The 72089-nt window shown below is 34.7% G+C and overlaps 2 protein-coding genes across 3 annotated transcripts in view; both read left to right on the top strand.

Moving 5' to 3' along the window:
* Positions 1 to 2996, top strand: part of LOC139482467 (microfibrillar-associated protein 1-like) — a 23667-nt gene extending 20671 nt beyond the window's left edge. For both annotated transcript variants that reach the window (XM_071266371.1, XM_071266372.1), the window contains one exon: positions 1395 to 2996. In XM_071266371.1, coding sequence (XP_071122472.1) covers positions 1395 to 1571 — 177 coding nt within the window. In that variant the 3' untranslated portion in view covers positions 1572 to 2996. The remainder of the gene's footprint in view (positions 1 to 1394) is intronic.
* Positions 2997 to 34218: 31222 nt separating this feature from the next.
* On the top strand, positions 34219 to 68485 carry LOC139482466 (uncharacterized). The gene is made up of 2 exons (XM_071266370.1): positions 34219 to 34367; positions 66863 to 68485. The coding sequence occupies exons 1-2, from the start codon at positions 34256 to 34258 to the stop codon at positions 67951 to 67953; spliced, it is 1203 nt and encodes a 400-aa protein (XP_071122471.1). The 5' UTR covers positions 34219 to 34255; the 3' UTR covers positions 67954 to 68485.
* Positions 68486 to 72089: the final 3604 nt, after the last annotated feature.

Raw genomic sequence — 72089 nt, 5'->3', positions numbered from 1 at the left:
AAATAAAATTCCATTTTTTCTGTGTTTTACATATGAATGGACTTAGTTTTTCTGCAGGGAAACATTACATTCACTCTGTGGTTAAAGTTATTGAAATTTTAATAACTTTGTTAAACTATACTGGATTTCTACCAAACTTGGACAAAAGCTTGTTTATGATCATAAGATAGTATCCAGAAGTAAATTTTGTAAAAATAAAATTCCATTTTTTCTGTGTTTTACATATGAATGGACTTAGTTTTTCTGCAGGGAAACATTACATTCACTCTGTGGTTAAAGTTTTTAAAATTTTAATAACTTTCTTAAACTATACTGGGTTTGTACCAAACTTGGACAGAAGCTTGTTTATGATCATAAGATAGTATCCAGAAGTAAATTTTGTAGAAATAAAATCCCATATTTTCTGTATTTTACTTTTAAATGGACTTAGATTTTCTGCCAGGAAACAACACATTCACTCTGTGGTTAAAGTTTTCGAAAGTTTAATTACTTTCTTATACTTTTGTTTAATTTGTACCCAAATTGGATAGAAGCTAGTTTATGATCAAAAGCTAGTATCTAGAAGGAAATTTTGTAAAAAAAAATTTGAACCTATATATCTGTATTTTACTTATAAATGGACTTAGTTTTTCTTCCAGTTAACATTACATACAGTCTGCAGTTAAAGTTTTTAAAACATTTATTAGATTCATAAATTATCCTGGATTTTTACCAAACATGGACAGAAGCTTCTTTTAATCAAAAGATAGTATCAAGAGAAATAATTTTATTAATTTTTTCCCTCATTTTTGTTGAGCCTGCGATTTACAGCAAAATTAAGCGAGACACTGGGTTCTGCCGAACCCTTACACATTTTTGTATGTTTTAAATCAAATATGAGAATTTGAGTCAAATAACTGAACTAGAATTTGACAATTGCTGTCTATTTATTTGTGAAATAAGTTGTTAATAAAATTAAGGAACTGAGTTTTAGTCTATCATTCTATCACATAGAATCTTGAGCTCAGTTTATTGTAAACAAACTTTTATTCAGGAGTAATAATTTCCTGACCAAAAATATAATTTGACCAAAATACTTCCAAATTTATTATTTTACTTTTGTAATAAAGAAGAAAAAGATTGTCATGAAAGTACAATTTCACATCTAATTTGGCAAAAAATCTAGCGTTCAATTTGTTGTTAAAGTTATCCTTAACACACGATAAAACTTTTTCAAATAGGGTTAAATTAGAAATTTTTCCACACTTTTTCTAGACATGAAAAATACCTCAAACATAAAGTTCATTATTTTTGTTGTTGTATACCAACAGGTTAAGAACTTTGGACGTTCAGGGAGGACAAAATACACCCATCTTGTTGATCAAGAGTTAATTATTTTTGTTGTATATCAACAGGTTAAGAACTTTGGACGTTCAGGGAGGACAAAATACACCCATCTTGTGGATCAAGATACTACACAGTTTGATGCTCCATGGATGACAGACACGTCACAAAATCTCAAATTCCATACAGCAAAAGGAGGAGGCATGAAACAAAGCTTTGAGAGACCTTCAGGACAAAAGAAGAAATGATAATACATTGTTCATCATTGTGGTACTTCATCTCATCTCATTTCATGATGGTCAGATCTGGACTGTGACTATTTTCCATTGTAAACATCGTGACTATTTTCTACTATGAAGATTGCAACTCTTTTCCTTTGTAAAGATTGCAGCTATATTTTTTTTTATTGTAACACGAGACAGAGTATTGATTTTAACTGATTTTAAATATTATTTTAGTATGAAATCAAACAACACTAAGATTAAAATTGCAAGGGATAGCATGCACAAATATTTCAAGAATTTCATGCATCCATTAAAATATAATGCAAAAGTTACTAAAATCTTTTTCCAAAATTAGTTAAATGGAAAAGTTTGTTTTGAATTGAGATGCTCTTGCCTTATTATTCAAGTAGAGTACTGTCATGCCACTGAAAGTTCACATTGTTAAATCATACATAGTATAATCATTTACATGACATCATGGCTTGTTTGCCAATTTCAGATCATCAATGATTTAATAGCTGCTCTTCAATGTGTGGCCTTATTCAGTTAATAGTATTTAATACAGACAGTGTCACATTAGAATTATTACATACAACATATATGCAATACTTCATTGTTAAAATGAAATATTTTCTTATATTATTGCTTAATGAAAGTAACTAGGCCAAATAAAAATATATGTGTGGTTCCAGTTACATACTTTTAAAAAATAGGGTCGGTAGGTCGTCAATTTTTTTTTTTTTTTTTTTTTTTAATGTCAAAATCCGGAAAAGAATCGTGTGTTTACCGAAATTGTTTCCCTTATTATACACGCCCCAACCGGAAGTCCAACATTTGTAAAATAAACAGCCATGATACGTTTTTAGTTAAATTTTGTTGCATTCTGTTATGAATTCTTGCATTTTAGCCATAACAGATACTTGTGATGGAAATTCAGATGACAGAAATCTATGAATTTAATTATTTTAATTCACAATCCTCAAAATTTGATCATTTGAAAATTTATTTTTAAGAAATGAAAAAAAAGTTCTAGGGTCGGGGGGTTTTAACTAGGGTCGGTCGGGTTACTGGAACCACACATATATTTTTATTTGGCCCTACAATACAAAAAAATCATTGAAGATAGAGGTTTGAAAATTTAACTACAAGTTATGATAAACTGATGTAATATAACAAAAAAAATCTTCTTACATTTTTACTTTTATTGTGAAGACAAATATTTTCTGTTATAAAAGTTTATTTCCTCAAATGGTTGAAAAGTCAAAATTTATAAGAAGCAAAATTATGTATAAATCTAATGTTTAGACTGTTTATATGTATGTGAATTGTAGTGAAGTAAATATGAATATTTTAAGGTATCTTGATTGTGATTGGTTGATAGTTCTGTATATGTGATTAGGTATGTGAGAATGTGTAATTGGATAATAAATAATTTTAAAGCAAGTAAAACTTTTGTCTATCTTTATCACCCATATCATTTATCCCATTGAACTAGAGATAAAGGATACAACAGAAACAGTTAAGTCGGCCTCATATCTTGTCTTACATATAGAAATTGACAATGAGGGACCATTGAAAACAAAACTTTACAACAAAAGAGATGATTTCAGCTTTCTAATTGTGAACTTTCCATTTTTAAGTAGTAACATTCCAGCAGCACCTGCATACGGTGTATATATCGCCAAATTGATACGATATTCCCATGCTTGCATTTCCTTTCATGATTTTCTTGATAGATGGTTGTTGCTCACAAGGAAGCTATTAAACCAAGAGTTCCAAATGGTGAAGTAGAAATCATCACTTCGTAAATTTTACGAATGCCATCACTAGTTGGTTGACCGTAATGGAATAACAGACCGTTTAACAAATGATATCAAATATGTTCCGTACGATGTTACTACAATCCCCTTCCCTTTCATGAATGTGACTCACTGAATTAGACTATTTACCGGATTTGTAATCTCATTAGCAACACGACAGGTGCCACATGTGGAGCAGGATCTGCTTACCGTTCCAGAGCACCTGAGATCACCCCTAGTTTTTGTTGGGGTTCGTGTTGTTTATTCTTTAGTTTTCTATGTTGTGTCATGTGTACTATTGTTTGTCTGTTTGTTCTTTTCATTTTTAGCCATGGCGTGGTCAGTTTATTTTCGATTTATGAGTTTGACTGTCCCTATGGTATCTTTCATCCCTCTTTTGTTGATTCATGTGTGTTGAACTTTGACTCAGATGTCAAACTGTTTGAACAGACTTTTTCAGTTTGATGTGACTGTCAGTCAAGTGAGAGGTTTAGCTAGCTATAAAACCAGGGTTAAACCACCATTTTCAACATAACAAAATGCTTGTTTTGGAATATGACAGTTGTCCATTCATTTGATATGTTTGAGCTTTTGATTTTGCCTTTTGATTACGGACTTTCGGATTGGAATTTTCTCAAGAGTTTAGTATTTTTGTTATTTTACTTTTAACCAGAACTTATCAAATTTTCTTCTGGTAAAAATCTTTCATCACAAGGAGGTAAAATTTGGTTTACAGATTTGAATCTAATCATGACTGATTTGAATATGTCGATAAAACAAAGACAAAGCTTAACAAACAAATGTGGGACCTTAGATTAAACATTGAATTTATCACATGGAAAATAACATATGATTGTTTATCAAATTTTTAATCAGGCTGATCACTTAATTCTTTCTATGATATAATGATAAGAAGATGAGGTATGATTGCCAATGAGTTAACTATTCACCAGTGGATGTAAACAATATAGCATTTTGTTCCAGTACAATGGATTTTTAACCAGTAGGGTACTTATAATGCATTGCTTGTTATACATCACCTACTGCTCATGTTGTTTCTAGAAGTGACCTATAAATTAGAATATGGAATTAAATTAGTCTGAACACTCATACTACATCTATTTCCAAAGACCACCCTTTTTTTGGACGATCAATGCATTTGAATGGGAGCATATAGTTGGACCCCCCCCCCCCCCCCCTTTTTTTAAAAGCTGCATCTGCCCCTGCTCTTTTAAAAATCATTGATTCAGAGAAAACCTTCTCTGATACTGGCATCATTTATAAGATGCTATATTTTTTTTTATTGACAACATATTTGTAAACATACTCTGAAGACGTTTTTCTACAAAGAATAGGTGTTCCTATTGGAACCAACTGTACTCCTCCTCTTAATCACTGTTCCCTGTATTCATAAGGCAGATTTCCTACAAGGAGCTTTTCGGGATATGGGGAAATAAGCAAACATTTTTTTGTAGCTGCACGGTAGAATATAATTTATAAGATGGTGATCTCTCGATATAGTTCTATGGTGACTTTGTTGAACCAGTCTATTCCATCAAAATTGATATGAAGGATGCAACAGATATAGTAAGGTCTGTCTGATATCTTGACATATATCTGGCAATTCACAACGGTGATCGGCGGAAAACTAAAATTCAAAACAATAAGGATGCATTTATCTTCCCATTTCTATTTAAAATTCCCGCTCCGCCTGTATATGGAGTATTTATCTGCCCTGTATATGGAGTATTTATCTGCCTGTATATGGAGTATTTATCTGCCCTGTATATGGAGTATTTACCTGCCTGTATATGGAGTATTTATCTGCCTGTATATGGAGTATTTATCTGCCTATATATGGAGTATTTATCTGCCTGTATATGGAGTATTTATCTGCCCTGTATATGGAGTATTTATCTGCCTGTATATGGAGTATTTATCTGCCCTGTATATGGAGTATTTATCTGCCTGTATATGGAGTATTTATCTGCCTGTATATGGAGTATTTATCTGCCTGTATATGGAGTATTTATCTGCCTATATATGGAGTATTTATCTGCCCTGTATATGGAGTATTTATCTGCCTGTATATGGAGTATTTATCTGCCTGTATATGGAGTATTTATCTGCCTGTATATGGAGTATTTATCTGCCTGTATATGGAGTATTTATCTGCCTATATATGGAGTATTTATCTGCCTGTATATGGAGTATTTATCTACCTGTATATGGAGTATTTATCTGCCTGTATATGGAGTATTTATCTGCCTGTATATGGAGTATTTATCTGCCTGTATATGGAGTATTTATCTGCCTGTATATGGAGTATTTATCTACCTGTATATGGAGTATTTATCTGCCTGTATATGGAGTATTTATCTGCCTGTATATGGAGTATTTATCCTGTATATGGAGTATTTATCTGCCTGTATATGGAGTATTTATCTGCCTGTATATGGAGTATTTATCTGCCAGTTGCAACGATATTCCAGACTCTACGTTTCCAATCAGGATTTCCTTGATAGAGGGTTACTTCTTTTTTTTGTAGCAAGGGTTCTATGTGATGAATTTGGAGTTATTTTGAAAAAGTTGTACAATCACGAGTTGGTTGACCGTTATGCTATATCGATCGATGTCACAGACTGTTCTAAACACAAAGATGTCCTTTTTTTCTGTGATTGAGGCATCATTTAATGAGACTGATACCCATATTAATATTATACTGATAACAAATTGATGTGTCCCAAAAACATAGTTTTATACTACTTAAAATAATATTAATTTAAAAGTATATCATTTTAAGTTATTAGTCGTGTTTACTCATTAAAAGTGCAGTTACAGATCGACGATTGATCAGAGGCGGATTTAAAGGGGGGGGGGATGGCTGCCCCCCTTTTTGGAAAAAAATTGGTTGCTTATATATGGAATCACTGAAGCGTGACAGGAGCGGGCCCCCTCTTAGACAGTCAGTGGGCCCCACTTAAGATTTCTGGATCCGCCACTGTAAATCAAAAACATAATCTGTAATAAACATGACATATATACAAAAATAAACAATACAATATTGAAATATCATTACCATTATATTATGCTTTCTTTAGAAATTAAAACGATCTTCTATGTTATATATAAGAACGACATAATGACTATCGTCTTATATTGAACGTATACCAAGTGATAAAAATGCAAAAAAAGACCTTATACCACCCACATTTTTAGCTTATATCTAAAATAAATATTAATTATAATTTAACAAAAGAATTAATGAGAAAGAACCTGCTAACCTCTAATTTTCAATAAATCATTGTCTTCTCACCAATAATAGCTATGTCTCACTTTAGTATAAATATAAAAAAGATAAATTTCAATAAATATATTAATTACAAATAATCACTCCTAAATTTCAAGAAGGTATTGATGATGGATTAAAACAAACATTGACAATGATTAGAGCTATGACCTATACAGTTTCCAATTATTGAAAAAAAATATAGCTAATTCTATAAAATACTAAATGTAATTTTAATTTGGCCGGGAACTTTTCGATTAGAACTATAATCTACTAAATATTATATTCTTATTTTTTAAATTCTAAACTTAATCTACCTGATATATTCTGAAACACGTATATTACAAGACCCATTGGTGCATTGCCTTCAACTGTTGTCTCTTTGACATATTCCCAATGTCCATTCTCAATTTTATATTAGATTTAAATATGAAATATAACAAAAAAGTAAAAACAAGAATGTGTCCCAGTATACGGATGCCCCACTCGCACTATCATTTTCTATGTTCAGTAGACCCTGAAATTTGGGTAAAAACTCTAATTTGGCATTAGAATTAGAAAGATCATATTATAGGGAACATGTGTTCTAAGTTTCAAGTTGATTGGACTTCAACTTCATCAGAAACTACCTTGACCAAAAACTCTAACCTGAAGCGTGATGGACGAAAAAACGATATAAAGGAGAAACGGACGGACGAACGGACGGACGGACCATAAAACATAATGGCCCTCTGCTATTGTAGGTAGGGCATAAAAATCATCCTGTAAAATGCTGTTGCGAATCCGTCAAACAAATCAATGTAATCAATGTTATGCATGTATTACTTCAAACGAATTAGAAGCGTATCTAAGAGCACAAATGTTAAATGTTAAATGACTTGTAGATAAACTCATCATAGATAACGGGATTACATTTTCAACGTCAGACACGCGTTCTGTCTGCAAAAGACTCATCAGTAACGCTCGAATAAAAACAGGTCGAATTAAAAAAGGTCAGATAAAGATATAGAGAACCGAGGACTCAGAAGTTTGAACAACCGATGTTGATGATGATACAAATGTAATTAATTTGTGTTATATGTCCAGTGGAAAATATATCAAACACAATAGAATGAGAACATTTTAATGAGATAAGAAAATTAACCGGCATTGTACTAAACTAAGTTCTTAATGTCTGTCATTTTAGTCTCTTGTGGACAGTTGTCTCATTGACAATCATACCAAATCTTCTTTTTTAAATTAAATCTGCTAGTTTACAATGTAACAACCCACTAAGAGTAAATGTCCACTACGAGTAAACATCCACTAAGAATAAACATCCACTAAGAGTAAACATCTACTAAGAGTAAACATCCACTCATTCACTAAGAGTAAACACCCACTACGAGTAAACATCCACTAAGAGTAAACATCCACTACGAGTAAACATTCACTAAGAGTAAACATCCACTAAGAGTAAACATTCACTAAGAGTAAACATCCAATAATAGTAAACATTCACTAAGAGTAAACATTCACTTAGAGTAAACATCCACTAAGAGTAAACATCCGATACGAGTAAACATCTACTAAGAGTAAACATCCACTCATTTACTTAGAGTAAACATCCACTACGAGTAAACATCCACTACGAGTAAACATCCACTAAGAGTAAACATCAACTACGAGTAAACATCCACTTAGAGTAAACATCCAATACGAGTAAACATCCACCAAGAGTAAAAATACACTACGAGTTAACATTCACTAATAGTGAACATTCACTAATAGTAAACATTCACTAAGAGTAAACATTCACTTAGAGTAAACACCCATTAAGAGTAAACATATACTAAGAGTAAACATCCACTCATTCACTAAGAGTAAACATCCACTACGAGTAAACATCCACTAAGAGTAAACATCCACTACGAGTAAACATCCACTAAGAGTAAACATCCACTAAGAGTAAACATCCACTTAGAGTAAACATCCATTTAGAGTAAACATCCACTATGAGTAAACATCCACTAAGAGTAAACATACACTACGAGTAAACATTCACTAAGAGTAAACATCCACTAAAAGTAAACATTAACTAAGAGTAAACATTCACTTAGAGTAAACATCCACTAAGAGTAAACATCCAGTACGAGTACATCTGCTAAGAGTAAACATCCACTCATTAACTAAGAGTAAACATCCACTTATACACTAATAGTAAACATTAAAAATTTTAAATGAAACTTCATACACAGACATAGAGAACACGTTGTGAAATATACACACCGTTATGGGCTAAAGGAACAATGTAATTCGGTCTCTGGTGGGAATTGTTGCATACCACATCTTGTTCTCATCGTTCAATATGTTAAAATTAACATTCGGCAACGAAAAATCATCTCCATCATGGTAATTGTTTTGTATTTATAGAGTGTCCCGCGTGAAACTATTACTGAAATATGAGAAAAAAGACAGTGTGTGCTGTCTGTATAAAATTTATTTCCGGTAACAGCAATTACAATTAAACAAACAAGGTATTAATTAGTACATCAAATGTTATTTGTAACTATCTTTCTTGGGTTCGATTATACACTGTGATCCATAACAATATAGGAACAAGTAGCTGCTATTAAAAGGGCACATTTGGTGATCATTGGAATACCGACAACATGTTAATAAACGTGTATCACAGAAACATAAATATACGTTGCCAAGGAGAACATTCAAAGCTTTAATCACCTCACTTCCTGTAAGTGTATCTAGAATATTTCCTTGTTTTCGTTAAACAGCTTTATATGAGCTGCATTGAATGAATTCAAAATAGAAACTAAGATTTGTATCAGCACAAAATTGTTTTAAAAAAGCAGAAGGATCTTTGGTATTAACATCCGTGTCTTTTGATCTCTGGTTGATAGTTACTTCACTGGCGATTACTTGTATACAACCTTTCCGTATTTTTATAAAGTTAAAAACAACTTATGTATTTCAAGATTTGAGACCGTAATCAATCACAAAAGTACTCAAAGAGGGGAAGGGGTAGGGGAAGTTTTGTTTACTTCCGACATTTAGATCATTATATTGATACATTGTGCAATGTATACATTGTAATCAACATTTATCTATGATCATTTATCTAACAAAATTACTTTAAACGATCGTTATTAGAGGCGACAAAAAAAAAAACCCAGCTATACCTGGTCATACTAATGACATTTTAAGAATATTTATAAATATAAACAAATGAAAGCAAGCGAATCGTATGCTTTATTCATAAATGACAATAAACTCGCCCTTTTATGGTTTATGAGTATCTTTATGCAGTTTATAACTTTTATTTAGATTTTGTTTCAGTGAATCATAAAAATGAAGAAAACAATATCGACTCAATTCAATGTGCAAAGAATGAAAACAGGTCCACGTACGTGTAATTGTTCTATAATTATTTCAGAATTTAAAATTTGAATTTAATATGTTACTGAAATCAATAATTTCTACAGAAATTTATGTGAACTATTCTGTCTTTGTGTTTATTTATTATCTGTAACATGACTGCAGAACATTTCGTTTTAATTCTCTTTTAACTTCATTTTGTTACAAATAAAATGATTATTCAATTCCGTTGGTTTTTTTTTCTCTCTTTGGTTGAGAAATGTCCTATTTTCTGTGAAATTAAATAAACAGATATAGGTAAATGCAATCCACAGCATAAGAAATGTTAAACTCATACATACAACGGAATGTTTACGATTCATCATAACCATGCATTTGACAAAATGGAGTATGTGTTTACACCACGAAATTTACTCCGAATACATATAAACCTGCGAAACTGAAAAAGCTTTACGGCCTGGCAGTACCTATATGTCATGTACACATATGATATCATATGCTATTTATTTATTTCGGAAAATTGAGAAAAAAGAAAACAATTTAAGTTTGAGATTGATACCCGAGGAATTTTATCCCAGTAAGAAGATAGCCTATTTTAGAAGATAACTATTTTAGAAGATAGCCTATTTTAACACTATCATTTGTAAAGAATAACACGACCTTCAAAATACAGAACATTTTTTTTTACTTTTTGTAACATGTAATGAATCGAACTATTGTCCGTTGCGGATCCGGGCGCGGGAGGGGTCTGAGTGTTGGAATCCCCCTTTTTATCAATGCCATGCCAAGAAATTGCCTCCGTTGAAATTCTGCAAACACCCCATAGAGCAAATTACATGGATGATTAATTTTGACCATTTGGTATATGGCCGTGTTTTAAGCGACACGTACATGAAGGTCATACATTAATTTCTTGAATGAAATCAAATCTTTAGCTACTAATGACTGCCGTAGGGGGTCGACCGGAATTTTTAGTGAGGATTTCTTGGCATGTTTTCAATGTGGATATGTGTCTGGAGACCCTACCCTTTTATTAATCCTGGGTTAAAACATCCTCTTTAAAATTTCTGGATCCGCCTCGGCGTGTACAATTTGATACTACAAGGCTTTAAAACTTGACCAGTTACACAGGCATGTATAAACTAGCAGTATTTTTGGTGTATTTCAGTCGTTTTCGTTGCTGTCTATCTTATATAATTATATGTTTCCCTTTTTTATTCAAAATAATTTGGGACGTTGGTGTTCTCGTATGAATAGTTACACATTATGTCAGACCAGGTTTTTTTTGTAGCTTTCTAAGTTGCACGTGGTTTGTTCAGTAATGGAAGCCGTGTTGTGACCAGTAGTTGTTTATATATATTTGTTCTTTGTTCTCTGGTAAACAGTCGTATTTTGAACAATCATGCTCTACCTCCTTATTTTTATATTGACGACACACACTGACAGTCGGATATATACATAACCGCTTGTGCTTCCCTTCTATAACATGTGCTAATTTTCAAAAACCATGTGTTGATCCGGTTTTCTACTTCTTTCTGGCTTTTGAACTGGTTCTTTTTATGATGATATGAGCGAAGGTATAAAACTGCATGTTTTACCCAAAATTCTTGTAAACACGCACTGTTTACATTATTACATTATTCAAAGCCTTTACTAACATATTTGTATTAGCTGTATAGAACTCATTAGCTATATAACAAGAAGTGGTTGATTGATTTTTGTTTGCGCAAGGCCCAGTGGCAAATATTTCATGCAAACTCATCGATGTAATATTCATTTTAGTAATTTTCGATTAGCCGTTATTCTTTAAACGTAAGGACATCTGGCCATATATGGAATATTTCACAAAAGATTCTATAGGTTTTTTTTTTTTTTTTTTTTTTTTAGAGATGAACCATGCTTGATTTTGAATGATTTTTAAGTTGGAAAAACGCATTCGACTACTCCAAGTAGACTCCCAAACACATTTTTTCTACTTGTTTTGTTCAAAGCATCACGAAAAAAGATTCAATTTAATAACAATATCTGAAGAAATGAGATAGTGTTCATTATGGACAAATTAAAGCATATGTGTTTTGTCTTTGTTCATTATCGACAAATTAAAACATTTGTGCTTTGTCTTTGTTCATTATCGACAAAATACAGCATCTCTGTCATGTCTATGTTCATTATCGACAAATTACAACATCCGTGTTAGGTTTTTGTTCATTATCGACAAATTAAAGCATCTGTGTTATGTCTTTGTTCATTATCGACAATTTAAAGCATCTGTGTTTTGTCTTTGTTCATCATCGACAAAAAACAGCATCTCTGTCATGTCTTTGTTCATTATCGACAAATTACAACATCCGTGTTAGGTTTTTGTTCATTATCGACAAATTAAAACATATGTGTTTTGTCTTTGTTCATTATCGACAAATTAAAACATCTGTGTTTTGTCTTGGTTAATTGTCGACAAATTAAAACATTTGTGTTTTGTCTTTGTTCATTATCGACAAATTAAAACATCTGTGTTATGTCTTTGATCATTATCGACAAAATACAGCATCCCTGTCATGTCTTTGTTCATTATTGACAAATTACAACATCTGTGTTAGGTTTTTGTTCATTATCGACAAATTAAAACATCTATGATATGTCTTTGTTCATGATCGACAAAATACAGCATCTTAGTTATGTCTTTGTTCATTATCGAAAAATTACAGCATCTGTGCTATGTCTTTGTTCATTATAGACAAATTGCAGCCTCTGTGTTATGTCTTTGTTCATAATAATAAATTACAGAATCTATGTTATGGTTTTGTTCATTATCAACAAATTACAGCATCTATGTTATGGTTTTGTTCAGTATCGACAGATTACAGTATCTATGTTATGGTTTTGTTCATTATATATACGGACAAAATACAGCATCTGTGTTATGTCTTTGTTCAGTATCGACGAATTGCAGCATCTGTGTTACGGCTTTGTTCATTATCGACAAATTGCAGCATCTGTGTTATGTCTTTGTTTATTATCGACAAATTGCGTCATCTGTGTTATGTCTTGGTCAGTATCGACAAATTACAGCATCTTTGTTATGTCTTTGTTCATAATCGACAAATTACAGCATCTATGTTATGGTTTTGTTCAGTATCGACAGATTACAGTATCTATGTTATGGTTTTGTGCATTCTATATATCGACAAAATACAGTATCTGTGTTATGTCTTTGTTATTATCGACAAATTACAGCATCTGTGTTATGTCTTTGCTCATTATCGACGAATTACATCATCTGTGTTATGTCTTTTTTCAGTATCGGCGAATTGCAGCATCTGCGTTTCGTCTTTGTTCATTATCGACAAATTGCAGCATCTGTGTTATGTCTTTGTTCATTATCGACGAATTACAGCATCTGTGTTATGTCTTTGTTCAGTATCGATGAATTACAGCATCTGTGTTATGTCTTTGTTCATTATCGACAAATTACAGCATCTGTGTTATGTCATTGTTCAGTATCGACAAATTACAGCATCTGTGTTGTGTCTTTGTTCAGTATCGACAAATTACAGCATCTGTGTTATGTCTTTGTTTATTATCGACAAATTACAGCAACTGTGTTATGTCTTTGTTCATTATCGACAAATTACAGCAACTGTGTTATGTCTTTGTTCATTATCGACAAATTGCAGCATCTGTGTTATGTCTTTACAGGGTTTGCAACTATTTCTGGAGTGGAAAAATCTAGATTTTAAATTGATAGGGCCTTACTCACAAAACTAGATGTAAGCTCAGAAGATATGAATTGAAGTAAATTTTTGTATTGTACTCTTAATCGAAATCGATTTTAAATAAATGATATTTTAGCAATATATTTGTTTAACTAATATGTTCCAAATACAATCTTTAAAAAATAAGTCATCTGTAATTACTGTAGTGTTTTTGCCAAATAATAATGTAGTTTAAAGAATAATGTTAATGTGTTCAGTTTAACAGACGTCGTTTTTTTTATCAATTCATCATTGTTAAAGACTATGCTGTTATAATCGAATAAATTGATCGGGTCATGTGTCAGTTGAGTGACACCTTGTAATTACAGTTAACTTACCTTTATTACTAGAGAGCGGATGTTCATTGTTAGTGTAAAAAGCTGATCATAGAAAAAATATTTTATAACTGTCCTTTTGCATTAAATTCATTGCCTATCTTTATACGTCTCTTACTTTATGTCTCCGGAACTGTTTCATATCGCACCCACATTTGTTTTGTAAATTAATCTTATTCACTAACAACGTTACAGTAATTTTTCTATTTCATTACCACTTAATTGGTCTAGCGTAATCTGACCGACGTTTTGTATAAAATACATCTTCAAAGTGTTCATGTATGTCCGCCATTAAATATTTATTGTTATCAACGTTAATGCTTGAATTCAAATTTGGATGCCAATCAACCTGGCCATGTATTTAAAGAATAACAAGGTTGGGCTAAGAGAAATAAAGTTCATAATGACAAGAGAAGAAATACAATACGGGTTCATGATATTGAACAAATACAATTTGCTATTATAATGATTTGCTTATGCTGTTTAACGTGAGGAAGAAAATCTAATAAAAGAAAATTACACTATAAATCTACTATAACTACAAAAGACGGAAATTCTTTAGTAATAAATTAAAGCAACACATTAATTATTTCCAAGTAAGACGACGTGCTTAGATTTAAAAATTAGATTTGTTTTTTAACATTCATTCTGACATGATACAACGAACCATTAAAAAGCTTGTGTTGTACATGATGCACCAGTGGCGGATCCAGAAATTTTCATAAGTGGGGGCCCACTGACTGACCTAAGAGGGGGCCCGCTCGAGGCCCGCTTCAGTGATTCCCTATATAAGCAACCAATTTTTTTCCCAAAAAGGGGGGCCCGGGCCCCCTGCCCCCCCCCCTAAATCCGCCTCTGTGCACAAATCGTTTGAAAAGATAAAAACCACATTGACCTGTATTCTCGTGGTTTGAGGGAAATGAGTTTTCCTCTTATAAATGAATTGTTTTGGGGCTAGGTTTTTAATTGTTTTCTCTCCATGTCTCTACCTCCAGACAGACAGTAGACCGATGTAAACGCTACAGAATGGTCCAGGTAAGTTGTTCTACAGTAGACCTATGTGAACGCTAGCCTACAGAATGATCTTGGTAAGTTGTTCGACAGTAGACCGATGTGAACGGTACAGACTGATCATGGTAAGTTGTTCGACAATAGACCGATATGAACGTTACAGAATGATCATAGTAAGTTGTTCGACAGTACACTAATGTGAACTCTTCAGAATTATCATGGTAAGTTGTTCGACAGTAGACCTATGTGAACGCTACAGAATGATCTTGGTAAGTTGTTCGACAGTAGACCGATGTGAACGCTACAGAATGATCATTGTAAGTTCTTCGACGGTAGAAAATGCTACAGAATGATCTTGGTAAGTTGTTCGACAATAGACCTATGTGAACGCTACAGAATGATCTTGGTAAGTTGTTCGACAGTAGACCGATGTGAACGCTACAGACTGATCATGGTAAGTTGTTCGACAATACACTAGTGTGAACGCTACAGAATGATCATGGTAATTTGTTCGACGGTAGAAATTCTACAGAATGATCATGGTAAGTTGTTCGACAATAGACCGATATGAACGTTACAGAATGATCATAGTAAGTTGTTCGACAGTACACTAATGTGAACTCTTCAGAATTATCATGGTAAGTTGTTCGACAGTAGACCTATGTGAACGCTACAGAATGATCTTGGTAAGTTGTTCGACAGTAGACCGATGTGAACGCTACAGAATGATCATTGTAAGTTCTTCGACGGTAGAAAATGCTACAGAATGATCTTGGTAAGTTGTTCGACAATAGACCTATGTGAACGCTACAGAATGATCTTGGTAAGTTGTTCGACAGTAGACCGATGTGAACGCTACAGACTGATCATGGTAAGTTGTTCGACAATACACTAGTGTGAACGCTACAGAATGATCATGGTAATTTGTTCGACGGTAGAAATTCTACAGAATGATGATGGTAAGTTGTTCGACAATAGACCGATATGAACGCTACAGAATGATCAAAGTAAGTTGTTCGACAGTACACTAATGTGAACTCTACAGAATGATTATGGTAAGTTGTTCGACAGTAGACCTATGTGAACGCTACAGAATGATCTTGGTAAGTTGTTCGACAGTAGTTTAAACATATTTATTTATAGTGGATTGGGAAACAAGTTTTGCAACTTATATTAATCCCTTTCCACTTTGCGGGTGCGAGTGCTGCCTTGTAGCGGCATTAGCCTACTCTTTTTCGAAATCTACAAGGGTGTCTTTAACGTGCAAGAGATATGGCTCTCTCTTAACACGGGTCAGCCATTTATCGTCCCCTTCCGACGGACTATCATCGTTTCCTCAAGACCATACTCGCAGATGGCGTCAAGGGAGAGCCGAAAATTGAGTTCCTGAAATTTTCATCCCAAACGGGAATCGAACCAGGAACCTTTGTGTTAGTAGTCCGATGCACTAACCACTACACCACGGTTCGACAGTAGACCGATGTGAACGCTACAAAATGATCATGGTAAGTTGTTCGACAGTACACTAATGTGAACGCTACAGAATGATCGTGGTAAGTTGTTCGACAGTAGACCTATGTGAACGCTACAGAATGATCTTGGTAAGTTGTTCGACAGTAGACCGATGTGAACGCTACATAATGATCATTGTAAGTTGTTCGACAGTACACTAATGGGAACGCTACAGAATGATCATGGTAAGTTGTTCGACAGTAGACCGATGTGAACGCTACATAATGATCATGGTAAGTTGTTCGACAGTAGACCGATGTGAACGCTACAGAATAATCATTGTAAGTTCTTCGACGATAGAAAATGCTACAGAATGATCTTGGTAAGTTGTTCGACAATAGACCGATATGAACGCTACAGAATGATCATGGTAAGTTGTTCGACAGTAGACCGATGTAAACGCTACAGAATGATCATTGTAAGTTCTTCTACGGTAGAAAATGCTACAGAATGATCTTGGTAAGTTGTTCGACAATAGACCGATATGAACGCTACAGAATGATCATGGTAAGTTGTTCGACAGTAGACCGATGTAAATGCTACAGAATGATCATTGTAAGTTCTTCGACGGTAGAAAATGCTACAGAATGATCATGGTAAGTTGTTCGACAATAGACCGATATGAACGCTACAGAATGATCCTTTGAAGTTGTTCGACAATAGACCGATATGAACGCTACAGAATGATCCTTTTAAGTTGTTTGACAGTATACCAATGTGAACGCTACAGAATGATCCTTTTAAGTTGTTTGACAGTATACCAATGTGAACGCTACAGAATGATCTTGGTAAGTTGTTGGACAGTAGACCGATGTGAACGCTACAGAATGATCATGGTAAGTTGTTCGACAGTAGACCGATGTGAACGCTACAGAATGATCATGGTAAGTTGTTCGACAGTACACTAATGTGAACGCTACAGAATGATCATGGTAAGTTGTTCGACAGTAGACCGATGTAAACGCTACAGAATGGTCATTGTAAGTTCTTTGACGGTAGAAAATGCTACAGAATGATCATGGTAAGTTGTTCGACAATAGACCGATATGAACGCTACAGAATGATCATGGTAAGTTGTTCGACAGTAGACCGATGTGAACGCTACAGAATGATCATTGTAAGTTCTTCGACGGTAGAAAATGCTACAGAATGATCTTGGTAAGTTGTTCGACAATAGACCGATATGAACGCTACAGAATGATCCTTTTAATTAAGTTGTTTGACAGTATACCAATGTGAACGCTACAGAATGATCTTGGTAAGTTGTTGGACAGTAGACCGATGTGAACGCTACAGAATGATCATGGTAAGTTGTTCGACAGTAGACCGATGTGAACGCTACAGAATGATCATGGTAAGTTGTTCGACAGTACACTAATGTGAACGCTACAGAATGATCATGGTAAGTTGTTCGACAGTAGACCGATGTAAACGCTACAGAATGGTCATTGTAAGTTCTTTGACGGTAGAAAATGCTACAGAATGATCATGGTAAGTTGTTCGACAATAGACCGATATGAACGCTACAGAATGATCATGGTAAGTTGTTCGACAGTAGACCGATGTGAACGCTACAGAATGATCATTGTAAGTTCTTCGACGGTAGAAAATGCTACAGAATGATCTTGGTAAGTTGTTCGACAATAGACCGATATGAACGCTACAGAATGATCCTTTTAAGTTGTTTGACAGTATACCAATGTGGACGCTACAGAATGATTCTTTTAAGTTGTTTGACAGTATACCAATGTGAAAGCTACATAATGATCATGGTAAGTTGTTCGACAGTAAAACGATGTGAACGCTACAGAATGATCATGGTAAGTTGTTCGACAGTAGACCGATGTGAACGCAACTAACAATAGACAAAATTGAAGTTTGAAGCAAATGTTGGGTTATGATGAAAGACTAAGTATAAGATGTGTCAAGTCAAGGTATTCCTTTAGTTGTATCATAACTATTTGTTTTGTTGTTTTTTATAGATTCATCGACAGTCTCTGTTTCGGTTCTAAACGCAAGATATACCGTTATTCGAGTGCGTCTTCTGACAGGCACGGTATCTATTGTCGATGAATGTGTGTTGAACTCTTGATGTCTCCTCTTTGATTGTTTTAGTGTGTTGTTGTTTGATTAGCGTATACACCAAATCTCCTTTTATTCATAATGAAAGATTTAGAGTCACTGGCATTCAATAAGCATTGTCCTTGCTCACTCCTGACATTAGTGATACACATAAGTGATGGATCTAAACATGGAGTGCTATCGTTTGGTCATCTATTTAATCATTTAAACACGATAATTCTCTTTTGGTCAATTATTATAAATACGTATTCAATCATACCACCCATTATATGCGGAATAGTAAATTAAAAATCTATATATACAGATTTAGTACAGTAGTTCCTAAAATGTTGGATAATGACAACAATAAGTTGTTATCGATTATACTAATTATACTAAAATTAAAGTGTTCCACATTTTGGCATGCCTGTGCCTTTTATAGCTTACTATAGGTAGACATGACAGGGGTTTTGCTCGTTGGTGAAGGCCACATTGTGACCTGTAAGTGTTCCGGTCTTTTGCACGGTGACCTGTAGTATTCACGTCTTTTGTTCATTATTTAAGGCTGCAGTTTAATGATTTATGAGTTAAAATTTCGTAAACATTGTTAGCTTTCGCCGCTCTTATATCAAACTCTAAAGTTATAGGGACCAAGCATTGACTGCTATCATACCTTCTCTTTTAAATGATGATCTACATTTGTATGGAATTGCTTTCATCTAATTGTGTTCGCACCTTGATTTAAAACTATAAATTTCTTAAACTGAATTACTAATATCCTTTTTCTATATCATAGCTAGCATAGGCAAGCATGTGGCAAAAAGTATCATCTGCATAAATTAATTATAAAAAGAGCAGTATATAATGAAAAAAAAAAATCGGAGACACCATAATTTGTTCAGTTTATTTAACAATAATAAATCGTTAGGAAGACACATATAGATTTTGTTTAAAACCACCAACACCTTTTTTGTTTAATCCTGACGTTTCTCATCTTAAAGTTCACATTGGTCTGATAAATGGAATATAAACGTGTATGCTGCGAAAAACATCGGTTACATTCGTTTTATAAAAAAAAGATTCGGAAAACACATTGATCATTGTCACAACGCTATAGTGTGTATTATATGTCTTCTCTTGGTCATCACATGGTGCCAAGGTCTGATCCTGTTTACAAGACAACGGGCGATATCAGTCAATACGGTGTGTATTCGTAGTCTAATATATCAATGCCTTAATAATTAATGGACACGTCTTCAATTGATATTAGTTGAAAATGTAGGTGGCTTGGTCAGCTGTTAGCGGAAATGTTGGTTCATGTTAATTATTTTATACAGTCATGAATAATAGATCATAATACAGTAGGGTAGCCATATCTCTTGCACGTTAAAGACACCCTTATATAGATTTCGAAAAAGAGCAGGCTAATGCCGCTACGTATTCGATAAGCTGTTATGGAATATTATATAAGATATGCAGAGGCGGATTTAGGGGGTGGGGGGGGGGGGGGCAGGGGGCCGCCCCCCCTTTATGGGAAAAAATTTGGTTGCTTATATAGGGAATCACTGAAGCGTGACTGGAGCGGGCCCCCTCTTAGGTCAGTCAGTGGGCCCCCACTTATGAAAATTTCTGGATCCGCCACTGATATGAGTATTCTGAAAGGTCAATAATTATGATTATGGCGTGTCGTTACTGATGATTTCAGCTATTCTATACTGAAGTCAGTTTGTGAGGACAATATAGAATCTACAAGAAACAAATACTTATTATAGTTAATATCATTGATGAAAAGATAATATTCGTCATACTATATCCATATGAAAGGTCAAATACGAAATATCGTAATAAATATACTACAACAAGCGAACTATTACCGATGATTTAATTCAACACCACAAAGCGCGTAAAAGTAGTGACTAGCAATGGTCGGCAACGACCTATGTGGGTGTCGGTGACAAATTCCAAAGCAAAAGTCAAAGTTTGTAGGCACGGACAACATTGTATTAATTTGTATTTACTTTATCTAATGATGTTATTTCCTTCGCCTGTCTCCATGAGTGGTTTGCTCTACGTAAATAAAAGGTGAATTGAAACTTGAATCCGATCATATGCAAAAGAGTCTCTGAAGGATAGATATGACATTGTAGTTAATTATCATTACAATGTAAGTAATTAATTTCAAAGCTGGTCAATCAATCAACTCTTAATAGAGTGTCAATATACTAATTAGATGTTAATTGATTTCCACGTTCGTCAAAGTGTTGACGGATATATACAGTTTTTGTTTGGAATAAAATATCTGTTTGGTACTCAGACAGGTTAATTAGTTCCAAATAGGAATTTTAATTTCAATTGAGCGACGTATTTATTACATAGGATATGTTACATCTCAAATACCCCCATTTCTATCGGAAATCAAAGAAAACAATGAAAAAACTTAAGATTTTTAAAAGAATTTTAACATATTAAGGGAACGGCCATCTAACTCAAATTATATTAATAGAAAGGGGGAGGGGGTCCTAAAAATATTCTGATTCTCAATTTGATGAAAGAAGAAAAAAAGTGTTGTGAGGGAGATAACATAAAAGTACATGTATACTCTGAATCTTAATTTTCCTCATACCGTATACGGTGTTAATTTTACATAACACAATAGTAATAGTAATTTAATTTATAATTTCTTTAAGTTCAATTTAATAGTGTACAATGTATAATATTGTTAAGTTTATTCTTTAACCACACCTGAGTGAAAAAAAAACCAAAGTTTTAGCATAGATTTATAGGTGAGTTCCTATTAGCAGTAACAGGTTTCTTTCGGAATGAGTTCCTATTAGCAGTAACAGGTTTCATTCGGGAATGAGTTCCTATTAGCAGTTACAGGTTTTATTCGGGAAATGAGTTCATATTAGCAGCACAATGTTTCATTCGGGAAGGAGTTCTTATTAGCAGCACAAGGTTTCATTCTGGAAGGAGTTCCTATTAGCAGCAACAGGTTTCATTCTTTTTTAAACAAGAGAAATATCATAGCATGCTACCTTTTTTTTTAGAGCATTCACATTCTTCAGCTTGTGAATCAAATTGCCAAAGTCGATCTTTCTAATCAAATATTGTCGAACCATTTGTTCATATGAACAGGCTGTCATAACAGTTAAGCTATTCAGATTTATAGCTCTTTCAATAAAGCAGGTAAAGTTAGTGCCTTTTTGTTTAATGTATTGTTAGCCTTCTGTCTTAAAAGACAAATTATATATTTCGCATGACATTTAAAAATAGCTGTATTTAACTATCAATCTACTAAAATGATGAATTATTGCATTTCTTTGTTAACTTCAAACATATATTTCCTGGCATTTATTTTTTCATAGAAATTAAGTTTACCTTCATTACATTAAATATTCATTAAAATGACAGAAAAAGTCGCTGATGTCTTTAAGGCATTCATCCCAATAAACAATATACACCGTCAATCAGGGTTTAAGTCAGCTATGCATTTATAACAGGAAGTTTTTACAATGCATGTAAAGCAAGACAATTAATCAGATTCGTCTGCGTTCGTTAAAAGTTCGGACGAACCAGAAATATAAACTTATATTTACACACCCAATCACTGGATCAAATCTACTGTTTGTTGACTTCCTGGTCCCGACGGTATAATATGTGGAGTAGCAATCACTGGCTTCCTGCTCCCGACGGTATAATATGTGGAGCAGCAGTCACTAGCTTCCTGCTCCCGACGGTATAATATATGGAGCAGCAGTCACTAGCTTCCTGCTCCCGACGGTATAACAGATCAGTAATCAGTGCATCTACACCTCCATGATATAAACTTTACTTAAAAAAATTAACCATATATTTTTTGATAGGCTAATTTTTGAAATAGTTGAAAAATTACCTATTGTTCCAATACTCAGGAACAATTGACGACATCTGTTGGGTCCATTTTAGTAATGTTCTCTCACGTATTTGAGCGATATACATGTTAAATAATCACTTGGGAATTTAGCGTCTTAAGTTTGACATTACTGGTTTCCACTTTCATTTCCATGTTTACGGAGTATCTGGGATGACCTTGTTCTGTCCCCAGTATTTCATGTTTTTGCTGTGTTTTTGTCTTTTGAACTGTCTACATGTGAATGTTGATCAAATCTGATGATTTTGTATAATCGATATTTTGGGCAGTGTATTTATTGAAGTTTTGATAAATGTTAACCTCCTAGATGAGATTTTGAGCAATATTTGACTAACGTGTTGAGGACGGTTAACCTCCTAAATGATATTTTTAGCATTGTATGTTTTGAAGGTTTGACGTTTTGAGGAAGGTTGGCTTCCTAGATGATACTTTGGATTACTGTATGACTGACGTTATGAGGAAGGTTACCCCCCCCCCCCAGATGATATTTTGAGCATTGTTTGTATTAACGTTTTGAGGAAGGTTAGCCTCCTCGATAATTTTTGAGCATTGTATGTATTGACATTTTGAGGGAGGTTGGCCCCTTAGGTGATATTTTGAGCATTGTTTGTATTAACGTTTTGAGGAAGGTTAGCCTCCTCGATAATTTTGGAGCATTGTATGTATTGACATTTTGAGGGAGGTTAGTTTTCAGATGATATTTTGAGCATTGTATGACTGACGTTTTGAGGGAGGTTGGCATCATCGATAATATTTTGAGCATTGTATGTATTAACGCTTTAAGGTAGGTTAAACTTCGAGATAATATTTTGAGCAATGAATGTCTGTTTTGTTTTAGGAATGTTTACCTCCTAGATGATAGTTTGAACAATGTATGTCTGGCTTTTTGAAGAATGTTAACCTCCTAGATGATATTTTGAGCAACGATGACTGACATTTTGAGGACGGTTAACTTCCTAGATGATATTTAGAACATTATATGACTGACGATTTGAGGGAGGTTGGCATCCTAGATGATATTTTGAGCATTGTATGACTGACATTTTGAGGGGGGGGGGGGGTAGTCTCCTAGATGATATTTTGAGCATTGTATGACTGGCATTTTGAGGAGAGTTAATCTTCTAGATGATATTTTGAGCATTTCATGAATTAACGTTTTGAGGACGGTTGACTTCCTAGATAATATTTTGAGCATTGTTTGTATTGAAGTTTGAGGAATATTAACCTCCTAGATGCTATTTTGATCGAATTGTTATCCGTGTCAAACTTTATTTTAACAATTTCTAATATAGTACGGACGCTTTGAAATTGAAAACTTGATTTCATGTGACCTTTAAGAAGGCATGCATACAAAGTGAGAGGGTTAGCGCTATAAAACCAGGTTTAATCCACCATTTTCTACATTTGAAAATGCCTGTACCAAGTCGGGAATATGACAGTTCTTGTATGACTTATTTTAATGTCCATTCGTTTTTGATGTCCATTCGTTTTTAATGTCCATTCGTTTTTGATATCCATTCGTTTTTAATATCCATTCGTTTTGGATGTCCATTCGTTTTTAATGTCCATTCGTTTTTGATGTCCATTCGTTTTTAATGTCCATTCGTTTTTAATGTCCATTCGTTTTTGATGTCCATTCGTTTTTAATGTCCATTCGTTTTTGATGCGTATTGTTATTTGATTTTGCCATGTGTTTATGGACTTTCCGAATTGATTTTCCTCTAAGTTCAGTATTTTGGTGATTTTACTTTTCAATATATCGTGACGTTATTCGTGTCTTTGAGTGGTTGTCGCATTGACCTATACTATACGTCACGAACATTTTTTTTTAAAGATATAGATAATACATGACATTTCTCCATTTTGGTTTTATTACCACTTTTACCAGTTAATACGCTCCTACTTTAAATTATACTTTTTAAATTAAAATATAGGTGTCGTGCAAACTTAAACTTTTAACGTCGTTGTTTGTTATCTATTTGTCCAATATGTCAAAGAGAGCATGTTTACGACGTTTACTACAGAGATGGCTTTCTACTTTGTCTCCTGATGGACATACTGCACACGACTGTATTGACAACGGAAGTCTAGTTATAAAATGGACGACCTCTTACATAATGACCAGCAAGGCAAAATGCAATTTCTTTGTACATTCTTAGCTTAATGATACCATCAGACAACCATGTCATTTATTGGGATTTTTTTTTTTTCAATTTTGTTTTCTGCATAACTTCGTTTGCTAAATATTGACATGCATTTGTATCGATATGATCATAATTATAAATAAACTGTACAAAACTTTCGAAATACTAATGCTTCCCCCCACCCTCCGCGTAACCGAAATACTAATGCTTCCCCCACCCTCCGCGTAACCGAAATTCTTATGCTTCCCCCACCCTCCGCGTAACCGAAATACTAATGCTTCCCCACCCTCCGCGTAACCGAAATACTAATGCTTCCCCTACCCTCCGCGTAACCGAAATACTAATGCTTTCCCCACCCTCCGCGTATACGGAATACTAATGCTCCCCCCACGTAACCGGGTACCGTGTGTTACATCAGATCAAACTTAAAAACATCAGCTGAAAAGGGCTTAAATCGCCAGATGGATACAGAGCAGAAATACATTTATCAATAACACAGACCGGACGTGGACGGGAAGTTATACATTTTAACAACAAAAAGACCCCTAACGAACAGATCTGAGAGTATTACTCCAAGATACTGATAGCTAGTTCAAAGCCAATTACAACTAATAAAGTATCATGTAAGACTGTTAGTTTGTTTTCAATTGATGAGTTTGAATATCGTTTAAGTATCTTTCTCCCATGTTTGTAAAAAAAAAAAGTATTTCTTTCACAGTGTTTCCTTAAGTACTTGCTTAATCATTAAGAGACTCCACCTTTTTGTTTGGATATTAATCATTGAAAGACTCAATCTATCTCCCCTTTTTCTTTGGATATTAATCATTGAAAGACTCAATCTATCCCCTCTTTTTCTTTGGATATCATTCATTGAGGGACCCCCCCCCCCCCATTTTTTCTTTTTATACCAATTTTATTTAAAACTAAGACTATATCCTTAATTAATGTTAATGTTAACCCCGAATCTGCGAGTCACTATATTGTGGAATAACAACGAACTATTCGGCCTCGTTGGTATTTAAAATCGTTGTTCCAGTCGATCATGTCACTAAAATATCATTGCTATCGTTCACTTGTCAAATAAAACACAACCAGTAACATTATCATATCTTCAAACATATATACATTTGTGTCATATCATTTAATCACAATGAACTGGTTTAATTGTTAACTGAAAAGTGCATTCATTTGTAAAGGAATTTAATTGTCCATCGGTGGGTAACGAAAATGTCACTTTTACCTTATTATTATTTGTAACACAATTTCAACTTTTATAAAACGTACTATTGTTTAATTTTAAAAATATAACAATCTTTATTATTATGTTAAAGTTGTAGTATAAACATTAAGACAGGCGGACAGCGTTTCATACATGTATATGAACATGACTTGAAAGAAAACTACAGAATGCATAGAAGGAATTGACGATAAAAAATGGATAGCCCCTCTGTGTTACATACATATAATGTAAACGGCTGTGAAATATTTTAGTGAAACATAATTGGAGGATTAATAGGAATACGATATTCAAAGTTTCATGTGCTCTGAACGGATTATTTTCTAAGCCGAAGCATGGATTCATATGATTGTCTACATCCGCGGGATTTAACTTCTGCGTTGACTGAATCTAAACAAACTGAAGCTGAGTACCGTACACAGTCATTGTCGCAACAATCTGTACATAACCGCAAACCGTCAATACAACATGGAGGCCCAATGTATTTGAGGCACACAAAAAATTCCTTTAGAAGGATGTCGATCGCACAAGGCATCGACCCTCAAAGTGGATTAGCTATGCCGGAACTTGACGACAGACGCTGGTCAAATTTCAGTGATATATCTTATCGTGATGGAATAGAAGAAGAAGATTTATGTTACCTTGACAACACGACGCTTGACTTACAGGAAATAAACTCAGAAATACAACGCGTTGAACATTTCATGAGTGTTAAAAATAAACATTTAAAACTGGACGAACTTCAGCAAGATCTGACCATTTTAAAAAAGTCGGTCGAATTTGATGAAGATTCCATAAAACAAAAAGTGATCGACAGACGAAAATCTATAATGGAAAAAGAGTCAGATAGACGTAAATCGATCGTAGATAGTTATTTACAGCGACGTCGCTCTATGACAAAATCACCATTTTTGTAAAATGACATGAAATCATTTCTTTATTTTAAATTTGTGTTTTTTTGTTGTTGTTGTTGCGAAAATCTAACGATAAAGTTTTTACAGTCAGTAACCGAGAAGGCTCACTTACACTATTCAAACATGCACGATCAAATATTTGCAAATATCCTAAAACAATTGAAAACATTTTATTTTTCAAAGTTTAACCTATCTTTTGTAAGTTGTATCAATGGAGTTTTCTTTGAACTAAACATTGAAATACCTGGCGAGTCGAGAACAGAGGAAAAACAAATTCTTCTCACTAACTAGACAACAATAGTAAATGCTTATATCGAATAATATTTAATGAACTATAAAAGGACTTTATCCTGCATCGAGGATGGTAGTATCCACAGTACATTATTGAATACAGTTGGTCTAGATCTTTTTTATAATTTAAAATTGTTTTGAAAATATTTTTTCACATTTAAAAAAAATTGTTCTGAAAGGGAATCAAATAATAAGCAAGAAAAGGGATACTATATTCAGTCCTAAATTTGACATTGCGACCGGAAGCCATCTTATTTGTCAAACTTGACAGATGCTAAGTTTTTTGAGCTTAAATTGCAAGAAAGAGCACACTGTTTGCGTATGGATCAAGCCGCTTATATAGATAAGTATCAACTCTTCCGACCTTAGGTTTACAGCGTTCCCATCTTGCAAAACAAAAATGAAAATATTGCTAGGTGATTCATTTAATCATTTAATCATGTTGATCCAAATATATATTATATTTAGCAAACATGTGAATAGTTTATTAGTTAAAAGCTGCCGAGTGAAATGTACTCCTACAAGACATCAGAATTAAGCTTATGTAATATGAGTTTGCATGCAATAAGATTTGTATTTTTAGTGTTTTAATCTTTAGTTTTTATCTTATGAATAATGCTGTTAGAGATAACTTATTTTGAATAACAACTTTAACTCTGATATTCATTTTGTCTTAAGGTGGTACCTAACACTACAGGGAGATAACTCTGTAAAATCAGCAGAATGTTTTAATGACGTTGTGTTCATAAGGAAATATCAAGCTTCTCAATGATCAAAATAAGTGTTTGTCAAACTGCTATATAACCAGTGTAATTTTTCTGATTAAACGGTTGGTTCAAATTTTTTGAAATTTTTATATTTTTTAAGGGTCAAGGTAAATTCTTTGTCAAAATTTAATTAAAATTAAACGAGCCAAATTAATTTTAGTGAAAGTGTTAGGTACCACCTTAAATGTTTCTGACTTGTTTGTCTATATTCATTGTATAGTCTACTAGACGTATTTGTGGGTATCCCGAGAAACTTGACTGCAAGTGCCCTTCTTGTTATGATTAGGAAATCTCCTAAAAAATTGAAAAATAAGTAAACAACAACTAGTATTGGGATATTGCAATTAAGTTAACGTTGTCATTAGGTAGTTTACTTTGGAAACAATATACTGATTTAAAATTGATAAACATCATAATTATATAAAACCTTTAAATTATCTGCTATAAATATAAATATACATTTTGTAAAAACACATACTTTTACAAAGTAATGGAAAAAAATGAGTGTAAAGCTGGTTACATGGATATTGTAAAAAAAATGTACGCTCATATGTTTAACCCCGACATGTTCTGTATACATGTATGTGTCTGTCCCAAGTCAGGAGCCTGTAATTCAGTTGTTGTTGTTTGTTTATGTGTTAAGTCTCGGTCACACCTTACCGGATAGCTCGCACGGACGCCTAACGGATAACTTTTTTTTCAATCCGTTCATGTCCGTTAGACGTCCGTTCTTATCCGTTAGACGTCCGTCATTTGTTATTTCTGGACCCTTTATAGCTGACTATGCATTATTGACTTTGATCATTGTCTGATGCCGTACGGTGAACTGTAGTTATTTTTTGTGTCATTTGGTCTCTAGTGGCGAGTTGTTTCATTGGCAATCATACCACATCTTCTTTTTTATATGACACATATTCCTGAAATACAGTTACCATATTTCTATACCACCACTTTTTAAGAGTGTTCATGAAAAACACAATAGATACATTTCCCGGATATTTCCTAAAAAGTTCTGCAAATAAAAACACTTTTTCTATTAATTATTTTGTTAAAGAGTGATGTTTATCTTTTGATATACATCAATTGTATATCATAGGATAGGTTTAAACAAATTAATCTTAATCAGTTGAAACAAAAGACCAAGCTTGCAAAATAGATTCATCATAAATTCCAGTATTAAGATTATGCATCCAGACGCTCGATTTTTTACAATCACCAGACTCATCAGTGACGCTCGAACCAAAATATTAAAAAGTTGAAGTAAAGTACGAAGTTATAATAGATTTGTATAGCATGTGTTATTTAACTTATTTCACAACATGTAAATGTACTGTTACCTGCTCGTCTGATATAGATCTTTTTGCGTTGATGAGTGCTAGGCGTTGGTTAATTGGCATTAAATATTTAAGCATTACGTGGTTTATTTTGGAAGCATTAACCTATCACTATTACCACATATCGATTGAAAACAAATTAATAGAAGAGCATCACTCACACTTTGTCAAAAAATGCTATTAGAGGTAAAAGCAAATTTGCATGCAGTTTATTCATCTCAGAAACATTTTAAAATATATTTCAATTTTTTACTAAATTTTAATTTCTACTCATTTATACACATTATATAGTACTGGTAAAAGATGGCTATCCATTCTGCTGTTGTTTTTTTTCTATGGTCGGGTTGTTGTCTCTTTGGCACATTCCCCATTTCCATTCTCAATTTTACAAAGATATCAAACCATATGAAATGTGTCATATTGTATCAAAATAGTTCTCGTAAAGCTGAATTATATTTTTATTTATTGGAAATATATAAAATTGATGAACTATACTTTTAAAAATCATGTAATACAGACTATATTATATTCGAATAAAGACGTTTTAAACAAACAAATGATTTTTACTTAGTAAATGAACATACATTTGCCTTCCTTTGTGAACTATCTTGTTATTAGATACGTCTTTAAATTATCGTTCGCCGTTCTTCATAATCATACTACAAAATATTTTACGCTGTAGAATTATAACCATTTACGGTGAAAACTCGTACCAACCAATTTGCTTACAGGAATGATATTTTTAAAGACTAATCGTGGTTACATGTACGTTTAAGGTATTGATAATAACAAGGCTTTTTAACGATCCTCTAAAAACTGTTGAAAGAAACAGCAATTTCCGCTTCCGCTATTATGCTTAATTTGAGCGATAACGCTAAGCGTTAATTAAAGGGTAATTACAAAATTTAAAAAGTCGCAATGTTTTGTTTGAAATGAGGTAACTAAATAATAACACTTAAAATAACAACCTGGTTCAGGATAATTAAAACTTTTAAAACTTTTGAAGGGTTCTAAAGGAGGAAGTTTAGTTTATTTGTCTTCACGTATAAAAACTCATTAGCGCGAACAAAATGGCGAAATAAATCGTTATTATTACATTAAAGACATTTTCTTGAGTAATGGGATATTTTAATCAATCCACCTATTTGCGAATATTGTTATCAAATAAAATAAGACGTGGGTTATATATTAGAGAGACAGCAACCAAACAACATCCACATGTCACCATACGGTATTAAGGTAATATGGGTGTCGTTCGTCATCTTTGATTGAAAAAATAGCACATCACAATAGGCCCAGATTATCAAACAAGTCAGCACAATTTAATGCAGGAATGCAAGTAACTAATGAGATATTTGACATCTTCTAAGTCAATGAGAAGAGTGTTTAACACCAAAAACGCTTAGTATACACAATACATACATGGTTTGATTGCCAATAAGAACGTTTTCCATTAGAAACCTAATTTACGTGTATGTTAGCAAAGCTAACTCACCCAGTTTCTTCAATAGTTAGTATAATATTTGATATCCAATTAGAGGCGCGCAGTAAGCGGTGAAATATAAGAGGAAGAGCCTTGTTGCCGCGTTTTTGTTATATAATTATACTAGAACACACCCGCGAAATCGCGGGCATATACAGCTTGTGAACTGCTGTAGGGTGATTTTCTGTAAAATATATTATGTATGGAGAATTTCATAAAAGGTATCAAAAGCCCTCTCCCTTTTTCCAAAGTCCGATATTTGTTTCCTTTCTGTTAAATTCAATTATTTTCGTGTTTCGTGCCTCAGACCACAATTATTCTTTTCCTTTGCTACAATGCATGTTTTGGTAAAAGTCAAATTAAATTAAAAATTTGCACCGCTTCAAACATGAAATAAATGTAACTGCTTATATATAGACCATTATTAGTCTAATAAAATATGCTTCTAGGACAATCCATAATTGCTTTTTCTTTTGAGAGCCTTATTAACATGCCAATGGTAGGATAGGAATCTTGTATAAATGACTAAGACCGATTAAGGCCAATTTGAGGGTGGTCTGAGGGGTCCTGATCCCGAAATCCCGGTCTTAAAAACATGAAATCCCGAGATGCAGAATTAAAAGAAATTCATATCCCGAAATCGAAAAATATATTCCCGGATCCCTTAAGGAACAATCCCCAAATCCCGGGCTTAAAAACACACGACCCCGACGTCCCGAAAAAGGTCATGCCTCCCTCTAATCTCTACCCTACTTTCATTTTTGCCAAATCACTACTTTCACTTCGAACAATAAATGTTATGACCCATTTATGGGCATTATGTTTTCTAGTCTGTGCATCCGTTTGCTCGTTCGTTCGACCGTCCGTCTACCCCGCTTCAGGTTAAAGTTTTTGGTCTAGGAGGTTTTTGATGAAGTTGAAGTCCAATCAACTCGAGACTTAGTAAATATGGTGCCGATGTGGCATCCGTGTACTTTGGACACATTCTTGTTTCCACATGTTTTACTTATTTTGATATATATTCAACTGGTATGACCCCTTGAATAGTAATATATTTCAAAGAAAACTGCAGACAGAATACAGTCTCTATATATTATGCATTATAATCGTAGTTCACATGTAGATAAACGCGAAAAATAATTGTCCTCTCTAAGGAGGTATAATTGTGGTTCTGGCGATCTAAACACCATGATATGGAGAACGCTCTGATTGGCTTATTTATTTTTTTCACTTTTGTTATCTATAACGATTGGTTGTACTTGTGTGTGTTTCAAACCGGAAGTTTATCTATGACTAAAAGTCAGTCTGATGACGGAATCAATATTCGGACTCCTTTTTCTTCTTTTTTCTCCAAAAATAACACAATCTGAATAATAATAAGAATGGATGACAAATGCGACTATGCATGTTACATATAGAACACAGAGGCATGATGATTAATTTATCGTCGAAGGAAGAGAAGCGACACACAAAATGAGGTCTTCTCGTCTAATAGTATAGATAATTGAATTTTGGATGTATAGTGTCTTCTGATTAGCTGACAGTGTCTTGTCTATCAGCTCATAAACACAATTTTGTCATGTGACCATCAGGTCATCAACGTTGTTTTCATGTTTTAGTTGGCTTAACATGGAAATTAGACTTAAATTATAAGGAATGACTGTTATATGTTTTCTATCTATTGAAATAACCTAAAAAATGTGATATACACTTTAGAACAACCCGCGTATTATTTAGTGTGCACCACATTTTTTATGTTATTTCTTCAGACAGAAACAATATTACAGTCATTGTTTAATTACCCCAAGCAATAAGGAATGGTCTTTTATTCTTAGCCCAAAAAGAGCAACGAGAGTAAAGATTGAAGAAGCGTCGATTTAGAAACATACCACTACGATGCTGATTAAATTTCTGATTTACAACCTTCAACAATTAACTGAATTGCTTTTTGTTTTGTTAATCTTAAAAGACTGTTATGGATCGATAGTATATAAATAAAGAAACAAAAAAAGAAGAAATAAATGGAGGGTCCGTGTGCTCGTTTTCGAGATATAAGCCATTGAAAATTTGGCGGGAAATAAATCTCTCTAGATTTTTCATATATTTAACATTGACACCTAATCTGTTTCAAAACCTATGAAAAAATAACAAGAATTTTATAAAATTTTGAAATATGGCTTTTCAAGCTTTATGTAATAAAATTATGAAAAGAAAAGTAGGGGTTAGTGGGCAAATTTTTTAATGACAATACATGGATAAAACCAGAGGATTCCGAAAATCTGGCAAAAAATAAAAAAATGGAGGAGCAAACATCCTACGTTAACGTTGTCTAAGATGGGTTTTATGTTTTTTTTTATCTACACCAAGTTAAGGACATTCCCTATGTACTATGCATTATTCTAGAAAACAGATAAACAAGTGTTTAAAACAAAAGATTGGTAAAGTAACCAAGGAGACTACTCTCCACAAAAGACCAAAGGGCACAGAAATAAAAGTAACAACTATAGGTCACGGTACGGCCTTCATAAATTAACAAAGAACAAAGCCCACACCGCATAGTCAACTTTTAAGGCTCCTACATGGCAAATGTAAAACAATTCAAACAAGAGATCTAATGGCCAATAATAAACGAAAAACAAATATGTAACTCAAGAACAAACAACATCCACTAAGTTACAGGTTTCTTACTTGGGTCAGGCACTCATAGAACGAGACGAGGTTAAACATGTTAGCGTGCCCCACCCCTCCAATAACATCGGACATTGCCCGGTTTTTCAACTGGTTAAGTATACCGCTGTCGTTATTAACTTAAAATATGACAACATATCGCTAAACATGTAATGCATGGTTAAACATGTTGATCATCTCATAAATTTTGCCTTTTTAATTATTTCTAAATATTTTGTCCCTTAAAGGAATAAAAAATTCAATATTATATTCATGTTATAGATCAGTATATACGGTATATTTGCAATGGAAATATATTCATTTGAATATTTTTATTCTAGTTAACAGGCATTCATTAAAGTTTTCAAACAACTATACAGCTATCAAAGAGTCAATCTAATTGATAAATACATATTAAAATCGTATACAATGTCTATAATTAAGTAATGTGAGTATGTGGCATATTGGGAACCTATCTAAAGGTTCGTGTTAATGTTATTATAGCTTCTAAGAATTGGTGGCGTTCAAAAGGTTGATATTAGTTTGAAGAAATGTTTGAAAGTTGAGACTTTACATAAACACTCGTTAAGACTCATTATTGTATTAATCCCACAAGGTCTGTAATAGTAATTAAACGTTTTTCTAACCCTGAGTTAGATCGGTTTCATGCTGTCTTCCAATTAAATCAATCAATACATAACTTAATATTTCCAATAACGTTAATTCTGATTGGTTAATTCTGCAATCCTAAATGACTGGTCCTCCTACTTTCAGTGATAAAATGTTACAGAGGTATTTTAACTTTAGAAACAACACCGGACTGACCAAGCATGCATTTCTTTCTTTTACGTGACAAATTTGTTCTAATATCATGGACACTTCTTATTTGGTTTTTTAATTTAGGACTTTCTAACAGTTTGGACTTTAACGACAAGTCACAAGGTATGTACATTAAGAGACAGTTAGTCTCCTTCGGTGTAAACTTAGTGAAGAACATTTAAGTTACCTTAATATAAGTATATACTTAGTGAATAACATTTAAGTTACCTTAATATAGGTATATACAATAAGTCTTTATTATTCACATTTAAGTTACCTTAATATAGGTATATACAAAAAGTCTTTATATTTTTAGTATTTCAGCCAAACTAAACATTTGTCAAAGTTAAAACATGTCTTATCACTGTCAAATGTTAGCTTTGAAAGTATATGACTGGGTTATTTTAATATTTTATTAAAAAAAAAACACATTTATAATTGTTTTGAAAGGACAATTTTTTGTTTAATCTTCACAAAACAAAGCATCACGCGAATTTGTAACTATAGCTGAACAAGAGAAAATAAATATAGTATCGAGATGTTTTAAAACAAAGTAACCTGTAACAGTCACATCCGGGTATCACTAGATAAGCCAGATGTTCTGGTCATCACTTCTACATCGCTTCTGGTAAGGTTAGTGACGGTTTGTCCTTTGTTTTGCATCGGTTCTGATAAGATTCTTGACTGTTTTTCCCTCGTTTGAAACCGGTTCTGGTAAGGTTAGAGACTGTTTTTCCTTTGTTTTGCATCGGTTCTGATAAGGTTCTTGGCGGTTTGTCCTTCGTTTTAAACCGGTTCTGATGAGGTTCTTGACGGTTTATCCTTCGTTTTAAACCGGTTCTGGTAAGGTTCGTGACTGTTTGTCCTTCATTTAAACCGGTTCTGGTAAAGTTCGTGACTGTTTGACCTTCGTTTAAAGCCGGTTCGCGTATGGTTAGTACTGATTCTCCTTTGTTTTAAACCGGTTCTGGATAGTTCCAACTGTTTGTCCTTCGTTTTTAACCGGTTCCCGATAGGTTCGTACTGTTTGTCCTTCTTTTTAAACCGGTTCTGAATAAGTTCGTACTGTTTGTGCATTGTTTTAAACCGGTTCTGGATAGGTTCATACGGTTTGCCATTCGTTTTAAGCCGGTTATGGTAAGGTTTATACTGCTCAATCGTAAGTAACTATTTTTCTGTCTTATCTTTTTTGATATTTTTTTGAATTATCTGCTACGTATAACAACCTTGCTGAAGTTTGTTTCGATTGCATTTGTAGAATAGCATTTCAATGTTTAAATCTATTAACAATACAATGTATTTCATTATTAATTCAAATCAACTTTATTTGATTTTTTTTAGCGTATTTTGTAGTAAAATACATAATATGTTTGCACTGTGTCACGAAGTTTGTGAGATAAATTAAACTACGAATATTTCAAAGTTCAAACCTAAACGAAATTTCTAGTGTGTAAAATATTTATTTACTGAAAAGAAAAAATCCTAGTTATTAATGCATAAGGCAATTAATTTATAAAAGCTTTTAGAAAAGGGTGTATGTAGTATGATCAAACCCCGCATAACTTCTGTAAAGATGCTATTTATTTGCAATTGACCGTACGACTAAAGAAATTTCTATCATTGACCGGCTTTAGCTTTGTTTAATCACGAATAAAGATCTGTTGGTGTCCGATTTTTGAGGATGTTGCATGCAAAAGTTTGTTTATAAACGTAATATGTCTATTACTTTGACACATAGGAATTAGTTCTATTAACTCATATTGATAACTTACGTAAATGTTCACTTTATCTATCTATAAGTGTGAGCGCTTAAAAAACTTTGTTTATTCACTGTTTGAAATTTATGTGGCTAGATTTCTATCTAGTATGTCATGGAGTGGAAAAATTAACTTCATGATTTAATTCAAATAATCTGCCTATGGCGTTTACTTTACTTCTCTGCCATTTCATTTGAAATGATGAATTCACTTAATCGTTTTCTAGATTAAACATCGTTTTACAGAATTATTGTGATCTGTATTAAAAACGTTATAATTTCTTGCACATTCTTTTATAGTTTGGTCTCTTTGAATTTCTATTTTAAAAATATGTTTAAAACGTCAACATGGCATTTAATTTGACCAATATTGCAAATATATCATTCTGAACTTAGAATTGTTTAATCTGACAATGGAATTAGGGATTCTGGATGGGTTCATTTTATGTTTTTCTCCGTATTCGTATGAAGCTGTTTACGGCATTCACATTTTTCAGAGCGTTTATTCACAACATTTTGTTAGACCCTTCATATTCGGTTGAAAAATCCCAGATAGCATTAGAACTGAAGGGAGTGTTGGCTGAGGGTAATTAAAGGTAACATGTTAAATTTTACTACCATAGAAAAACACCAAATTTTGATGTTGAGGAACAAAAAATGTTAAGGTTAAACTTTGTTTTCAATTTAACCCGTATTTGGTTGGTTTTGCTTTTGCATTTCCATTGAATGAAATGATATTTCCACTTGATAAATGATAGGCTGTTAGTAATACAGTTAAATGAGTAAGCGATACAGTACTAATAGTGGTCCGTCATATTTATTTTCCGTTTGTTGTTTTTCCCGTTGGAATTATTTAATATTTTGGCATGTCATGGCCTCTAATACTTTACTTTAATTTACACTATGAATTGTGCTCTTTGGTGGTCATACAATGTCCTATAACTGATTACTTCCACTTAATTTGGTCTTAAGTGGTTAGCTGTCTAGTTGAGAAAGCAAAGCATACAACAAGTGTTTTATAATGAACTGGTACAGTCATATATAAATATGAAACTAGTAATACTTTATATGAATCGAAAACCGTTTACACTTTAATCATTTGTGATCTTGAAATCATTTACGAAATTCAAATCAAATTACATCTTTCAACCGACACGATTATAATGTTTTGCACAGTGATGCTCAATTTAATTTTAATAATTCAAAAGTTACTATTCATAACATAACTAACAAAATGATACTAATTAGCTGTATCGATGCCGTGTGAATTGTGGCACGTCAAATGTCACCGGATTCAAGGCAATCTCTCCTCTAAACGATGTATAGCTAATCAAATCATTGTTAAAGTATCCCAGTTTGGGTGTATATCCATGTTTATGGGTGACATAGGAAGGGCCAAAGAAAGACGGTAATGTGTTTTTCAAGTATCTATTAGCACGTAATATTGTCATTCCATTAATAAGCACAAGAATGAGAGAATTAGGAAATGGAACACTATCCCAGATATATAATTAGATGTGCAATAGATAACTTATAGATGAATAAGACAAGAGCAATATTATCATTTAATACCGACATCTAAGTTTGTCATTCGATACCGACAGTAGTTTTACATTTAAGATGTTTTGTTTCATTAATTGTGATGTTCTTTATACTTTATTTAAGAGATTAACGCTAAAGGATTTCCCCGTTAATCGACATTTTATCTGTTATTGTATTTTAACAGTCTAATAGGTATTTTCTGTCTATATAGTTGTTTTAAAATATTTAAGCGGCCTTAGATGAAAAAGAATCAAGAAAACGGTAAATAACTGTTTTTTAGATAATCAGCTTTTACTATTAAGATCAATTAATGCAAATAAAGTCAGAATGCGAATACATATGTTTACTCTTTTAGATCATTTTGTAGCAACAAACAAAGGAACTATGTCAATTGGACATGCTTTGATACTATATCAGCGCTTGAATTTTTACTTGATAACACTTTTGATTGCTTTTGAGATTCCGTGTATCGACAAGTTATTGGTATTCTAGTTGGGACTAACTGTGCACCACTTATTGCGGAGCTGTTTTTGTATTGTGATACAATTTAATCACAATACATGACTAAAGAAATTTATCCTGTTGAACTTACTGTAAACAAAGCTGATACTAGCAATGACCACTGCAAGCCCTTTCCTCGATCTTGATATCTTTATCATAAACGGGAAGCTTCTAATTCAAATTTATGATGAAAGAGATGATTTTTCCTTTCCTATCGTTAATCATCCTTTTTCCGATGGTGACGATATCACAAACTAGTCGAAACATTTACTAAGTTTTATCATCGGTATAAGGAAATCATTTATAAATATAACTTATCTTATACGTTCAGGTATTTCACATACTATCTTTTATGGTACTATTCTTTACAAATCACAAACATGTCAGTATTCACCTCAAAAGCTAATAAAACCTTTAAACAGACTTATTAGGAAGGGGTATATTCAACGATACTGTTGTCAGGTCATTAAAGATTGCATATTTTGGCTTAAATATTGATTCACTTATAGGGTCTTTGCGTCGGAATTAAACACATTTATTCTAAAACCAGTTTTTGGCATGACACGTGTAATGTTCTTCTCATATATTTCATGATGGAATAATACTAAAACCCTAACAGGAGGGATTGTACCTGATATTCATGTGATGAAGACATAATCTTTCCATAAGTTTAATTGAGGTCTGGAGCTGGCATGTCAGTAACTGCTAGTAGTCTGTTGTTATTTATGTATTATTGTCATTTTGTTTATTTTCTTTTGTTTCATATTCTGACATCGGACTCAGACTTTTCGTAAACTGTATTGTTTTGCATTTGATTTTTCTACATTGGCTAGAGTTATAGGGGCAGGGTTTAGATCTAAAAAAAAAACATGCTTAACCCCGCTGCAATTTTGCGCCTGTCCCAAGTCAGGAACCTCTGGCCTTTGTTAGTCTTGTATGATTTTTAAATTTAGTTTCTTGTGTATAATTCGGAGTTTAGTATGACGTCCATTATCACTGAACTAGTATAAGATTGAGAATGGAAATGGGGAATGTGTCAAAGAGACAACAACCCGACCATCGAAAAAACAACAGCAGAAGGTCACCAACAGGTCTGCAATGTAGCGAGAAATTCCCGCACCCGGAGGCGTCCTTCAGCTGGCCCCTTAACAAATATATACTAGTTCAGTGATAATGAACGCCATACTAAACTCCAAATTGTACACAAGAAACTAAAATTAAATACATATTTGTTTAGGGACCAGCTAAAGGACGCCTCCGGGTGCGGGAGTTTCTCGCTACATTGAAGACCCATTGATGGCCTTCGGATGTTGTCTGTTCTATGGTCGGGTTTTTGACTCTTTCACACATTCCCCATTTCCATTCTCAATTTTAAATAGAATTATATTCACCGAAATAGTTGATAAGCAGTTAACATCTCTATACATATGAATAATAATTTTGTCAAAAAATAAAATCACAAAAATACTGAACTCAGATGAAAAATATAACAACTATCGCGGAACATCGTTATACCGAAACTCACCAGAGAACTTTTGTTAACTGACGTTACATTTCTGTTAGAGCCATTTTACCTATATTATAATTAGCAGCTTTTATTCTTTCTCTTTTAAGATTTAGTATGGATTGTTCATGAACACCAAACAACTTATCCGGTATTCAAGTTAGAGTCCCATTGGAACTACTAATTATTGTATTTGGAGTTGATCGATAGTTAAGACATTGTTTGTTACATGTATTATTGTAATACTATTCTCTCCAATGTATAATTTATCTAACTGTTTTAACTAGTGTGTATATTTTCCACCGAGGTATCTTGCGCGGTCAAGTCTGTACCTATACTATGATACGCGCTTACGAGTTAACGGATGTGTGATATATGATTGGACAGTCTAAAGGTATTTTTATTTTAAAGTCCTTTAGAATGCAAGGGTATATCTTATATGAAATCGACTTTACTCATATGTATCACAAATTAAAGTGCATTTGATTTGGACATTTCGTAAAGGGAGAATACTCGATGATCTACAAAACATTTCTTTGTGAGTTTTGGTCAGACAGTTCCAGAAAAACTATTATCATGTCATGATGTGGTCTGAAAAATAGTTCATAATTAAATAATTGTAGGTTTAATTCATGTGAATAGATATTTTGATTTAAATGATTGATATTAAAAAGCTTGATATCTTAATAAGAAATCAAGAAAAATAAATAGTTTTTTTATGGATGCAAACTTAAGTTATTTTTAAAACATGTGTAAAAAAAAAATCGATCATGTACGAAACCAAATTTCCTTTTCATTCCTAATGGTCAATCTAGAATGACCACAATAGTACTGGTTGATCAGCTGTTGATTAGAGAATGTTGCTCAGGGTCTTACTGGAATAATTCTGCGCTCTAGCCAATCGAGGGAAGCAATCGGTGATTACTCGGAGATCGGCGGAATATAACGAGTCGACTGACATTATCTGGGTTACCTAGTATCAGAATGTTTGGGAGAACTTTGATGAATTTAACAAATTGATTTTTCCGGTAGAGGTTAATTTAAAAATTCAAGAAGAAATGAGGCTCACCCTCAATAGTATTAACTACTTCACATAGTCGCAGATTTTGATTTTTTGAAGGTATCTCTCTGTTTTATTAATTTCATAGTTAAGCGATTGTACTTTTAAATTGTGTTGAAACTGTTTCAAATATAACACTTCTCCCGTTTTTATTTACACGATCGCACTATAAATAAATTAACACGCAGAGAGTAAACCCATCAAATCATTAATATTGTATAAATCGTTTTCATGAATTACTTAAATCTGTAAATCACGTTTACCAGTGTTAAATTAACTGAAATAAACAAATAAAATCTCAGATCCGATATAGTCTTGAACGATATTTTTTGTTCAATAAAAGACTTAAATAAAAATTAAAGTGTATTTCAAACTATATTTCTATAAAAACATAATAATTTCTAAAGTAGTTTGTAATAACCCAAGTAATGAAATATATCAGAATTTGCAATTATGTTTTTAATATATTTAGTTAGTGAGTTTAACACCCTCGTCGAACGAAATATAATTATTACAGCTAACCGAGAAGATTTGTCGTACAATTGAACGATTCAATTAAATATAGTAATAAGCTTTTTGTCACAAATTAAATCAGTTTTCTGGAGCAAAAAGGTCTAGGCAGTTATACGATCCGTTGGAGTTTCTAGAGATTATCAATAAAATTCTGATACTAAATTTAAGCTATTCCTTTTATACTTCACTGATAGTGACAAATCTTCACTCAAGTTTCTTTGACTATTTTTTTTCAGTTTTTAATCAAAAGTTGCATTTGAGGGTGTGGATGAGATTTTAAGAAAAGAGAAAATATAGAATTAGAGTTAAAACAAATAATAGGACAAACAAATCAATAATAGAAAGAAACAAAAATACCCCCTTAGTATAGAAAAATTGTATAAAGAATTATTGAGTACAGAAAAGAAAACAATTATTGAATACAGAAAAGAAAACAATTATTGAGTACAGAAAGGAAAACAATTGTTGAGTACAGAAAAGAAAACTGAACCCCCTCTACACCCTTATATTTTTTTTCTTTTCAAGATTATTCCTGACGATGCAGATTTCATGTATTTGAATTAACTGTTATTTGAAATACTAAATCATTTCTATACCCACTAACACCATTGCTGGTTAATTGTCACAAACGAACCAAACTGTAAGTTTTAAATTACTTTTATTGACGTTTTCCAATTAAACTTTGGGTGGATGTAATATTTTGACATATCTTCACAAATTTTAAATTAAAATCATAGATAACTTATTAAATTTCGGCATTGTATAACTCATATTATTATGTATGAGCTCATGTTACCTAATAATCTTAATAAATCTAATTTGCAGCCAACTGCCTTACAATATGGACAATTATAGTTTGGACTCAAAATTGTATAGTAAAGATAATTCTCATTTATTAAAAGTTTCTGTTATGTTACAATTTAGTTGGTTTTTGGTAATAATTCTTAGCCTTTCAACTACGTCTTTTGTCTTCCCACGTTATTGAAAAAAGGAAGTACGTCACTGTGAGTTTGATGACGTAAATATTTTAAGATAAAACAAAGACAACTATAAACGAGGGTATGGATGGGGGGTCTGTTATTCTGTAAACATTTAATTTTCACCCCATTTTTCTCTAATCTTTAAAAAATTAACCCCTTTTTTCTCTAATCTTCCAAAAATTAACCCTTTTATTCTCTAATCTTCTATTTTTTGGCTCATTATTCTCTAATCTTCATTTTTTAAGGGCATTATTCTTTAATCATTTAACCCCATCCAAACCCTCATAAACCTGACCACTGCCGATAAGAGATTTAAAATATAGTTTTAAATCCTATTATGTTACAATTTAGTTGGTTTTTTGTTTATTTGAACAGGCCCGTTCTCAATGTTGATTGGTTGAACAGGGCTACAGTACATAGTGTACATACAAAAGATGGCTTTGTCAGTTTATTTTCAATTTATTTGTTTGAATGTCCCTTTGGTATCTTTCGCCTTTCTTTCACAAACAGTCTATGAGATTAGTGTTTGGATTGGTGACGTAAATTGGGGGAGGGGGGATTCTTTCTTGGTGTTTCCGTCTGCGTTTTTATAAACCATTTTTTTTTCTCTTTTGACACTATGGTATTCCACTCTTACATTATAATAATTTTATTTGCAAAATACACCCATATGGGTCAAGCAAACACAAATACAACATTTAATACAGACAGTGAAGAATTACAAATATAAACATAAAAAAAACATAGTTATAAATGGTAATTAATGTAACCTTTGATCTATATAGATAGTTAATCTTGTTTTAGATAGATATACATGTAGTAATAATTACATGGACCTCATTTTCGCAATTCTAAAGATTGCTTTATAAAGTCACCAATTTCTGTCAAAAGCTCAGATTTAGGATTTAAAAGTTGTTTTAGCTTTAAAAGTGGTTGATAATTTGTAAAATCAGGATTTATATTATTAATCTTTAAAAATAAGCAATCTCATATAGTTGAGTTTAGTTTGCAATATAGAAAAAATGGTATTCATCATCAATTTTATTACAAAGTTTACATAACCTTTGATCTCTGGGTACATTTTTATATATCTTCCCATTTCAACCTCTAGGTTATACACCACACGAAACCCAAACAATATGGGAAAAGGTTACATTTTTACGTACACACTATATGAAGAGGTATCAATTTTAATATATAATTTATATGGAAAGGATGGGGTAACTGATCCCCAGCGGTACCCCTATCAATAAAGAATAGAAGTAGCTCCACTCCCCGAGGACGTAATATCTACCGCGGGTCAATCTGTCGACAAATCTGGTCTCGCTCTTTTTGGCGTCAAAGATATTACAGCAGATTTTAATTTCTTTTAGTATTTAAGACGGACTGACGAGTTTTTAACATCGATAAACTACTTTAAATTGTTAATTACTAGAATTATATTATCGCTGATTTGTAAGTCAACAGAATAGAAATGCAACTGGGTTTGCAATGTTTCATTTACAGTTTCAAGCTGAATGCAGATTCAATTGTTTTCCATATTTCCTTAATTTTGTAATTTTTGTAATTCCTTCACACCTCCAGGTGCGGGAGTTTCTCGCTGCATTGAAGACCTATGGGTGCATGGCCCTCGGCTGTTGTCTGCTTTATGGTTGGGTTGTTGTCTCTCTGACACATTCCCCATTTCCATTCTCAATTTCATTTATGATTAACCAGAAAATCTGTTATAAATCTGAAGAGGTTCCTTTGTTCCTTTAAATATTGTTTTGGTGATCCGTTAATTTTCATATTAATATTCATTTTTATATGAATAAGGCCGTTTGATTTCTCGTTAGAATTGTTTTACATTGTCTTATCGGGACCTTTTATAGCCGACTATACAGTATGGGCTTTGCTCATTGTTGAAGGCCGTGCGGTGACCTATAGTTGTTAATGTCAGTGTGATTTTGGTCTCTTGTCTCCTTGGCAATCATACCACATCATCTTTTTTATATTACTAATCGTAACAAATTAAAGAGTTTATTTGCACTTTAACAACAAAACAAAAAACGCCACTCATTACTAATCTCTGGATATAATACTTGAAATGGATATACAAGGAGCATAATCCGTAAAATGATCAACATATTAGGAATGATTCAAGGATTAACATACTGGTTTTACTAATAACCTATAATACGTTATACATTTGATAATATTTACTTAAATAATACATTGAATTACATGACAAATATGATAGTGTTAAGATTAAACAATTTGAGAATATCCGACCTCCGCTCTTCATTAGCTTAAGAAAGAGAATACAAAATACGACAGTCCATTCACTGAAACATTTTTCAATTTTATCTTTGAGTAACTATTTGTAATATTGTGTTTACTTAGTGTTAGAGAACGACCATTTAACATTTAAAAAAAAGGGAGGGGGGGGGGCATTTTTTTTTTCTAAACAATATTCTGGTCAAGCACATGACAAAAAAAAATATTTTCGGACTGAGAAAAAATACCATATCCCCTCCCCTTAAAGTTAAATGGTCGTTCCCTTGTATGATATTTAAAATATTATAATCGTTAAGCATACGTATTAAACTAGATGTAATGGTTACAGCAACCAAAAAAAAAATATATTAATAACCATATATGTTCTGCTGTAACTAGTCACCACAGGTAATTAAGGTAGCACTTTAATTGGAAGGAACTTTTCATCAGTGATAGAAATGAGTCAAAAGGGTGTCGGTTCTCCTCATACCCCTGACAAACATCGGGGGGGGGGGGGGGGGGGTAAAAAATGTTCGATGGTCGCATGACATATGAATAATAACAATACACATAACATTAGCCCACTTAAATTTGTCCTTATACAATCAAGCAACACACAAACTCAAACAAAAGCATACTGCTTTACAGCTATAAATTCTTTGAAGGTTGTTTGATGTTGAACAGGAAGTTTTTGTCAGTATTGTCGATACGCCTTGGTCACATGTAACAATTATAGCGCTTTGTGTGATGTTTAAGTCAGATATAATTCTACAATTCCTCAAAACTACAGCCATTTACTAACGCTTTCATTAATATAAAAACAATAAAAATCATAACTCTTCGTCTTTTATTATGCTATTTACATAAATGTCTAATTTGATATAGATTTGTTTAACTTGTTATTTTTAAAAGTGCTTTCATGTTTGGTTTTATGGTATTTAAGCTAACGGATATTAATGGCGGTACGGCGACCATTCCCTAATCCAATAAACCTTCAAAAATAATTTTTGTCACATTTCATTTTGCGTTTCTATTCTCATGCTTAAACAAATATGAAATTTTCATTAAACAATCCTTGTTTATAGTAATGTCACAGAAAATGTGGTCTAATTGTCATTGAGAAAACACATTAAATCATAAATCTCGGCTATATCTGAAGAACATGATATTTTATAGGTTAATGTTAGTCCATTTTATAGGTTAAAGCTAGTATATTTTATAGGTTAACAATGGTAGAATATTTGTGCTAAAAAGAGAAAGTTGATACAAAAGAAAGAATCTACGATCTCCCTTACTCGAGACGAACACGCTACCTCATCACGACTTCCCTTACTCGAGACGAATACGCTACCTCATCACGACCTCCCTTACTCGAGACGAACACGCTACCTCATCACGACTTCCCTTACTCGAGACGAACACGCTACCTCATCACGACCTCCCTTACTCGAGACGAACAAGCTACCTCATCACGACCTCCCTTACTCGAGACGAACACGCTACCTCATCACAACCTCCCTTACTCGAGACGAACACGCCAACTCATCACGACTTCCCTTACTCGAGACGAACAAGCTACCTCATCACAACCTCCCTTACTCGAGACGAACACGCTACCTCATCACGACCTCCCTTACTCGAGACGAACACGCTACCTCATCACGACTTCCCTTACTCGAGACGACCTCCCTTACTCGAGACGAACACGCTACCTCATCACGACCTCCCTTACTCGAGACGAACACGCTACCTCATCACGACTTCCCTTACTCGAGACGAACACGCTACCTCATCACGACCTCCCTTACTCGAGACGAACAAGCTACCTCATCACGACCTCCCTTACTCGAGACGAACACGCTACCTCATCACAACCTCCCTTACTCGAGACGAACACGCTACCTCATCACGACTTCCCTTACTCGAGACGAACACGCTACCTCATCACGACCTCTCTTACTCGAGACGAACACGCTACCTCATCACGACCTCCCTCACTCGAGACGAACACGCTACCTCATCACGACCTCCCTGACTCGAGACGAACACGCCACCTCATCACGACCTCCCTCACTCGAGACGAACGCGCTACCTCATCACGACCTCCCTTACTCGAGACGAACAAGCTACCTCATCACGACCTCCCTTACTCGAGACGAACACGCTACCTCATCACGACCTCCCTCACTCGAGACGAACACGCCACCTCATCACGACCTCCCTCACTCGAGACGAATGCGCTACCTCATCACGACCTCCCTAACTCGAGACGAACAAGCTACCTCATCACGACCTCCCTTACTCGAGACGAACACGCTACCTCATCACGACCTCCCTCAATCGAGACGAATACGCCACCTGTTGTTTAAATAATAACTTAATGTTCTTTCAGTTGATTTTTTTCAGCGTTGCACATTTGATGTTTAAATTGAATGATAGTTTAGTCTTTGAACCATCATTTACTTATAAGAAGTAACTTGCTTTGCATTAGCTTTCAGTAATCGGGATTACTCTTAGATCTTGAGTCTTTTTGCTAGTTAATTTTATAATTTTATAGATCTGATGAGTCAAGCTGTCCCCTATTACTACGAGGATAGCTGAGACCTTACAAACATGCCCCCATTACCGAAGTTAAAAGTCGTAAGTTAGTGTTTGTCGTTGTCTATCTGTTAAACTCTGTTTTAAACTGATATGATACCGGTATTAGTGAATCAAAATCTAAAGTTAAACAGCAAACGGAGTATTGTTGTAATCTTTATTGTAACGAATCTAAAGCGAAGGATTGCTGTCTTTATCAAATATTTCCAAGATTTCGTTTTTTTCTTTAAAAAAAGTCTTAATTACAGGAAACGCATTATTTTAGCCAATCCTGGAAATTCAAAGCTTACAATTAAATAGAATGCATGTGCATCTTTCTTTGAGGTCACGTGATGCTTGGATTACTTCATATTTCTGAAAAAACTCAATGTTTATGTTTTTAATATCTGTATTTAAGAATATTCAACCTTAATTGAATGGGAAAGTTTACCCTAACAGGCATTTTCACTTTCATTCTTTAGAAATTCCCATGAAACATACAAATATTTATATATATAATTGTTAAATGAAAATTTGTCCTAATTAACAGGAAATGTTTTCATACAGAATGATGGAACGTCAATGAACGTATCATATAATTGTTATTACTCTGGATTTACTTGCCTGACAGCTATATTCTCCTAATACAGATTGTTAAAAACGAATAATATCTATAATCTTTAGCACGACCAATGCATTATTATATAAATAAAAGGAGATAGTGGTTTTACACTATGAATGCAATATTCACACGATAATAATTACAAGATTTGTACATGTCACATTCAATAATTACAAGAATTGTACATGTCACATTTGATCTTGAAAAATAAACAAGTACCATTTTTTCAGTTTTTAAATGCTAGATTTTTTCTATATTTCTTGCTGATCATCTCACTCTATAGCTATTCGAGTTTGTTCAACTTTTCATTTTTTTAAGATATTAATAGTGCAATGCGTCAAAAGCAAGATTCAATAAGGTTTTACTTGGAAAACATAAAAATAAGGAGATGGGATACAAGTCTTGTCCGTACGACACTTTATAAGAGGTTTTGACTCGGATCCGGTCTAGTGTATACCAAACTTTAAGTTGGTTTTATTCAAAACTGATGTAGTGCGCACCACACTTTAAGTTGGTTTTATTCAAAACTGATGAAGTGCGCACCAAACTTTAAGTTGGTTTTATTAAAAACTGACGAAGTGCGCACCAAACTTTAAGTTGGTTTTATTCAAAACTGATGAAGTGCGCACCAAACTTTAAAGTTGGTTTTATTCAAAACTGATGTAGTGCGCACCAAACTTTAAGAAGACAGTTTATAAGAAGGCAATATAGGACAAGACGCAATTTTTTTAACTCATCTACGTTTAAAGTATATTGTTAAAGGAAAAAGAGAAAAACAAATCGGCAAATATTAATAGATTTAGAATGGAATAATATAAAAGAAAGATTAACAGCTTGTTGTGTACCCTTAACGCATATCCATGTCGATGTTACACATAGGTTTAATGCTTGTATATATATACATACTTTTATGTATATGTGTTTTGATCAGTCTCTTGTAACTCTTTTTAGAGTGGGTTATGTTTACACTGTTGTTTATATATATATATATATATATGTATTTCTTTTATGGTTGGGGCCTGTTATCTAACTCCCACGTGAATAGATATTTTTCGTATCACGCCGTACGGAGTGTGATATGAAAAAGTGATATCAAAATTACGTTAATTTGATTGGCTTATCTCGTAAATTTCCAATATTTTCATTGGCTGTTGATCAGGTCATTATTCACTGGAAAAGGTCATGCCGAGACTACTTTTTTCTTGACAACTGATTGTTTACTTCCGGTTTTCGCGATTTTCGTCTGCTTTATCATCTGCATTATCTAATAAAAATCTTATCATGGACGAAGAAATAAAGAAAGGAACCCGTGCACTCGTTATGAAACCTATAAAAATATAAAAAAAGAAGATATATCTGGGAGTCAATGGAACAGTATTCTGTTCACACAAGAACATACAACACAATAAAATAAAACCATATTAGTTCAAAAAGTATACAGATCAGTACGCGTTGCAAAGAATAACGGCCGTAGCAACACAACTCGCAACAAATAGGCCACGCACATACAACTTTTTGCCATAAGAGAAATAGGTTTAACAACTTGTGAGAATTAGATATCGCTTGATATCAACTCTCGTTATTTAATTTCAATAATAATAAACTCGCCATAGAGGTAGTTACTGGACTGTAGATACCCTCGGGACTTACAGAAGTAGTTACTGGACTGTAGATACCCTCAAGACTTACATAGGTAGTTACTGGACTGTAGATACCCTCGGGACTTACAGAAGTAGTTACTGGATTGTAGATACCCTCGGAACTTACAGAAGTAGTTACTGGACTGTAGATACCCTCGGGACTTACAGAAGTAGTTACTGGACTGTAGATACCCTCGGGACTTACAGAGGTAGTTACTGGATTGTACATACCCTCGGGACTTACAGAGGTAGTTACTGGATTGTAGATACCCTCGGGACTTACAGAAGTAGTTACTGGATTGTAGATACCCTCGGGACTTACAGAGGTAGTTACTGGACTGTAGATACCCTCGGGACTTACAGAGGTAGTTACTGGACTGTAGGTACCCTCGGGACTTACAGAAGTAGTTACTGGACTGTAGATACCCTCGGGACTTACAGAGGTAGTTACTGGACTGTAGATACCCTCGGGACTTACAGAGGTAGTTACTGAATTGTAGATACCCTCGGGACTTACAGAGGTAGTTACTGGACTGTAGATACCCTCGGGACTTACAGAGGTAGTTACTGGACTGTAGATACCCTCGGGACTTACAGAGGTAGTTACTGGACTGTAGATACCCTCGGGACTTACAGAGGTAGTTACTGGATTGTAGATACCCTCGGGACTTACAGAGGTAGTTACTGGACTGTAGATACCCTCGGGACTTACAGAGGTAGTTACTGGACTGTAGATACCCTCGGGACTTACAGAGGTAGTTACTGGATTGTAGATACCCTCGGGACTAACAGAGGTAGTTACTGGACTGTAGATACCCTCGGGACTTACAGAGGTAGTTACTGGACTGTAGATACCCTCGGGACTTACAGAGGTAGTTACTGGACTGTAGATACCCTCGGGACTTACAGAGGTAGTTACTGGACTGTACATACCCTCGGGACTTACAGAAGTAGTTACTGGATTGTAGATACCCTCGGGACTAACAGAGGTAGTTACTGGACTGTAGATACCCTCGGGACTTACAGAAGTAGTTTCTGGACTCTAGATACCCTCGGGACTTACAGAGGTAGTTACTGGACTGTAGATACCTTAGTTACTGATTTGTAGATACCCTCGGGACTAACAATCCACCAGCAGAGGTGGTTACTGGATTGTAGATACCCTCGGGACTTACAGAAGTAGTTACTGGAATGTAGATACCCTCGGGACTTACAGAGGTAGTTACTGGATTGTAGATACCCTCGGGACTTACAGAGGTAGTTACTGGATTGTAGATACCCTCGGGACTTACAGAGGTAGTTACTGGACTGTAGATACCCTCGGGACTTACAGAGGTAGTTACTGGACTGTAGATACCCTCGGAACTTACAGAAGTAGTTACTGGATTGTAGATACCCTCGGGACTTACAGAGGTAGTTACTGGACTGTAGATACCCTCGGGACTTACAGAGGTAGTTACTGGACTGTAGATACCCTCGGGACTTACAGAAGTAGTTACTGGATTGTAGATACCCTAGTTACTGGATTGTATATACCCTCGGGACTTACAGAGGTAGTTACTGGACTGTAGATACCCTCGGGACTTACAGAAGTAGTTACTGGACTGTAGATACCCTCGGGACTTACAGAGGTAGTTACTGGACTGTAGATACCCTCGGGACAGAAGTAGTTACTGGACTGTAGATACCCTCGGGACTTACAGAAATAGTTACTGGACTGTAGACACCCTCGGGACTTACAGAGGAAGGTACTGGACGGTAGATACCCTCGGGACTTACAGAAGTAGTTACTGGACTGTAGATACCCTCGGGACTTACAGAAGTAGTAACTGGATTGTAGATACCCTCGGGACTTACAGAAGTAGTTACTGGACTGTAGATACCCTCGGGACTTACAGAGGTAGTTACTGGACTGTAGATACCCTCGGGACAGAAGTAGTTACTGGACTGTAGATACCCTCGGGACTTACAGAAGTAGTTACTGGACTGTAGATACCCTCGGGACTTTCAGAAGTAGTTACTGGACTGTAGATACCCTCGGGACTTACAGAGGTAGTTACTGGACTGTAGATACCCTCGGGACTTACAGAAGTAGTAACTGGATTGTAGATACCCTCGGGACTTACAGAAGTAGTTACTGGACTGTAGGTACCCTCGGGACTTACAGAAGTAGTTACTGGACTGTAGATATCCTCGGGACTTACAGAAGTAGTTACTGGACTGTAGATACCCTTGGGACTTACAGAAGTAGTTACTGGACTAGATACCCTCGGGACTTACAGAGGTAGTTACTGGACTGTAGATACCCTCGGGACAGAAGTAGTTACTGGACTGTAGATACCCTCAGGACTTACAGAAGTAGTTACTGGACTGTAGACACCCTCGGGACTTACAGAGGTAGGTACTGGACGGTAGATACCATCGGGACTTACAGAAGTAGTTACTGGACTGTAGATACCCTCGGGACTTTCAGAGGTAGTTACTGGACTATAGATACCCTCGGGACTTACAGAGGTAGTTACTGGATTGTAGATACCCTCGGGACTTACAGAGGTAGTTACTGGATTGTAGATACCCTCGGGACTTACAGAGGTAGTTACTGGACTGTAGATACCCTCGGGACTTACAGAGGTAGTTACTGGACTGTAGATACCCTCGGGACTTACAGAGGTAGTTACTGGACTGTAGATACCCTCGGGACTTACAGAAGTTGTTACTGGACTGTAGATACCCTCGGGACTTACAGAGGTAGTTACTGGATTGTAGATACCCTCGGGACTTACAGAGGTAGTTACTGGACTGTAGATACCCTCGGGACTTTCAGAAGTAGTTACTGGACTGTAGATACCCTCGGGACTTACAGAAGTAGTTACTGGACTGTAGATACCCTCGGGACTTACAGAGGTAGTTACTGGACTGTAGATACCCTCGGGACTTACAGAAGTAGTTACTGGATTGTAGATACCCTCGGGACTTACAGAAGTAGTTACTGGACTGTAGATACCCTCGGGACTTACAGAGGTAGTTACTGGATTGTAGATACCCTCGGGACTTACAGAGGTAGTTACTGGATTGTAGATACCCTCGGGACTTACAGAAGTAGTTACTGGATTGTAGATACCCTCGGGACTTACAGAGGTAGTTACTGAATTGTAGATACCCTCGGGACTTACAGAGGTAGTTACTGGACTGTAGATACCCTCGGGACTTACAGAGGTAGTTACTGGACTGTAGATACCCTCGGGACTTACAGAGGTAGTTACTGGACTGTAGATACCCTCGGGACTTACAGAGGTAGTTACTGGACTGTAGATACCCTCGGGACTTACAGAGGTAGTTACTGGACTGTAGATACCCTCGGGACTTACAGAGGTAGTTACTGGACTGTAGATACCCTCGGGACTTACAGAGGTAGTTACTGGACTGTAGATACCCTCGGGACTTACAGAGGTAGTTACTGGACTGTAGATACCCTCGGGACTAACAGAGGTAGTTACTGGACTGTAGATACCCTCGGGACTTACAGAGGTAGTTACTGGACTGTAGATACCCTCGGGACTTACAGAGGTAGTTACTGGACTGTAGATACCCTCGGGACTTACAGAGGTAGTTACTGGACTGTAGATACCCTCGGGACTTACAGAGGTAGTTACTGGACTGTAGATACCCTCGGGACTTACAGAGGTAGTTACTGGACTGTACATACCCTCGGGACTTACAGAAGTAGTTACTGGATTGTAGATACCCTCGGGACTAACAGAGGTAGTTACTGGACTGTAGATACCCTCGGGACTTACAGAAGTAGTTTCTGGACTCTAGATACCCTCGGGACTTACAGAGGTAGTTACTGGACTGTAGATACCTTAGTTACTGATTTGTAGATACCCTCGGGACTAACAATCCACCAGCAGAGGTGGTTACTGGATTGTAGATACCCTCGGGACTTACAGAAGTAGTTACTGGAATGTAGATACCCTCGGGACTTACAGAGGTAGTTACTGGATTGTAGATACCCTCGGGACTTACAGAGGTAGTTACTGGATTGTAGATACCCTCGGGACTTACAGAGGTAGTTACTGGACTGTAGATACCCTCGGGACTTACAGAGGTAGTTACTGGACTGTAGATACCCTCGGAACTTACAGAAGTAGTTACTGGATTGTAGATACCCTTGGGACTTACAGAGGTAGTTACTGGACTGTAGATACCCTCGGGACTTACAGAGGTAGTTACTGGACTGTAGATACCCTCGGGACTTACAGAAGTAGTTACTGGACTGTAGATACCCTCGGGACTTACAGAAGTAGTTACTGGACTGTAGATACCCTCGGGACTTACAGAGGTAGTTACTGGACTGTAGATACCCTCGGGACTTACAGAAGTAGTTACTGGATTGTAGATACCCTAGTTACTGGATTGTAGATACCCTAGTTACTGGATTGTATATACCCTCGGGACTTACAGAGGTAGTTACTGGACTGTAGATACCCTCGGGACTTACAGAAGTAGTTACTGGACTGTAGATACCCTCGGGACTTACAGAGGTAGTTACTGGACTGTAGATACCCTCGGGACAGAAGTAGTTACTGGACTGTAGATACCCTCGGGACTTACAGAAATAGTTACTGGACTGTAGACCCCCTCTGGACTTACAGAGGAAGGTACTGGACGGTAGATACCCTCGGGACTTACAGAAGTAGTTACTGGACTGTAGATACCCTCGGGACTTACAGAAGTAGTAACTGGATTGTAGATACCCTCGGGACTTACAGAAGTAGTTACTGGACTGTAGATACCCTCGGGACTTACAGAGGTAGTTACTGGACTGTAGATACCCTCGGGACTTACAGAAGTAGTTACTGGACTGTAGATACCCTCGGGACTTTCAGAAGTAGTTACTGGACTGTAGATACCCTCGGGACTTACAGAAGTAGTTACTGGACTGTAGATATCCTCGGGACTTACAGAAGTAGTTACTGGACTGTAGATACCCTTGGGACTTACAGAAGTAGTTACTGGACTAGATACCCTCGGGACTTACAGAGGTAGTTACTGGACTGTAGATACCCTCGGGACAGAAGTAGTTACTGGACTGTAGATACCCTCGGGAGTTACAGAAGTAGTTACTGGACTGTAGACACCCTCGGGACTTACAGAGGTAGGTACTGGACGGTAGATACCATCGGGACTTACAGAAGTAGTTACTGGACTGTAGATACCCTCGGGACTTTCAGAGGTAGTTACTGGACTGTAGATACCCTCGGGACTTACAGAGGTAGTTACTGGATTGTAGATACCCTCGGGACTTACAGAGGTAGTTACTGGATTGTAGATACCCTCGGGACTTACAGAGGTAGTTACTGGACTGTAGATACCCTCGGGACTTACAGAGGTAGTTACTGGACTGTAGATACCCTCGGGACTTACAGAGGTAGTTACTGGACTGTAGATACCCTCGGGACTTACAGAAGTTGTTACTGGACTGTAGATACCCTCGGGACTTACAGAGGTAGTTACTGGATTGTAGATACCCTCGGGACTTACAGAGGTAGTTACTGGACTGTAGATACCCTCGGGACTTTCAGAAGTAGTTACTGGACTGTAGATACCCTCGGGACTTACAGAAGTAGTTACTGGACTGTAGATACCCTCGGGACTTACAGAAGTAGTTACTGGACTGTAGATACCCTCGGGACTTACAGAGGTAGTTACTGGACTGTAGATACCCTCGGGACTTACAGAAGTAGTTACTGGATTGTAGATACCCTCGGGACTTACAGAAGTAGTAACTGGACTGTAGATACCCTCGGGACTTACAGAGGTAGTTACTGGATTGTAGATACCCTCGGGACTTACAGAGGTAGTTACTGGATTGTAGATACCCTCGGGACTTACAGAAGTAGTTACTGGACTGTAGATACCCTAGTTACTGGATTGTAGATACCCTCGGGACTTACAGAGGTAGTTACTGAATTGTAGATACCCTCGGGACTTACAGAAGTAGTTACTGGACTGTAGATACCCTCGGGACTTACAGAGGTAGTTACTGGATTGTAGATACCCTCGGAACTTACAGAAGTTGTTACTGGACTGTAGATACCCTCGGGACTTACAGAAGTAGTTACTGGACTGTAGATACCCTCGGGACTTACAGAAGTAGTTACTGGACTGTAGATACCCTCGAGACTTACAGAGGTAGTTACTGGACTGTAGATACCCTCGGGACTTACAGAGGTAGTTACTGGACTGTAGATACCCTCGGGACTTACAGAGGTAGTTACTGGACTGTAGATACCCTCGGGACTTACAGAGGTAGTTACTGGACTGTAGATACCCTCGGGACTTACAGAGGTAGTTACTGGACTGTAGATACCCTCGGGACTTACAGAAGTAGTTACTGGACTGTAGCTATCCTCGGGACTTACAGAAGTAGTTACTGGACTGTAGATACCCTCGGGACTTACAGAAGTAGTTACTGGACTGTAGATACCCTCGGGACTTACAGAGGTAGTTACTGGACTGTAGATACCCTCGGGACTTACAGAAGTAGTTACTGGACTGTAGATACCCTCGGGACTTTCAGAGGTAGTTACTGGACTGTAGATACCCTCGGGACTTACAGAGGTAATTACTGAATTGTAGATACCCTCGGGACTTACAGAGGGAGTTACTGGACTGTAGATACCCTCCGGACTTACAGAGGTAGTTACTGGACTGTAGATACCCTCGGGACTTACAGAAGTAGTTACTGGACTGTAGATACCCTCGGGACTTACAGAAGTAGTTACTGGACTGTAGATACCCTCGGGACTTACAGAGGTAGTTACTGGATTGTAGATACCCTCGGGACTTACAGAAGTAGTTACTGGATTGTAGATACCCTCGGGACTTACAGAAGTAGTTTACTGGACTGTAGATACCCTCGGGACTTACAGAGGTAGTTACTGGACTGTAGATACCCTCGGGACTTACAGAGGTAGTTACTGGATTGTAGATACCCTCGGGACTTATAGAGGTAGTTACTGGACTGTAGATACCCTCGGGACTTACAGAAGTAGTTACTGGACTGTAGATACCCTCGGGACTTACAGAGGTAGTTACTGGATTGTAGATACCCTCGGGACTTACAGAAGTAGTTACTGGACTGTAGATACCCTCGGGACTTACAGAGGTAGTTACTGGACTGTAGATACCCTCGGGACTTACAGAGGTAGTTACTGGATTGTAGATACCCTTGGGACTTACAGAAGTAGTTACTGGACTGTAGATACCCTCGGGACTTACAGAGGTAGTTACTGGACTGTAGATACCCTCGGGACTTACAGAGGTAGTTACTGGACTGTAGATACCCTCGGGACTTACAGAAGTAGTTACGGTTATATTTATTTAAACTGCAGTAGATACGGATTTCAACAAAGAAGAATCACCATTACTGCTGGAGGTCAAAATTTGTAAAATTTAAACCTATGGTTGTTAATTTCTGTGTCATTTCAGTGGTCTTTTTTGGAGAGTTGTCTTATTGACAATCAAATCACTTCTTCTGTTTTATGTATAGACTCCGAGGACCTGATAAAACTGTATGGTATCGAATAAGAAACCAAAACTAAACTTTTTGACAGTTGTGTCCGTTTAGTTTTTCTAGAAGGGTTAGCATTCACGGTTAACGTGCTTAGACTGATATTAGTCATATTAAAATGTTCATGGAACAATTTCCAGCCGCCATTCTCGCTGAGAAATCGTGGGCGGTTTGTGATATCGGAAATCAAAAACTTAATCTTAATAATTTTCAATATTTGTTGCATGCAACCAATTAATTGATAATAGTTACCGATTAATTATTAAATATAACATTCGTTAACGATTAATTGTTGACCACATAATACACATATTTCAATGGTTGTTAATCACACTGTAAAATCGGTATAAAATATTAAAGAAGGATTTGAGGGGTGAACCTAAGGGTGTATTTAATATCCTCAAAGTTCTAATCGCACACGAAAAACATTTGATTAAATATTCAAGAAGGAAGGGATTGGTGTAAAATAGTTGTGTTTTACTATGCTTAAAGTCATTGTTACCTACGATAAAACAATTTATCTTCACCTGTTACTAAAATAAAGACATTCTTTGTTTGAAAGTGGTTATAACTGCAAATCCCTAAATCCCCCTATTTATTTAAAATATTAAATAAACTCATCATAGATACCAGGTATACGCCAGACGCGCGTTTCGTGTACAAAAAACTGATCAGTGACGCTCGAATCCAAACAAGTTTTAAAAAAGCCAAATAAAGTACGAAGTTGAAGAGCATTGAGATCCAAAATTCCTAAAAGTGTTGCCAAATACAGCTAAGGTAATGTCACACATTACTTTGGCACTAAATTTTATATTTCAAACTGTCTAATTATATTGACTTTTTTTGTGTACATTTCGTATGCAGCAGGCATATTTAATTTATTCAATACTATTAATGATGTCAAAATTCGCTATGAATTCACATGTCCGAAATATGTACAAAATCTTTCTTCAAAGTAACACCAACGAATACATAACGGCCCGTTGTTTTTATTGGTGAATTTCAACGTTTATAAGTACGCCCGCATTAATTCCACAAAATCTTCCGGAGTCGGTTTCACAAAAACGTACTGAAATGAATCATTATTATATCCTTGTATGAACGTATTGGTATGCTTGACTTTATTCTTACTGAATAAGCTTAACTTTCCAGAAAAGATCTATTTGATATAACAACCAAACATTTACAAAATCTCACACTTTTTTTCTATGTCATTTTCTCTTCACAAACATTATGAGAGGATAAAGTGGGTTTACAAAATAGAGAATAATCTTTGGAAAAAAAGAATCAAAAAGAAAAAAAAAAAGAAAAAGGAAAGTAAAGTATAAAGAATAGAAAATGATGTACATCATATCAAGAATAAAGAAAAAAAATCATCAACCATTAAAGAAGACAAAACAAAACGACCCCTCGTCTTTTTTAAAGACTTTTATCTATATCAATATTAAAATGACGACCCCTCGTCTTCTTTTATCTATATCAATATTAAATTGAACATAATTCAATATTGGATAATACATTTTGCGCGTGTGCAACTAAATCCTACCTTGTGTCTGAGACTACTATAACACATGTGTTATAGTAGTCTCAGCTTGTGTTCAATATGTTTTAACAATGTAAATTAACCCCAAGACAAATACATTAATTAAAAAAAAAAATCGATTAGAAATGAAATTAATAGAAACAAATTATTAATTTCAACTTTATAATTTAGAAAATAAATCACCTTGTTCCCATTAGGATACGGAATACAAAATATCGTCTACTTCGAGATTTCAGTTTGAAATGTCAAGATTTTGATTGTCGTTGACTTTTTATTGGGCTATAGTTTGGAGGTCATTGATCAATCACGTGATCAATCATTTTCGGTGAAATTACTGTCATGTTCTGTTATTACTTGATAAATAATCGCCAGATCTGCATACACAATCATTAATTTACTTCTTTTACAAAATATTTCATTCTGGAGAGGTGAGAGGGTTGTATCAATGAAACAAAACTTTCAATGTTGGAGCTTATAACTATTTATTTTTGAAACAAACGTATATATTCGTCTGATGAGAGTTGCTTATGACAAATCCGAGGCCAATTTTCCAAAATTTGAATTTTATATCGAGTTAAAGGGGAAAAAATATATGTTTTTCAATGAATAAATCTGTCGCTATATACGGTAGTGACCATTGAAACGTCGAATCTGTATGATGACCTCTGGATGACCTCATGGTGTCATTTGGTATTGTATGATGACCTCTGGATTACCTCATGGTGTCATTTGGTATTGTATGTTGATGGGTTTCCTTCTCACTAAACAATTCTCCATACATCTTTTTAACTTTACATTCCAATTCTCGATGAACTATCTCAATGAATCAATGGTTCGTACGCTCTCATACTTTGACTGAACCTCTTAAAGTAAAGAACATATCTTTGTAAGGAAATTCGTCAAAATTGAACCATGCTCTTGTTTATATCAACAACAGACGTAAACTTTATACAGTAACAACGAAAATAATGCAGGACGACTATTGGGGTTTTGTCAACATGTTTATTGCTAAATGAAGGAAACATGACATTTATTGAGACCACTTTATACATTAACTCTATTAGAATGATTTAATTTGATTAAGGGAGTTGCATTTCAACTAATTTACAAATTTAAATCGATATCACATTTATAGAAAAATTATTCCATGAATCCATTTTGATATAAATCTAATTAGAAAAACTACAAACTCCGTAAGGAATTCCGTACCGTAAATTTTCACAAATGTAATCAAATAAATATGAAATGAAAATAAATGTTTTACAAAAAGATAAAATTTAAATTTTGGATGTAACGCGTCTTCTGATTAGCTGACGTTATTTTGTTATGAGCCCATAGACATAATCTAGTCATGTGACCGTGACGTCATCAACGTTTTTTCATGGTTTTCTACGGTTTAAAATGAAATTAAAAATTAAATTATAAGAAATGACTGTAATTTTTTTTCTGTTTATTCGTAATAATATAAAAAAATGTGGTGCACACTGTTAAACAACCCGCGTTATTCAGTTTGCACCAAATTTTTTATGTTATTTCTTCATAGACAGAAAAAATATTACAGTCATTCCTTAAATAACAGAGATACATTTCAATTACACTGACAAATTGAGTTTATAAACAACGCATATATTATTCTTTAGGGATATAAATTGTCATCCGCAAGGTATACTAAATAACATCAATAGTACAAATGACATTTTGTTTCATTCATATATTTTCAATATCTTATTAATCATGCAAATTAGTCGTAGCGCCTCAGATTTCAAAAGTCAATTCAAGAAATGTTATTGGTATATACGTACAATCTTATAATGTCAATGTCTTCGTTGATTTGAAAAATAATAATAAATAGAATATCTTTTTGTATTTAATAACTACATTTGACGTTATATATATTAAATATTACAATAGATGAATTTAATATTTAAGTTTAAAATTAGGAGATAACAGTATTGTATTTTAAGCTCCGACGGCATCAATTGGGGATTTGGTGGTCGGATATTAAGTTTACTGGCGACGCGTAAGCGGAGACAAGTAAACGGGTTTTTGCGACCATCAAATCCCCAATTGATGCCGTCGGAGCTTAAAATACAATATTGTTATCTCCATTCTAATGAAACTGACAGAAAACAACGTTAAAACACGTAATTTAAATTTGTCATCTGCCGTCTGCGCTTGCCCGACGCCCCATAGCATCAATTAGGAGATAACTGTATTGTATTTTAAGCTCCGACGGCATCAATTGGGGATTTGATGGTCGCAAATTAAGTTTACTGGCGACGCGTTAGCGGAGACAGTAAACGGGTATTTGGGACCATCAAATCCCCAATTGATGCCGTCGGAGCTTAAAATGCAATATTGTTATCTCCATTCTAATGAAACTGACAGAAAATAACGTTAAAACATGTATTTAAAATCTGTCATATGCCGTCTGCGCTTGCGCGTACGTCCCATAGCATCAATTGTCAATTGATGCCATGTAAGAAAGTGACGTTATCCAATCAAAATGAACGTTACAAACTTTGTTGCATTAGAATGTAATATAACTGCTTAGATAATTAAAACAAACAGAACATCCAAATCACAAGAGCGGTAAGAGAAAAATAAAGATTCAGAAAGATACGAGAAGCTTGAGTAACAAGAAAATCATGTGAACTCACCAACACACATAAGTGTACGCACTAACAAGCTATACCGCATTTACAGTCAGACTCCCTTTCATTTAAAAAGATTGAAAACAGTTATTTGAGGATTTAAGGATAAGATATTCATGGCATACAAATATTTTTCATCTGCAGTTATAGGCGTATTCCATTCCATATTTAAGATAAGAAACATTTTTGTTAGTTTATTCTGTTATCAACCTTATCTATTTATATTGGTAACATTTCATTACTGGAAAATTTAAGCAAATAAAAAATATGTTTAATCAATTAAATGAGCATTCTTACATATATTTAAAACAATAACAGTTGATTGACAACATATTTGTAACGTTCGGAGGACGTGTTTTTCAACAGACTGTCGGCATCCCAATGGGAACAAACTGTGCCCCTCTACTTGCCGACTTGTTTCTTTATTATTATGAACCTGACTTCATGCAGGAACTTCTTAGGAAGAAAGATAAGAAGTTAGCAATATCCTTTAACTCTACTTTCCGCTATATAGATGACGTTCTTTCACTAAACAATTCAAAATTTGGTGACTATGTGGAACGCATCTATCCCATCGAATTGGAGATAAAAGATACTACAGATACAGTTAAGTCGGCTTCATATCTTGACTTACATCTAGAAATTGACAATGAGGGTCGATTGAAAACTAAACTTTACGACAAAAGAGATGATTTCAGCTTTCCAATTGTGAACTTTCCATTTCTAAGTAGCAACATTCCAGCAGCACCTGCATACGGGGTATATATCTCCCAATTGATACGATATTCCCGTGCTTGCATTTCCTATCATGATTTTCTTGATAGAGGGTTACTGCTCACAAGGAAGCTATTAAACCAAGAGTTCCAAATGGTGAAGTTGAAATCATCCCTTCGTAAATTTTACGGACGCCATCACGAGTTGGTTGACCGTTATGGAATAACCGTTTCACAAATGATATCGGATATGTTCCTTACGTCGTAACTACAATCCCCTTCCCTTTCATGAATGTGACCTACCGAATTAGACTATTTACCGGATTTGTAATCACATAAGCAACACGACGGGTGCCACATGTGGAGCAGGATCTGCTTACCCTTCCGGAGCACCTGAGATCACCCCTAGTTTTTGGTGGGGTTCGTGTTGTTTATTCTTTAGTTTTCTATGTTGTGTCATGTGTGCTGTTGTTTTTCTGTTTGTCTTTTTCATTTTTAGCCATGGCGTTGTCAGTTTGTTTTAGATTTATGAGTTTGACTGTCCCTTTGGTATCTTTCGTCCCTCTTTTAAAGCATGAAAATTACACTTTGTATATAAACGTTTAAATCCGCTGCATATGTTTTCACCTGTCCTATTCTAGTCAGGAACCTGAAGTCGATTTCACAAAAAAAACTTAGGACTAAAAATGGTCGTAAGTCATGAACAATTCAGTATACTTACGATCAATCTTAGTCATAAGTTTTTTTTGTGAAACCGACTCCAGATGTTCAGTAGTTGTCGTCTGTTGATGTGGTTCATAACGTTTTTGAAAACGTCGGTTCCTTTAAAGTACATAATTATATGGTAAACTCGTTTGTTAATCGGTTTTGGTAACTTTAATTTAATATCATTAAATGCATTTTCTGTCTCGCAATATAGAATGAAACAAATACTGTCTTTTCTCTCTAAAAATATGTTGTTGAATAGACTAAAATTAACTTGAAGTGGTTATAAAAAAATTCAAATATATAACACACGTATTTTAAAAGAAGTCATCCAATATTCGATGAGAAACATAAATATCTTTTCAACTTATTTTTCGTTTTCAATGTTTATCATATGCATAAAGTGAGTGCAATTAAAGTTTACCAAACAATAATTATGTTTCATTAACGAAATTTGATTCTGTCTTGGTGTTACAATGAACGTGAACGATCCAATCAGATAAAAGTGATGTATTCACCTCGCCTGTAAACCGGTCGTTTTTAGATATACGGTTTGTACAGGAAGTGATTAAATGGCGTGATAAATCGATGTTTTAATCTTATTCTTACAACACCTAATCTAAAATGGTTATTTGGATAATTTTTATTGTTGTTAGATTAGTTTTTTATGTTTTAGTTTTACAAACTATGAAACCAAACATTGAGAATGAGGAAAAAAAGATTTCCTATTTAAGAGAAATAGTATATCGATTTATCTAAAGACCTTGCTCGTGTTGAGTGGGAGGGAAACTTGAACTCTTATTCTCCTGTTTATAACCATGCAGCAAAATGTCACATCTTTATGACATTTTATTTTATATTTAAGTTAACTATTTTAATATTACGGTTAGTGTTTTATTTTCTAATTCTAATCGTATGTAGTTCTCATGTTTCAAAACCTATTTTACCATGACCTGTTCAGTACAGTTCTTAGGGCGCAACATATGCAAGTTTAAGTATTATAATTTCTATATCTTATGGTATGTAGCTCTTATGTTTTTAAACCTATTTTACTATGACCTGTTCAGTACAGTTATTAGGGCACCAGGGCATGTTTAAGTGTTGCTCTTTATTGTGATTAATTAAATATACGTCTTTGGTAAACGCATACACAAATAGAGTATTACCATAATTCTAATCTGTTTCCTGAACGTCTTGTGACTATGAGCTGAACCCATAACGTATACTAAACTATGGATGTAGTGAACGTCCTGTGACTATGAGCTAAACCCATAACGTATACTAAACTATGGATGTCGTGAACGTCCGGTGACTATGGGCTAAACCCATAACGTATACTACATTATGGATGGAGAGTTGTCTCATTGGTACTCATACCACATCTTCCTATATCTATATAGATGGAGAGTTGTCTCATTGGTACTCATACCACACCTTCCTATATCTATATAGATGGAGAGTTGTCTCATTGGTAATCATACCAAATCTTCCTATATCTATATAGATGGAGAGTTGTCTCATTGGTACTCATACCACATCTTCCTATATCTATATAGATGGAGAGTTGTCTCATTGGTACTCATACCACATCTTCCTATATCTATATAGATGGAGAGTTGTTTCATTGGTACTCATACCACATCTTCCTATATCTATATCGATGGAGAGTTGTCTTATTGGTACTCATACCACATCTTCTTATATATCTATATAGATGGAGAGTTGTCTCATTAGTACTCATACCACATCTTCCTATATCTATATAGATGGACAGTTGTTTCATTGGTACTCATACCACATCTTCCTATATCTATATAGATGGAGAGTTGTCTCATTGGTACTCATACCACATCTTCCTATATCTATATAGATGGAGAGTTGTTTCATTGGTACTCATACCACATCTTCCTATATCTATATCGATGGAGAGTTGTCTCATAGGTACTCATACCACATCTTCCTATATCTATATAGATGGAGAGTTGTCTCATAGGTACTCATACCACATCTTCCTATATCTATATAGATGGAGAGTTGTCTCATTGGTACTCATACCACATCTTCTTTTATATCTATATAGATGGAGAGTTGTCTCATTAGTACTCATACCACATCTTCCTATATCTATATCGATGGAGAGTTGTTGTATTGGTACTCATACCACATCTTCTTATATATCTATATAGATGGAGAGTTGTCTCATTAGTACTCATACCACAACTTCCTATATCTATATAGATGGAGAGTTGTTTCATTGGTACTCATACCACATCTTCTTATATATCTATATAGATGGAGAGTTGTCTCATTAGTACTCATACCACATCTTCCTATATCTATATCGATGGAGAGTTGTCTTATTGGTACTCATACCACATCTTCTTATATATCTATATAGATGGAGAGTTGTCTCATTAGTACTCATACCACATCTTCCTATATCTATATCGATGGAGAGTTGTTTCATTGGTACTCATACCACATCTTCCTATATCTATATAGATGGAGAGTTGTCTCATTGGTACTCATACCACATCTTCCTATATCTATATAGATTGAGAGTTGTTTCATTGGTACTCATACCACATCTTCCTATATCTATATCGATGGAGAGTTGTCTCATAGGTACTCATACCACATCTTCCTATATCTATATAGATGGAGAGTTGTCTCATAGGTACTCATACCACATCTTCCTATATCTATATCGATGGAGAGTTGTCTCATTGGTACTCATACCACATCTTCTTATATATCTATATAGATGGAGAGTTGTCTCATTAGTACTCATACCACATCTTCCTATATCTATATCGATGGAGAGTTGTTTCATTGGTACTCATACCACATCTTCCTATATCTATATAGATGGAGAGTTGTCTCATTGGTACTCATACCACATCTTCCTATATCTATATAGATGGAGAGTTGTCTTATTGGTACTCATACCACATCTTCTTATATATCTATATAGATGGAGAGTTGTCTCATTAGTACTCATACCACATCTTCCTATATCTATATAGATGGAGAGTTGTTTCATTGGTACTCATACCACATCTTCTTATATATCTATATAGATGGAGAGTTGTCTCATTAGTACTCATACCACATCTTCCTATATCTATATCGATGGAGAGTTGTCTTATTGGTACTCATACCACATCTTCTTATATATCTATATAGATGGAGAGTTGTCTCATTAGTACTCATACCACATCTTCCTATATCTATATCGATGGAGAGTTGTTTCATTGGTACTCATACCACATCTTCCTATATCTATATTGATGGAGAGTTGTCTCATTGGTACTCATACCACATCTTCCTATATCTATATAGATGGAGAGTTGTTTCATTGGTACTCATACCACATCTTCCTATATCTATATAGATGGAGAGTTGTCTCATTGGTACTCATACCACATCTTCCTATATCTATATAGATGGAGAGTTGTCTCATTGGTACTCATACCACATCTTCCTATATCTATATAGATGGAATGAGAAATTACTACTTATTTGTTTCTCCATTTTCTATTTTTTTCCATCATATTTGTTATTGAGCTTTATAAAGTTAAGTCACGTGGTTTGTAGGTGTCGACATGGTCGTTCTTTGTTTGTTTAACTTGATGGTGGATAGTATTTCAATGGCAACTGTAGTTTACTATTTTTATATCACCGATGATCTCTACATGATTTGCTAAAATAAAACAATTTAAAATGTCAAAGAGAATTATTTTGTTTCAAGTTGATTTGATTTATTCAATTGCTGTGCTGTATGACATAAATTGATGAATAGCTCTCCTCATATTCTCACGAAATATAGAATTTAAAGTAAATTGCATTTAAACTGCAATGCTATTCATATTATACTTTAAGTTATCAATTCGCCGTTTCAGAATCTAATGCATTCTGGGTAATATTTTCAAAAGTCCAAAACGTCGTGATTGGTTAAAAACGTCCCAAACAATTGAAATTCAACCAATGACGTGACATTATTTTCGTTTTGGGGTACGAACAATGAAATTACCCATGATGCTATAGATTCTGAAACGGCCAATTTTAATATCATTAAAGATCAAATAGTTTAAAGTAAAACGAAAACGTCATTAGAATCTTTATTTGTTAAAATTACAATACATGCACAGTTCAAATGAAAAAAAAAGACAGATTTTCACGCGTGAGTAAACTTGAGTGTTCAATGTCTCTTTGTAACATTTTTATTCTTAATCATTTTTAAAGAATGGTGAATTATAATGAAAGGATTAAAAAAGCATAATTCTCCCTTTTAGCTCTTAAAAGAAATAAACTTACCAATCAAGCTTCAATCAATCAATCAATCAATCAATCAATCAATCAATCAATCAATCAATTAATCAATCACAAATCTAAACTTTTACATACTTTATAACGTTATGAAACCAATAACTAAATTATAAGAAGTAAAACTTAATCCATTTTTCTTAATTTTAGGGGAGCCAGACTTGGATGAATGGAAAAAAGATTTACATTTGAATGACAAACTTATAAGCCAACTATATGAGAAAGTGAATGACTTTTTAATACGCAAAGACTTACAAAAAGATACCAAACATAGTGATGACACGTTTGAAGTGAATATTCCTCACACGAACTTTCCTGTCAATCCAGATGCTGATCGTTCGGACATTTCCGACGAAGATGCGATAGAACAAATGACCGACGACTCCAGCAATGCGAAGCATAAACGATCACCATGTATTGGATTTCGAGACAGTCTAAGTTGTTTTAGATCGTATTTAGCGCTATGGATGTTACAAAGACAAGGCCTTAAAGATCCAATAACACTCAGGAATATCGGAAAACGAGCGTACTCTTTTAGAAATGTAGGAAAAAGAGGTGGTATATACAGTTTCAGAAATATTGGTAAACGCGAAAGTTCATTCTCTCGAAATATTGACAAAAGATATGCATTCCATCCCCTTTCTGATGACAACGACAAATATGATATTTCCAAACGTGACTTCCGGTTTCCGCGATCATATTTCCGTAATGTAGGGAAAAGAAAAGTTAATTTTGAGGGAAACAAAAGAATGGCTTTCAGAAACATCGGTAAAAGATTTTCATTTCGAAATGTAGGGAAGAGGAATGATTTATTTGATCGAATTAATAGAATGGCTTTCAGGAATATTGGTAAAAAGGATTCGTACTTCGGTCGGGACGACAGAATGGCATTTCGCAATATTGGAAAAAAAGATTCAACATTTGGGAGGGATGAGCGCATGTCTTTCCGGAATATCGGGAAAAAAGATTCAACTTTCGAACGAGACGAACGAATGGCCTTTAGAAATATAGGGAAAAGAGATCCATTATTCGAACGAAATGATAGAATGAGCTTTCGTAATATAGGCAAACGAGATACTTTATTTGAAAGAGACGATAGATTGGCCTTTAGAAATATTGGTAAAAAGAGGAGTAGTTTTGAGTTAAGTGGACATGACGAAAAGAGGTCACGATTCGCTGGATCATCATTTCGCAGCATTGGAAAAAGAAACATCGTTAAGGATATGTCCGATGTGTTATGAAACACCCTGAACTATTGTTTGCTCAAACTAACAAATAAAAAGTATATAAGATACATATAAAAAATTATAACACACAAATCATTGAATGTTTTGCCAATGATTCGTTTTATGTTTTAAATGATAAAGAAGCCAATGACCTATGTTACACTATACTGCTGCCTTGGTTTGTCATGTAAGTAAGGGATATTTCTATGTTACACTATACTGCTGCCTTGGTTTGTCATGTAAGTAAGGGATATTTCTATGTTACACTATACTGCTGCCTTGGTTTGTCATGTAAGTAAGGGATATTTCTATGTTACACTATACTGCTGCCTTGGTTTGTCATGTAAGTAAGGGATATTTCTATGTTACACTATACTGCTGCCTTGGTTTGTCATGTAAGTAAGGGATATTTCTTGTTTTGTTATATGACTATTATATCCAATTTCATACATTTCATTTGTTTCCTTATGTTAAGTCATACTATTTCATATTCCTTTACCTTTGTATATATAGAAAGCTCTTAATTAAAGCTTGACCACACGACGAATTTGAGTTTAATCAGGCTCAACTTTACCTATCTTATCCAAGTATGTAAAAGTAAAACAATCTAGAAAAAAAACGTTGCACAATGGAGCTACTAAGATGATGATCTATTTAATTAAACACTTTTAACATGGTAATCAATTATATAAACACTCCGTACAGGACGACCAACAAATAACACAAACACAACTAATTGTGAACTTTCCATTTCTAAGCAGCAACATTCCAACAGCACACGCATACGGGGTATATATCTCCTAATTGATACGATATTCCCGTGCTTGCATTTCCTATCTTGATTTCGTGATAGAGGGTTGCTGCTCACAAGGAAGCTATTAAACCAAGACTTCCAAATGGTGAAGTTGAAATCATCCAATCGTAGATTTTACGGACACCATCACGAGTTGGTTGGCCGTAATGGAATAACCGTTTCACAGATGATATCGGATATGTTCCTTGCGTCGTAACTACAATACCCTTCCCTTTCATGAATGTGACCTACCGATTTAGACTATTTACCGGATTTGTTAACAAAATGAGCAACACGACGGGTGCCACAAGTGGAGCAGGATCTGATTCCCCTTCCGGAGCACCTGAGGTCACCCCCAGTTTTTATTGGGGTTCGTGTTGCTTATTCTTTTGTTTTCTATGTTGTTTTATGTGTACTATTATTTGTCCGTTTGTATTTTTCATTTTGTGCCATGGTGTTGTCAGTGTATTTTCGATTTATGACTTTGACTGATATCTTTCGCCCCTATTTTGCAGGATGGCCAAAATCATAAACACTACTTATATGAATATCAAAACTTAAACAGTGATGAAATGATGACCAATGACTTAAACACCACTAGCAGGATGACCAAGAACCAAAACATTACTAACAAGATAACTAATAACTAACGTAACATAATGGCCACTAACTTCAACCTAAACACTACTAACATGATGACACATAACTAAACACTACTAACAGGATGACCACTAACTTAAACACTACTAACATATAACCACTAACTTAAACACTACTAACAGAATGAACAATAACTAAGCACTACTAACAGGATGACCACTAACTTAAACACTACTAACAGGATGACCACTTAAACACTACTAACAGGATGACCACTTACTTAAACACTACTAACAGGATGACCACTAACTAAAACACTACTAACAGGATGACCACTTACTTAAACACTACTAACAGGATGAACACTTACTTAAACACTACTAACAGGATGACCACTAACTTAAACACTACTAACAGGATGACCACTAACTAAAACACTACTAACAGGATGACCACTTATTAAACACTACTAACAGGATGACCACTAACTAAACACTACTAACAGGATGACCACTAACTAAAACACTACTAACAGGATTACCACTTACTTAAACACTACTAACAGGATGACCACTAACTTAAACACTACTAACAGGATGACCACTAACTAAAGCACTACTATCAGGATGACCTAACAGGATGAACATTAACTTAAACACTACTAACAGGATGACCACTAACTAAAACACTACACAAAGGATGACCACTAACTAAAACACTACTAACAGGATGACCACTAACCTAAACAATACTAACAGGATGACCACTTACTTAAACACTACTAACAGGATGACCACTAACTAAAACCCTACTAACAGGATGACCACTTACTTCAACACTACTAGATGACCACTTACTTAAACACTAATAACAGGATGACCACTAACTAAAACACTACACACAGGATGACCACTAACTGAAACACTACACACAGGATGACCACTAACTAAAACACTACTAACAGGATGAGCACTTATAACTAAAACATTACTAACAGGATGACAACTAACTAAACACTACTTACAGGATAACCACTAACTAAAACACTACTAACAGGATGACCACTTACTTAAACACTACTAACAGGATGACCACTAACTAAAACACTACCAACAGGATGACCACTAACTAAAACACTACTAACAGGATGACCACTTATAACTAAAACATTACTAACAGGATGACCACTAACTTAAACACTACTAACAGGATGACAACTAACTAAACACTACTTACAGGATAACCACTAACTAAAGCACTACTATCAGGATGACATAACAGGATGAACATTAACTTAAACACTACTAACAGGATGACCACTAACTAAAACACTACTAACAGGATGACCACTTACTTAAACACTACTTACAGGATGACCACTAACTAAAACACTACTAACAGGATGACCACTAACTACCACTAACTAAAACACTACTAACAGGATGACCACTAACTAAAACACTACTAACAGGATGACCACTTACTTAAACACTACTTACAGGATGACCACTAACTAAAACACTACTAACAGGATGACCACTAACTAAACACTACTAACAGGATGACCACTAACTAAAACACTACTATCAGGATGACCACTAACTTAAACACTACTAACAGGATGACCACTTACTTAAACACTACTAACAGGATGACCACTAACTTAACATTACTAACAGGATGACCACTAACTAAAACACTACTAACAGGATGACCACTAACTTAAACACTACTAACAGGATGACCACTTACTTTAACACTACTAACAGGATGACCACTAACTAAAACACTACTAACAGGATGACCACTCACTTAAACACTACTAGATGACCACTTACTTAAACACTACTAACAGGATGACCACTAACTAAAACACTACACATAGGATGAACACTAACTAAAACACTACACACAGGATGACCACTAACTCAAACACTACTAACAGGATGACCACTAACTTAAACACTACTAACAGGATGACCACTAACTAAAACACTACTAACAGGATGACCACTTACTTAAACACTACTAACTTAAACACTACTAACAGGATGACCACAAACTAAAGCACTCATAACAGGATGACCTAACAGGATGAACACTAACTTAAACACTACTAACAGCATGACAACTAACTAAAACACTACACACAGGATGACCACTAACTAAAACACTTTTAGGATGACCACTAACTTAAACACTACTAACAGGATGACCACTTACTTAAACACTACTAACAGGATGACCACTAACTAAAACACTACTAACAGGATGACCACTTACTTAACACTACTAACAGGAAGTCCACTTACTTAAACACTACTAACAGGATGACCACTAACTAAAACACTACTAACAAGATGACCACTAACTTAAACACTACTAACAGGATGAACACTAACTAAGCACTACTATCAGGATGACCACTAACTTAAACACTACTAACAGGATGACCACAGTAATGACGTTGCTGTCATGTTGTAAACACGTTCTTACCACATAATAGTAACGCTGCTGACGGTTGTAATTACGTTGTGATCACGTTGTAAATTTGTTGTAATCACGTTGTTACGATGTTGTAATTGCGTTGTTACCACGTTGTACTCACGCTGCTGTCGTGTTGCAATTCCGTTGTTTCCACGTTGTAATCACGTTGTTACTGCGTTGTTATACCGTTGTAAACACGTTGTAATCACGATGTTCCTACATTATAATCACGTTGTTACCACGTTGTTATCATGTTGTTAACACGTTGTCA

This window comes from Mytilus edulis, chromosome 7 (assembly GCF_963676685.1).
Source record: "Mytilus edulis chromosome 7, xbMytEdul2.2, whole genome shotgun sequence".
Classification (NCBI taxonomy): Eukaryota; Metazoa; Mollusca; class Bivalvia; order Mytilida; family Mytilidae; genus Mytilus; species Mytilus edulis.
This window is presented reverse-complemented; position numbering and strand designations above follow the sequence as displayed.

What these genes read in the sequence shown, in the direction of transcription:
- LOC139482466 (XM_071266370.1), top strand. Translation starts at nt 34,256, where the DNA reads ATGCATTTCTTTCTTTTACGTGACAAATTTGTTCTAATATCATGGACA. An exon ending in CTTTAACGACAAGTCACAAG is followed by an intron (nt 34,368 to 66,862) that starts GTATGTACATTA and finishes TCTTAATTTTAG; the next exon opens with GGGAGCCAGACTTGGATGAA.